At 39.5% G+C, this 72,089-nt stretch overlaps 1 protein-coding gene across 1 annotated transcript; it reads right to left on the minus strand.

The window, feature by feature from the left end:
- Positions 1 to 25,698: 25,698 nt before the first annotated feature.
- RPUSD2 (RNA pseudouridine synthase domain containing 2) lies at positions 25,699 to 51,415 on the minus strand. The gene is made up of 3 exons (XM_053689767.1): positions 50,978 to 51,415; positions 36,851 to 37,147; positions 25,699 to 26,594 (listed from the first exon to the last, which is right to left on the minus strand). The coding sequence occupies exons 1-3, from the start codon at positions 51,404 to 51,406 to the stop codon at positions 25,848 to 25,850; spliced, it is 1,473 nt and encodes a 490-aa protein (XP_053545742.1). The 5' UTR covers positions 51,407 to 51,415; the 3' UTR covers positions 25,699 to 25,847.
- Between the last annotated feature and the right edge of the window lie 20,674 nt (positions 51,416 to 72,089).

Raw genomic sequence — 72,089 nt, forward strand, 5'->3', positions numbered from 1 at the left:
TAGAGAGCCACAAGGTTGATCCGGCAGTGCAGATGGGGAGCCTTAACATGCGGACGCCTGTATAATCCACCGACCATAGAGATACACGGTCCTACAAGCTAGTGAGTACCTCAAGGGGCACTAAGGGACAGAGGGGTAAAAGATATGACCCCTGCAAACACCCGGACAGTCTGAAATCTCTGTACAGGCCTCCCTGATACCGCACAATGCCTCTGGTACATATGAGAGACGGCACAAAGCTTAGCTATATGTTATAAAGCCGAGTTAAGGCTATATGAAATCCTGGCAACTCCTATGTACATGTAAGGAACCTTGATGTCTCCTGGGCTCAATTATGACCACAGAAAGGGGTATAAATAATATAGATGTCTAATATTTCAGCCACACTCTAAGAGGCCTTTCTACTGAGGAAGCAAGGGTTATTACTGGAACCTTAGGCCCTGACATACGTGGGGGGGAGAAAAAGCCTTTTTCCTAACTTCTCAAATACTGTAATAACACCAATTGCGGTGGCCCCTTACAAGTAACTGAGAGACACCCTCATTCTAATCAGTGTTGCACCACTACACCCCCCCCCCACAATAGCTAATAGAAGACTGCCTAAATCTACCCTAGGGAGCAAAGCAGCCGCTGTAAACCTCTTTTTTAAGCCTGGGAAAGGGAATAAAAACACAGAAACCCAGATAAGAGAGCAAGAGGAGGATGCTGACTCAGATTCCAACACTACCCCCACAACAGAGGACCTAACACCTTTAACTAAGGCAGACATCAGGCAACTTGTCTCTAAGCAAGACATCACAGCTAGCTTTGAAAAACTCTGGGAGAAGATGAACGCTATGCAGCAAACGGTTACAAGCAGCCTTGCAGATGTCAAGCAGGATATTCAAGATCTGGGCAACCGGGTTTCTACCTTGGAGGATAGTGAAAACACAGCTCTGGAAGAGGTTTCTTTATTATCTCAACAGGTATCCTCTCACCAACTAGAATTAGAATCAATCCAAGAAAGAATGGAGGATCTGGAAAATCCCAGACGCAGATGCAACATCAGATTGAAAGGAATCCCTGAGTCCATATCTTCTGGTGAGTTGGAGAGATATCTGACCCTACTCTTCCAAGCTATAACAGGACAAGCAGATGATGATATCTTTCAGATGGAAAGAGCCCATAGGGCCCTGAGAACAAAACCTAAGGAAGATGCCCCACCAAGGGACGTGATAGTTCGAATGTTTCGCGTTCGAGAAAAGGAAGCCATCCTTGCTGCTTCCAGAAAGAACCCGACCTTTAAATTTCAGGGCTCTGTGGTCCAGTTCTTCCAGGACCTCTGTGTGAGAACTTTACAAAGGAGAGGAGCCCTGAGACCACTCACGCGCCTGCTGAGGGAAAAATCAGATTAACTATCGTTGGGGGTTCCCCTTTGCTCTCCACATCATCCGGAATGGGGTAACATTCACTATCAAAGAGGCATGCGACATCCCCGACATCTGCAAGCATCTGGGCCTGGAGCCTCCACCACTCCCCCCTAGTGGCCCGGGTGGAGGGGGTGAGTCAACTACTTCATGCGTCCTCTCAAGATGACGAAACTGGACATAGGTTGCTAGAAAGAAGCAAAAGACCTGAGCCTCTCCTAGGTCACCTACGATGTCAGGAAACCCGGCCCTGATGTACCTCCTGGGATAGAAAGCTTAAGATGAGTATATAACTAACCTTTCTTTTTGTTGGCAGAACTATTGCAGGGACCTGGACATTCTGCAAGACCCCCCTTCTCTCACCCTTTGTTTGGGGGAGACCTGGATGGGCCCTGGTAGGGGTGGGGGGATTATAATTTGACTCCGTGGCCCCATGGAAGTTTACATTACAATGGCCAGAGGATGAGGACATGTGACAATGGGATTTCAGGGGGGACCCTTAATTCACAATGCTGGGGGGAAATGGAGTTACAGGGTATATGTACGAAATGTTTATAGGAAGACAGGTGGATGTAATTCACAAACTCTTTGAGACTCCTTTACACACACAGTTAAAATTGTATGTTTACAAAGTCTTATTGCACACCTGTTTTACTTGTTTGGTTAACTACCTTTGAAATATGCTCACATTGGGTACATGGGCATTAGGCTCATGCACTCTATTTTTTTGCATTTTTAAATTTAAATTGTTTTTTTATGTGTTCATTCAGGTTTTGTTACTGTGGTACTAAAAGCTACTTAGGGGAAGTAGGTGAGTCCACTCCAAACAGATCAATAGGGAAGATATGATCAATGGTCCAAAACAGGCTCCTCTCACATAACGTAAGAGGCCTTAATACAGTTGTTAAGCATAAAACTGCCCTCACCCAATATTCTAGAGCAAAAGCTGACCTTATAATGCTGCAAGAAACACATTTCACTAAAACAGTAATCCCTAGATATTGGTCAAAACAGTTTCCAATGCACTACCACTCGACTACAGATACAAAAATAGGGGGGCCTCCATTCTTATTCAGCTAATCGCTTCAGTTTAGCACGTTTAATTATCTCATTGTTAGGGGATGTATACAAAATGTACTGGTAACTATCTGTTATGTGTACGTCCCCAATGAGAAGCAAGACTTGTTCTTTAGGCAGATCTCACAGCTCCTGCCGCAGGGTTCCCAGTCCCGTATAATATTAGCTGGAGATTTTAACATCTCTTTATCTCCCTACAAAAACACAACAGCAGCTAAACTGACCAACAAGCAGCATAGACATAATATTGCGAAAGCTATTAGGGATTCTCTGGCTATGCATAACATTTTGGACACCTGGGAGGCTAAATATGGACCGACACTAGACTATACATACTACTCATATGCTCACAGATCCTATTCTAGACTGGATTATATATTTGTCAGTCAGACTTTGTTGCCGAGTGCGCTCTCATCGTCTATTCAAACGTGTGTGGTCTGACCACTCCCTTATACTAATTGAGATGACAGGTATTATAAATATACACAGACAACAGTCATGGACCTTCGACCCAGCAACAGTTAAACCCCAAACTACGTACGAGAGTATTTCCAGGGCACTAGACGAATACTGGTCACTGAATGAGGGGACACCCAGTAACTCTACTCACACATGGGCAGCACATAAACCGCACATCAGGGGTTTGTTGATAATAGCAAAATCAATAGCCACTAAAAAGGCCCATGAGGTCAGAAACAAACTGCAATTGGAGATTGAGGTATTAGAGAAACAACATCAACAGTCATTATCTACTTCCACCTTTGAAACACTCCAAACGAAAAGAAAGATCTTGGCTAAACTCCTTGATTCTAATTCGATTAGGGCTCTGCAGAAGTTAAAGGCCCACTACTATCTATACTCCAATAAGCCAGACAGATATTTGGCCCATAAACTGCGAGAAAGGGTTAGGAACTTTTCCATTCCACTGTTGCAGAAAGCGGACGAAGAGCGCACATCCCCAACCACAAGCGATAGCTGACACATTTGCAGAATACTACACCACTCTATATGACGGTAAAAAAGTGGAACACACTCTACACACACAGGAGCTTCTCCAACAATTACTAGATAAGGCTAAACTTAATAAACTAACCAAACAAGACAGTGAGGACTTGAATGCTGACATTACGACTGGGGAAATTCTTCTTACGATTAAGGACTTGAAAATAGGGAAGGTACCGGGTCCGGATGGCTTCCCAGGGGAGTACTATAAAATATTCAAATCCGATCTGGTCCTTCTTCTGCAGAAATTTTGCGATGATGTCATGCGAGGCAAGGAAATACCAGCAGATATTTTAATGGCTAAGATAGTGGTGATTCCCAAGCCAGGCAAGAACCCCGAGAAGTGCCAGAGTTATTGCCCAATCTCCCTGATAAATCAGGATGTTAAAATCCTCACCAAAAATTTGGCCAAATATAGGCTCAAGAAGATAGCCCCACTTTTGGTCCATCCAGACCAGATGGGCTTCATATTAGATAGGGAGGCTCCTGACAACGTGAGGAGGACTATTACCCTTGTGGACTATCTAAAGGGTACTGGAACGCCTTCACTCCACTACTCTCGTTGGATGCGGAGAAGGCGTTTGACCAAATAGACTGGATTTATATGAAGTCTATCCTGACGGAGATGGTATTTGGAGGGTTATTTATGAAGGCGATAGAGGTGATATACTCTACCCCGACGGCAGTCATCAGGGCGGCGGGCTTCCAATCCAAAACTATAAAGATTCTCAATGACACGAGACAGGGTTGCCCTCTGTTGCCAATACTTTTCGCCCTATGCATGGAACCGCTTGCGGCATGCATAAGGCACCACCCTGACATTTCGGGCGTGAAGGTCTTAGAGTATAAACTATCGCTTTTCGCGGACGATGTCCTAGTGATCTTAACCAGGCCCTTAGTCTCTTTACCCAACCTATATCAGGCTCTACATGACTTCTCACTAGTGTCAGGATATAAAATCAATCTAGAGAAATGTGAGGCTCTATCTCTACCAACACATACAAAAAAGCTGATTGAGGCTAACTTTGAATTTCCATGGGCTAAGACGTTGATTACCTATCTAGGCATCAAAATCTCAGACACATACCACAATTTACATGACCTGAATTACGTCCCACTTTATAAGGCTATTGACAGAGATCTTAAAAAATGGAGAGTCTACAACTTTTCCTGGTATGGTAGGCTCTCAGCGATTAAAATGAATATACTACCCAGGATCTCTTTAGGACACTCCCATCACTGGTTCCTAAGCCAGAACTGCTCAAATTACAATCCTCCATCAATAGCTTTTTAAGAGGAGACAGAAAAGCGAGAATAGCCTCACACACACACACTATCTCGGCACAGACGACTAGGAGGGGTAGGCCTAACGAATCTAACAGACTATTCAGCTCAAGCCACTTTGCCGAGTATGAATGATCAAAATATCCTATGGACCAGACTAGAGACAGACCTAGGGGGTTTTGACTCCTCAGCGGGCATACTGTGGGGCATGGGAGCCTACCATACCAGGAAAAGTTGTAGACATGATCGTCGCAACTTTAGATCTTTGGCCACGGTGGACACTATTAAGGTGTGGAAGTTTCTCACGGGACCCTTGAAACTCCTTCCTGCAAACTTTTTTTTTTTTTAAATACTTTATTTTCATATGGAACAGAGGAACAAAAATAAATCACAAGATCTGGCTACATTCAAATAAATGCATTAATAAAACATCACAGTATTCTTATTGTACTTCTCAAAAAGAAAATAACTATATAGTAGACAAACAGATCAGCAATAACAGTGGATAAATTGAAATGCAACTATTCATGTGGCCGTACAATGTTCAATCCTTAACAATTGGAACTTCCCTTGTTACCTCTTTCAACAATTGGCCTAAGATAATTAAAAAAAAAACAAAAAAACAAGGACAACAAAAATAAAACAGGGCAAAAAAAAAAGGGGAAAAGAGGCAAAAAGCTCCAGAGCCTCTCCTCCTCCCTAATCTAACCTTAGCTCAAGCTATCATCTCGCACAAATATACCAGACTCTTAATACCATTCAATTGGGAACATATTTTGAAGAATTAATTATTCAAAAGTTTCTGTCTTGTGATATTGAGACGTTAGCAAGAATTGTATCGAGAATTGGAAGGGACAAGATAATACCTTACCACTTTACAAAAAAGTCTTTGACCTTTTTATTTTGTGTAGGTATGATATTAAATTGCTCAAAAATTATTTGATGGTGCATAGAGTGTGAAAAACTTGCAATTGAAGGTACGGCCTGATTTTTCCAGTGCTTTAATATCAAGCTGCGACCTACTAGGATTGCAGCGTTTACTGTGTTGATATTTCCTTCGGTGGCATTTTTTGTTAAGAGAAAGAAAATAATCGCTAGCTTTAAAATTTAAGCTCATCTCTAATTTTTTATTCAACCAATATTCTACTTTTTTCCAAAACTGTCGAATTTTTGTACAGGACCAGAAACAGTGTATTAAATCGGCAGCCTAACTGTTACATTTAGTACATTTATGTTTTGATATGTTTAATTTTTATTTCATCATTTTTATAGGTGTCAAGTAGACTTTATTAAGTAACTTTAAATTACTCTCTCTCCAGGCTGTCAGAATAGGGGGCCCATGAGTCAATTTAATGCTTTAACGATATCTGTGGAAATGTCACTAAAGGACTTTCTTCATATTCCAACTATTCTATCTAAGGTTAATTGGCCCTGTTTGGCCAACATGATTTTGTATAATAAAGCTATATTATGATTCCCTGCCCTATATATGGTCATATATATCCTAACTTTTTCCCAGGCCTTTGTCTCTACCCTAGGGATCTTAAACCCTTGTAGATAATGTCTAATCTGTAGATAGGCAAAAAAAATCTTTGTTTGATAAGTTAAATTCTCGTGATATGCTTTCGAAGGAACTTAGGTAGTTTGCTGCATCATATAGCTGAGATATCCTTGATAAACCTTTCTGAGCCCAAGATTTAAAAACTTCAGACGAGTAGCCAGGTACAAATTAAGGGTTACCTATGATAGGGAGAAATAGAGATAGATCAAAATACATGCTTAATGTTAGATTGAATTTTTGCCAAGCCTCCACGACATAGCAAATTGTACGAATACGTTTTATATTTTTAGGAAGTTGTGAGGCTGGACAATGTAATATTGCTTTCAGCAAAAAGGGAGAGATGGCACCCTCCTCTAGTGCTAGAGAAGTAAGATAATTAGATTCAGTTATCCAATCAACCGCAAAGCGCGCCAGAATTGCTAAATTATATTTTTTAATGTCTGGTAAGGCCATAACCCTATCCTCCAAATTAAGTGATAACTTTGCTAATGATATATGTCTTGATTTACCCCATAAGAATACAGCACAGCTTTTATTAAATTGTTTAATATCTTTATTATGTATTATACAAGGGATGGTTTGCATTATATAAATTAGTTGGGGAAGTAGAATGGTTTTAATAATCATTATTTTGGCTGATAGAGAAATAGGAAGAACTTTCCATTGATCTAGTTTCATATTTGCTTTTTCAAAAAAACATAATTTATGTAAGAACTTACCTGATAAATTAATTTCTTTCATATTAGCAAGAGTCCATGAGCTAGTGAAGTATGGGATATACATTCCTACCAGGAGGGGCAAAGTTTCCCAAACCTCAAAATGCCTACAAATACACCCCTCACCACACCCACAAATCAGTTTAACAAATAGCCAAGAAGTGGGGTGATAAGAAAAAAGTGCGAAGCATAAATATAAGGAATTGGAATAATTGTGCTTTATACAAAAAAATCATAACCACCACAAAAAAGGGTGGGCCTCATGGACTCTTGCTAATATGAAAGAAATGAATTTATCAGGTAAGTTCTTACATAAATTATGTTTTCTTTCATGTAATTAGCAAGAGTCCATGAGCTAGTGACGTATGGGATAATGACTACCCATGATGTGGATCTTCCATGCAAGAGTCACTAGAGAGGGAGGGATAAAATAAAGACAGCCAATTCCGCTGAAAAAAATCCACACCCAAAAATAAAGTTTAAATCTTATAAAGAAAAAAACTGAAAATATAAGCAGAAGATTCACACTGAAACAGCTGCCTGAAGTACTTTTCTACCAAAAACAGCTTCAGAAGAAGAAAACACATCAAAATGGTAGAATTTATTAAAAGTATGCAAAGAAGACCAAGTTGCTGCTTTGCAAATCTGATCAACCGAAGCTTCATTCCTAAACGCCCAGGAAGTAGAAACTGACCTAGTAGAATGAGCTGTAATCCTTTGAGGCGGAGTTTTACCCGACTCGACATAAGCATGATGAATTAAAGATTTCAACCAAGATGCCAAAGAAATGGCAGAGGCCTTCTGACCTTTCCTAGAACTGGAAAAGATAACAAATAGACTAGAAGTCTTTCTGAAATTCTTAGTAGCTTCAACATAATATTTCAAAGCTCTAACTACATCCAAAGAATGCAATGATTTCTCCTTAGAATTCTTAGGATTAGGACATAATGAAGGAACCACAGTTTCTCTACTAATGTTGTTAGAATTCACAACCTTAGGTAAAAATTTAAAAGAAGTTCGCAACACCGCCTTATCCTGGTGAAAAATCAGAAAAGGAGACTCACAAGAAAGAGCAGATAATTCAGAAACTCTTCTGGCAGAAGAGATGGCCAAAAGGAACAAAACTTTCCAAGAAAGTAATTTAATGTCCAATGAATGCATAGGTTCAAACGGAGGAGCTTGAAGAGCCCCCAGAACCAAATTCAAACTCCAAGGAGGAGAAATTGACTTAATGACAGGTTTTATATGAATCAAAGCTTGTACAAAACAATGAATATCAGGAAGATTAGCAATCTTTCTGTGAAAAAGAACAGAAAGAGCAGAGATTTGTCCTTTCAAGGAACTTGCAGACAAACCTTTATCCAAACCATCCTGAAGAAACTGTAAAATTCTCGGAATTCTAAAAGAATGCCAGGAAAAATGATGAGAAAGACACCAAGAAATATAAGTCTTCCAGACTCTATAATATATCTCCCTAGATATGGATTTACGAGCCTGTAACATAGTATTAATCACAGAGTCAGAGAAACCTCTTTGACTAAGAATCAAGCGTTCAATCTCCACACCTTTAAATTTAAGGATTTGAGATCCTGATGGAAAAAAGGACCTTGCGACAGAAGGTCTGGTCTTAACGGAAGAGTCCACGGTTGGCAAGAGGCCATCCGGACAAGATCCGCATACCAAAACCTGTGAGGCCATGCTGGAGCTACCAGCAGAACAAACGAGCATTCCTTCAGAATCTTGGAGATTACTCTTGGAAGAAGAACTAGAGGCGGAAAGATATAGGCAGGATGATACTTCCAAGGAAGTGACAATGCATCCACTGCTTCCGCTTGAAGATCCCTGGATCTGGACTGATACCTGGGAAGTTTTTTGTTTAGATGAGAGGCCATCAGATCTATTTCTGGAAGTCCCCACATTTGAACAATCTGAAGAAATACCTCTGGGTGAAGAGACCATTCGCCCGGATGTAACGTTTGGCGACTGAGATAATCCGCTTCCCAATTGTCTATACCTGGGATATGAACCGCAGAAACTAGACAGGAGCTGGATTCCGCCCATACCAGAATTCGAGATACTTCTTTCATAGCCAGAGGACTGTGAGTCCCTCCTTGATGATTGATGTATGCCACAGTTGTGACATTGTCTGTCTGAAAACAAATGAACGATTCTCTCTTTAGAAGAGGCCATGACTGAAGAGCTCTGAAAATTGCACGGAGTTCCAAAATATTGATCGGTAATCTCACCTCCTGAGATTCCCAAACCCCTTGTGCTGTTAGAGACCCCGACACAGCTCCCCAACCTGTAAGACTTGCATCTGTTGAAATTACAGTCCAGGTCGAAAGAACAAAAGAAGCCCCCTGAACTAAACGATGGTGATCTGTCCACCACGTCAGAGAGTGTCGTACAATTGGTTTTAAAGATATTAATTGAGATATCTTTGTGTAATCCCTGCACCACTGGTTCAGCATACAGAGCTGAAGAGGTCGCATGTGAAAACGAGCAAAGGGGATCGCGTCCGATGCAGCAGTCATAAGACCTAGAATTTCCATGCATAAGGCTACCGAAGGGAATGATTGTGACTGAAGGTTTCGACAAGCTGATATCAATTTTAGACGTCTCTTGTCTGTCAAAGACAGAGTCATGGACACTGAATCTATCTGGAAACCTAAAAAGGTTACCCTTGTCTGAGGAATCAATGAACTTTTTGGTAAATTGATCCTCCAACCATGATCTTGAAGAAACAACACAAGTCGATTCGTATGAGATTCTGTCATGATTTTTCCGTTCATCGCCGTGTCACCGCGGCTCCCGGATCTTCTCAGTGTGAATGACGTCACGTTGCTTAGCAACATGACGCATCCTCTGACACACCCCTCTGATTACGTCGCCGCTCCTGCCTTTAAACCCCGGCGGGAGATCTTACTCGGGGCCCGTTTGTTTGATCCCCCTGGCGTTTGTGAGTACTTTACCAGTATCTGTTTCTATACTTGTGTACCGACTACTGCCTGCCTGACCTAGCTTTTGCCTTAACCCTGCTACTGATGTTTGGATACCGACTACTGCCTGCCTGACCTAGCTTTTGCCTTAACCCTGCTACTGATGTTTGGATACCGACTACTGCCTGCCTGACCTAGCTTTTGCCTTAACCCTGCTACTGATGTTTGGATACCGACTTCTGCCTGCCTGACCTTGCTTATGCCTTATCCCTCAAATCTACTCTTGGATATATTTTCCTATTTTCTACCTGCTTAAAGGGACATTTACTTTTACAAGCTGCAAAAGAGAACTTTGTCTTTTTGTTTGTTACAAGCCTGCTTAAAGGGACATTTACTTTTACAAGCTGCAAAAGAGAACTTTGTCTTTTTGTTTGTTACAAGCCTGCTTAAAGGGACATTTACTTTTACAAGCTGCAAAAGAGAACTTTGTCTTTTTGTTTGTTACAAGCCTGCTTAAAGGGACATTTACTTTTACAAGCTGCAAATAAGAGCATTATCTTTATATATTATTAACCTGCTTAAAGGGACGTTTTCACTTTTGTGGCTTTCCAGCGTACTGGAACAATTATTATTTTTTGTAACCAATCTTGTCTGTTTCCTGAGTGGGTCACGTCCTGGTTATTTCTCAGTGTGCTAGCGTGTGTTTTACTATTCACGCTAGCAATTGGGTTGCACCCCGGACTGATTCCTAAACGGCTGACATTACAAACGGGCCATAAATGGACCCCACTGAATTATCCATGGCCGTGGCTCACCAGGGACAGTTACTGGGATCTCATGCCACCCACTTGCAATCCCTGGACACTAAACTTGATCAAATAACTGCTTTATTACAAAATTTGGTTGCTACTACACCTCCCAATCCCAATCCCAATCCTAATGAGGCATTACCTCCTTCGATTCCTAACAACCAGTCTCAGGTACAACTGAGTCCCAGGATACCTCTTCCGGATAAATATGATGGGAATCCTGAAGAATGTAGGGGCTTTCTGAATCAGTGCCGTCTCCATTTCCGAAATAGCCCTACTCTTTTTGCTACTCCCTCTTCTAGAATCACATTTCTTATTTCCTTAATGAAAGGAAAAGCTTTGGCTTGGGTATCACCTTTGCTAGAAAAGAATGACCCTATACTTTTGGATGTTGATACATTTCTCTCTGTGTTTTCAAATGTATTTGATAAACCTGGAAGGTCATCCGCTGCTGAAGCTACTCTCTTGGATTTACGACAAGGTAGTCAACCAGTTTCTCAATACGCTATTGAGTTCCGCACCCTTGCCTCTGAAACTACTTGGAATCAGGGAGCACTTAGAGCCGCTTTTCGTAAAGGACTTTCTGAGCGTCTCAAGGATGAATTGGTGTATCGGGAGCTTCCAGAATCCTTGGAAGCCTTAATAAATCTTTGTATCAGTCTCGACGCCAGATTTCGTGAACGCCAATAAGAAAAGGATAGAACACAGAGGTCATCAACTCGAACTCCTTTTCGTTTGGCTCCTCGTTTTTCTAATCCAGTCACTCCTGCCTCTCCTACTCCTGATCAGGCTAAACCCATGGAAGTGGGAAGTATAAAATTAACAGAGACTGAACGCTTGAGAAGACGTTCTCTTGGCTTGTGTTTGTACTGTGGCCTTAAAGGGCATTTATTAAGGGATTGTCCTACCAGGCCAGTAAAAGCCAGGGCTTAACTCTAGTCCAGGGAACTGAGTTAAGCCAAAAAAGTAGTAATTCCCTATACAAGAAACTCTTTGTTCCAGTAACCCTTCAAATTGGACATAGTAAGATTCATACCCAAGCTCTTATCGACTCTGGTGCTGGAGGAGTGTTCATTGACTCCACATTCGTCTCTACTCACTCTATACCCTTACTAAAGAAAGAGTATTCAATTTCAGTCTCTACGGTCAGTGGAGATCCTTTGGGTTCCGGATGCATTCAGTTTGCTACTCAACCTTTACTTCTCACTGTAGGAATACTTCATTCCGAGACAATTTGTTTTGATGTCATTCCCACTCCTCAATTTCCCATTATCTTGGGACTACCCTGGCTCCAAGTACATAATCCTACTTTTTCTTGGACTTTTGGCGAACTCACCTCCTGGGGATCTACATGCCAGACTAAATGTCTTCAAAAGATCACCAAGTTACCACTCACTATTGCTCTCACAATCGAAACTCCGGACTCTCTACCTATGCCTTATCATGACTTTGTGGATGTTTTCACCGCCCTTTCGATTGCCCCATTGATCTCCTTCCTGGGGCTACCTATCCTCGAGGCAAGACATATCCACTTTCTAAACCTGAAAACGTGGCTTTGGAAGAATATATTAAAGACAATCTGGCTAGAGGATTTATCCGACCCTCCTCTTCCCCTGTAGGGGCTGGTTTCTTTTTTGTAGGAAAGAAGGATGGCGGATTACGACCCTGTATTGATTACAGAGGACTAAATCAGATTACCATCAAGAACAGTTATCCTCTACCCCTTATTCCTGAACTTTTTACTTATCTTCAGGGAGCCACCATATTTACTAAACTTGATCTACGTGGTGCATACAATCTTATCCGTATACGCAAAGGAGATGAATGGAAGACTGCTTTTAACACTCGATTTGGGCATTACGAATATCTGGTCATGCCTTTTGGGCTATGCAATGCTCCGGCGGTTTTTCAACATTTTGTAAACGAGATCTTTCGTGATTTTTTGAATATCTTTGTCATCATATACCTTGACGATATCTTGATTTTTCTCAAAACCACCAAGATCATGTGCACCACGTCAGGAAAGTACTTCAACGTTTAAGAGATTACCATCTGTTTGCTAAACTGGAGAAATGTTCTTTCCATCAAAAATCCATACCCTTTCTGGGTTATGTAATATCGGCATCTGGATTTGAAATGGATCCTACTAAACTTTCTGCCATCTTGGATTGGCCTAGACCTGATTCTCTGAAGGCTTTGCAACGTTTTCTGGGCTTCGCCAACTATTACAGGAAGTTCATCAAGGATTTTGCTACTATTACTTCTCCCCTTACTTCTCTCACTAGAAAGGGGCAAAATTGTAAAAAAATGGCCTCCTGAGGCTATAGAGGCTTTTGAGTCTCTCAATGAAGCTTTTTCTTCTGCACCTATTCTCCGTCACCCAAATCCAGATTTTCAGTTTATCCTGGAAGTTGATGCTTCCTCTGTTGCTGCTGGAGCTGTTCTTTCTCAACGAATACCGGAGACTGGAAAGATTCATCCTGTTGGATTTTTCTCTAAAAAAATTCACTCCTCCTGAATTTAACTATGACGTAGGCAATAAAGAGTTGCTTGCCATTAAAATGGCCTTGGACGAATGGAGGCATTGGCTGGAGGGTACTTCTTTGCCGTTTACCATACTCACTGATCATAAAAACCTTCTTTATCTCCAAACGGCCAAACGATTGAATTCCAGGCAAGCACGGTTTCACTATAATTTGTCTTACATACCTGGTTCAAAAAATATTAAAGCAGACGCCCTTTCCAGACAATTTCAAGATACCCCAATTCCTGAGTCTGGTACCATTCTCCAACCTCATGAAGTCATAGCCCAGCTAACAACTTCTTGGTTACAAGATTTACAGTCTGCTCAAAGGAATCTTCGTTTGTCCTGTAAACCTCCTGATGGTTTACTCTTTGTTCCTGAACGCCTTCGTTCCAAGATTCTATTTTGGGCTCATGATAGTCCCCTTTCTGGACATCCTGGCATCAGTATCACCACTCGAAATCTCAAACAGCATGTCTGGTGGCCTACTCTCTGTTAAAGATTACGTCTCAGTATGCACACAATGTGCCATAAACAAGACTCCTCGCCAACTTCCTTCAGGGTTGCTCCAACCGTTGCCCATACCTCATCAGCCTTGGACGCATGTATCCATGGACTTTATTACCGACCTTCCTTTGTCAGCTGGAAACAACACTATTTGGGTGGTGGTCGACAGGTTCACTAAGACTGCTCATTTTGTTCCCTTACCAGGATTACCGTCTGCCAAAAGACTTTCTGAACTTTTTATTTTGCATATTGTAAGAATCCATGGATTTCCTCTGGATATTGTTTCAGATAGAGGGGTACAGTTTGTTTCCCGATTTTGGAGATCACTTTGTAAACACTTTGGAACTACAATATCCCTGTCTACTTCTCATCATCCACAATCTAACGGCCAGACTGAAAGGGTAAACCAGTGTCTTGAAACATATCTTAGACATTATGTGGATCATTTTCACTCTAACTGGACTTCTTACCTTCCTTTAGCTGAATTGGCTCATAACGCCCGGTATAATTCCTCCCTTCAGACCTCTCCTTTTCATGCGGCTTACGGATATCAGCCCAGAACATTTCCTTTGCATACTTCTTCCACAGTGAATCCTGCTTCTGATCTTTCTGCCCGAAGATTAACTCGACATTGGCGGAGAATACATCGTATCCTTTCTGTAGCTTCTAAACGTTACAAGTTCTTTTCAGATCTTCGACGGAAGAAGGCTCCCAAGTATTGTCCTGGTGATAAAGTTTGGATTTCCTCTCGTTTTCTTCGCCTGAAACAACCTTCTACCAAACTGGGACCACAATACGTGGGTCCTTTCCGAATAATGGGTCAAGTGTGTTCCACTGCTTACCGGGTGGCTTTACCCAAGACTCTCAAAGTCCATCCGGTATTCCACGTTTCTCTTCTAAAACCTATGATGTCTAACAGGTATTCTAAACCTCTTTCTAAACCTCCACCTCTTTTTGTCCATGGACACCCTGAGTTTGAGATCAGCCATATTCTGGATTCCAAGCTCCGTGGCAAGAAATTGTATTATCTCATTCATTGGAAAGGTTATCCAGTCACGGAACGATCCTGGGAGCCGGCTCATCAAGTAAATGCTCCTACTTTAATAAAGGCCTTCCACAAGTCTCATCCTGCTAGGCCTGGTCCTGTCCCCAGGAGGGGTCCTTGAGGAGGGGGGTGCAGTCATGATTTTTCCGTTCATCGCCGTGTCACCGCGGCTCCCGGATCTTCTCAGTGTGAATGACGTCACGTTGCTTAGCAACGTGACGCATCCTCTGACACACCCCTCGCCGCTCCTGCCTTTAAACCCCGGCGGGAGATCTTACTCGGGGCCCGTTTGTTTGATCCCCCTGGCGTTTGTGAGTACTTTACCAGTATCTGTTTCTATACTTGTGTACCGACTACTGCCTGCCTGACCTAGCTTTTGCCTTAACCCTGCTACTGATGTTTGGATACCGACTACTGCCTGCCTGACCTAGCTTTTGCCTTAACCCTGCTACTGATGTTTGGATACCGACTTCTGCCTGCCTGACCTTGCTTATGCCTTATCCCTCAAATCTACTCTTGGATATATTTTCCCATTTTCTACCTGCTTAAAGGGACATTTACTTTTACAAGCTGCAAAAGAGAACTTTGTCTTTTTGTTTGTTACAAGCCTGCTTAAAGGGACATTTGCTTTTACAAGCTGCAAAAGAGAACTTTGTCTTTTTGTTTGTTACAAGCCTGCTTAAAGGGACATTTACTTTTACAAGCTGTAAAAGAGAACTTTGTCTTTTTGTTTTTTACAAGCCTGCTTAAAGGGACATTTACTTTTACAAGCTGCAAATAAGAGCATTATCTTTATATATTATTAACCTGCTTAAAGGGACGTTTTCACTTTTGTGGCTTTCCAGCGTACTGGAACAATTATTATTTTTTGTAACCAATATTGTCTGTTTCCTGAGTGGGTCACGTCCTGGTTATTTCTCAGTGTGCTAGCGTGTGTTTTACTATTCACACTAGCAATTGGGTTGCACCCCGGACTGATTCCTAAACGGCTGACAGATTCTGCTAAATGTGAAGACTGAGCAAGTACCAAGATATCGTCCAAATAAGGAAATACCACAATACCCTGTTCTCTGATTACAGACAGAAGGGCACCGAGAACCTTTGTAAAAATTCTTGGAGCTGTTGCTAGGCCAAACGGTAGAGCCACAAACTGGTAATGCTTGTCTAGGAAAGAGAATCTCAGAAACTGATAGTGATCTGGATGAATCGGAATATGCAGATATGCATCCTGTAAATCTATTGTAGACATATAATGCCCTTGCTGAACAAAAGGCAGGATAGTCCTTACAGTTACCATTTTGAATGTTGGTATCCTTACATAACGATTCAATATTTTTAGATCCAGAACTGGTCTGAAGGAATTCTCCTTCTTTGGTACAATGAAGAGATTTGAATAAAACCCCAGCCCCTGTTCCAGAACTGGAACTGGCATAATTACTCCAGCCAACTCTAGATCTGAAACACAATTCAGAAATGCTTGAGCCTTCGCTGGGTTTACTGGGACAAGGGAAAGAAAAAATCTCTTTGCAGGAGGCCTTATCTTGAAGCCAATTCTGTACCCTTCTGAAACAATGTTCTGAATCCAAAGATTGTGAACGGAATTGATCCAAATTTCTTTGAAAAAACGTAATCTGCCCCCTACCAGCTGAGCTGGAATGAGGGCCGCACCTTCATGTGGACTTAGGAGCTGGCTTTGGTTTTCTAAAAGGCTTGGATTTATTCCAGACTGGAGATGGTTTCCAAACTGATACTGCTCCTGAGGATGAAGGATCAGGCTTTTGTTCCTTGTTGTGACGAAAGGAACGAAAACGATTATTAGACCTAAATTTACCTTTAGATTTTTTATCCGGTGGTAAAAAAGTTCCTTTCCCTCCAGTAACAGTTGAGATAATAGAATCCAACTGAGAACCAAATAATTTATTACCCTGGAAAGAAAGGGAAAGCAGAGTAGACTTAGAAGACATATCAGCATTCCAAGTTTTAAGCCATAAAGCTCTTCTAGCTAAAATAGCTAGAGACATATACCTGACATCAACTCTAATTATATCAAAGATGGCATCACAAATAAAATTATTAGCATGTTGAAGAAGAAGAATAATGCTATGAGAATTATGATCTGTTACTTGTTGCGCTAAAGCTTCTAACCAAAAAGTTGAAGCTGCAGCAACATCCGCTAAAGATATAGCAGGTCTAAGAAGATTACCTGAACATAAGTAAGCTTTTCTTAGAAAGGATTCAATTTTCCTATCTAAAGGATCCTTAAAGGAAGTACCATCTGCCGTAGGAATAGTAGTACGCTTAGCAAGAGTAGAGACAGCCCCATCAACCTTAGGGATTTTGTCCCAAAACTCTAATCTGTCAGATGGCACAGGATATAATTGCTTAAAACGTTTAGAAGGAGTAAATGAATTACCCAAATTATTCCATTCCCTGGAAATTACTTCAGAAATAGCATCAGGGACAGGAAAAACTTCTGGAATAACTACAGGAGATTTAAAAACCTTATCTAAACGTTTAGATTTAGTATCAAGAGGACCAGAATCCTCTATTTCTAATGCAATTAGGACTTCTTTAAGTAAAGAACGAATAAATTCCATTTTAAATAAATATGAAGATTTATCAGCATCAACCTCTGAGACAGAATCCTCTGAACCAGAAGAACCATTATCAGAATCAGAATGATGATGTTCATTTAAAAATTCATCTGAAAAATGAGAAGTTTTAAAAGACTTTTTACGTTTACTAGAAGGAGGAATAACAGACATAGCCTTCTTAATGGATTTAGAAACAAAATCTCTTATGTTATCAGGAACACTCTGAGCATTAGATGTTGACGGAACAGCAACAGGTAATGTAACAGTACTAAAGGAAATATTATCTGCATTAACAAGTTTGTCATGACAATCAGTACAAACAACAGCTGGAGGAACAGATACCATAAGTTTACAGCAGATACACTTAGCTTTGGTAGATCCAGCACCAGGCAGCGATTTTCCAGAAGTATCTTCTGACTCAGTGTTAACGTGGGACATCTTGGAATATGTAATAGAAAAAACAACATATAAAGCAAAATTGATCAAATTCCTTAAATGACAGTTTCAGGAATGGGAAAAAATGCCAGTGAACAAGCTTCTAGCAACCAGAAGCAATAAATAATGAGACTTAAATAATGTGGAGACAATAGTGACGCCCATATTTTTTAAAAAAAAATAACGCCACATCCGGAACGCCAACACTTTTGGCGCAAAAAAACGTCAAAAATGACGCAACTTCCGGTGACACGTATGACGCCGGAAACAGAAATTTTTTTTGCGCCAAAAAAGTCAGCGCCAAGAATGACGCAATAAAATGAAGCATTTTCAGCCCCGCGAGCCTAACAGCCCACAGGGAAAAAAGTCAAATTTTAAGGTAAGAAATAAATTGATTTATTCATATGCATTATCCCAAATATGAAACTGACTGTCTGAAATAAGGAACGTTGAACATCCTGAGTCAAGGCAAATAAATGTTTGAATACATATATTTAGAACTTTATAAAAAAAGTGCCCAACCATAGCTTAGAGTGTCACAGAAAATAAGACTTACTTACCCCAGGACACTCATCTACAAGTTGTAGAAAGCCAAACCAGTACTCAAACAAAAATCAGTAGAGGTAATGGTATATATAAGAGTATATCGTCGATCTGAAAAGGGAGGTAAGAGATGAATCTCTACGACCGATAACAGAGAACCTATGAAATAGACCCCGTAGAAGGAGATCATTGAATTCAAATAGGCAATACTCTCCTCACATCCCTCTGACATTCACTGCACGCTGAGAGGAAAACCGGGCTCCAACCTGCTGCGGAGCGCATATCAACGTAGAATCTAGCACAAACTTACTTCACCACCTCCATAGGAGGCAAAGTTTGTAAAACTGATTTGTGGGTGTGGTGAGGGGTGTATTTGTAGGCATTTTGAGGTTTGGGAAACTTTGCCCCTCCTGTTAGGAATGTATATCCCATACGTCACTAGCTCATGGACTCTTGCTAATTACATGAAAGAAAAGACATAGTTCAACCTATACCATTGTTTTGGGTCTGCGTGCAGATATATTCCCAAATACTTAAAACTGAATGTCTCTTTAAATATGTTTTTTACTACTAGTTGAGTTTTTGAGAATCCATAATATTTCTGATTTACTAGTATTGATTTTAAAGCCTGAGAAAGAGCTAAATGTATTAATAATATCCACAGTCTTAGGTATATTCTTATTAGTATGTGTAACAAACAATAGAAGATCATCTGCATATAATGATAGAGCAATTTTTTGCTGGCCTATATTAATACCTTGCAATTCTTCTCGCAACAAAATAGCTAGGGGTTCTATCGCTATATTAAATAGTAGTGGGGAAAGAGGACAGCCTTGCCTAGTTCCTCTATTAAGCGCAAAACTTTTAGTCTGGCTACCATTTATCAATATAGTGTAGATTGGGTGATCGTAAAGGGTCCTAATAAATTGTAAAAAATTACCAGAAAATCCGAACTTTTCCAGAGATGTATGCAAATGATCCCATATTATTGAATCAAATGCTTTTTCAGCATCGACCGTGATTAGGGCAGCATGGTGTTGAGTCTGGGCGTTGTTGTATAATTTGTTCCAATAGTAATCAAGCACTAGAGTAACTTTTCGCATATTTTTGATGGAAGTTCTTCCTGTCATGAAACCAGCTTGATCTGCATGAATAATCTGCTCAAGACATGGATTCAATCTATTGGCAATGAGTTAGTAATTTATAATCTGAATTGAGCAAGGAAATGGGTCTGTAGGACCCAGGATCTAGATAATCTTTATCCTTTTTCAAGATCAATGCTATAATAGATGCTGGAAAATACTTAGACATTTTATGTGCCTTTATGTAATATTCATTAAATAGTTTAACTAAGGTGTCTACTATTTCCATTTTCAATATTTTGTATATTTCATTGGGTAACTGATCCGGGCCAGGGGTCTTATTACATTTAGCTTCTACAATTTCCTCTCTAGTAATGGGGTTATTTAACAGTTTTAACTGCTCCTGTGAGACATTTAACGGTGTAACTTTATACCAAAAGTCATTTTTATTCTTGACATCAATTTCTCTAACTGAATATATTTCCTGATAGTATTCTAAAAATATATCTTTAATTTTAGAGAGCTCTGTAAATCTGACTTCTTTGCTTACAATGGCTTCTATTGTATTGTTTTTTTTTCTGGCTTTATCCAGCCTAGATAAAAAATTTGGCTGATTTTCCGAACTGGCCTTTATAGATTGCATTAATTTTTAGTTCTTCCCATGATGCTTTTTGTTTTATAAAAAGATCTCTCTCTGTCTTTGCTAATTTATATTTATCCCAGAACAATTTGGTGGGATCATACATACTTCTGGATACTTGATTGGACAACTGAATCTCTTGCCTTTGTTTTTTTCTTTTTAATTATGATGTATGCCTTAATCTCCCCCCTAAACCACGCTTTTGCCATCTCCGAGAAACTCTCAATTTTTTCTATATATGTTCTATTGAATGAGTCAAATTCTCTGCATTTTTGTGTTAGCCAGTTACAAAACTCCTCATTATTTGCTAAGAATTTAGGGATAAAAAAGTTAACCCTCCCATCGGTTGGATTTTAGCCATATATCTATAGCAATGATTGCGTGGTCAGAAATACTTATGTCAAGTATTACAGATTTGATTTCAAAATTGATAAGTGTACTTGATAATAGAAAAAAATCTATCCTGGAGAGGGATCCATAAGATTTAGAGTCACACGTAAACATTTTGGAATCTGGATGATGAAAACGCCATATATCATGTAAATTGAGACGGTTGCACATTCGTGTAAAGATCTTAGCCTTTTGTTTTGAAAGAGAAGCATTATTGGGGCTAAATGTATCTAGAGAGGTGGGTATTAGATTCAAATCACCGGCTAAGATGAGATTTTGGCCAATATATTCAGACAAACGATAAACAAGATTATTCCAAAAACTCACCTCTATTTTATTGGGGCCATATACATTACATATAATTAGCTTCACTCCCTTAACCAGTATTTTCAATAATAGCCATCTCTCATCTGGGTCAAGGTCTGTTTTGATAATATTATGTCATGTTTTTGTTAATTAAAATTGCAACCCCCTTCTTCCTACGTGAACAGAGTAGCCAATACCTACCGGATCCATTTACTTTTTAGTTTAACAACCTCTTCCCATTTTAAGTGTGTCTCTTGGATAAGAGCTATATCTGGCTTCAATTTACCTAATTGTCTTACTATTAGTTTCCTTTTACTCGGGGAAGTAACACCACCCACGTTCCACGAAAGGCATCTTATCTGTTCCCTCATCATTGTTTAACTATTGGCTATATTAAATAAACAATTAACAGGGAGAGAACGGAGCAAGCGGAGGAGGGGGAGAAGAAAAAAAAAGGGGGAGGAAAGAAAACAAACACAATAAAAACCACATCAACAGAGATTTGAAAGCCATTATCATACATACTTCCTATTTCTTACATATCACTTTACAGTAGTGCAGCTTAGAACTCTCGGCAGCCTACTGGATTCCTTCTTTTTTTTAAAAATTCCTTACCTTCCTCAGAATTACTTAGACGGATTGTACCATCTATCCCTTCAATTAGGATCATTGTCGGGTATAATAATTTTGCTTTATATCCTATCTGAATTTAGTGCAATACGGCGCCATTTCTTTTCTCCTGGCCGCAGTGTCACTTGAATAATCTTGAAAGAGCAAGATTCTATTTTGCCTGATCAACAATTCCTCTTTTTTCCTATAAAAACCATAGGATATTGATTTTGTCTTGGAAATTTAAAAATCTAACCATACTAGGTCTATTTATGTTTTTTCCAGACACACTGCTCCTAGGAGAACCCATCCTGTGCGCTCTCTCAATATTTATAAGAAAATTCTGTTGTTCAATACCTAATAATTGGGGGAGTGTAACTGCCGCAAAATGAAGTAAATTGCTAAATTCCTCTGTTTCTGGGAGGCCTATAATTTTTAAATTGTTTCGCCTGGAGCGATCCTCCAGATCGTCTATTCTAGCATTTAAGAGTATAGTTTTTTTTGTCTTGCGCTAGTACCAATTGAGATTGGGTATTCAGTGTGTCTTCTACTACAGAAATTCTATCCTCAACCTCTGTTAATCTATTGGCGAATTGCCTAACTTCCGTGGACAAAGAAGACATTTGGGATTTCAAAGATTCAAACTGGGGTAAAAACATATCAGATATTTGGTTCACCAATAATTGCATATCTGATTTCATAATTAGCCCATCATTAGAAGTCTCGCTAACAACGTCAGACAATCGGTGCTTCCTATCCTTTAATTTAAAAGATGTCAAGGTTATATATGCACTTAAGAGAAATTGTACCTTCTTGAATTGTTTGTGAATTTTTTTATTTTATTTTTTTCCTGATGTGCTGTCTCCTGATTTTATTGCCTTAAATAAAGAAATATTTCAACTAAAATTGCACTGGGTATTAAGGAATACCCTCCCTTAACATGTTTCGCCAATTAAGTCTCGGCTTTTGCAAAAAGGAAGGAGAATACTATTCTAAAAAATGGTGCAATTCAAAGACTTTGAATTGCACCATTGTTTAGAATAGTATTCTCCTCTGGTTACATCTTCTTAAAATATTAAATAAATACCTTTCATTTAACATCAACCCTATTAGCCTAGAGGGTTAATGCTGCATCAATAATAATAAAAGTCCCCAGTTTGATTCCTGGCAGATGTCTTTTTGGAATTTATTGCATAATTTGGAATCAATGAATGTTAACATTGGGAAAATGCCAGATATTTTAAACTCTCCAGTTATTGCAGGATGCTAAGGCACGTATTTAGCATTTTGTTGATACTTTAGGACACAGATTAGTTTCCCATATAGACCTATGGAAATTATCGTTTTATTTTAAAAATATTTTTAATATATTGATAATTATGTGCATTTTTTTGTGTGTATTATATATTGTTATATAGCAAAGTATGTTCAATTTTTCTTAATGAAACCCTTAAGACATAAGGACTCTAACACCTGTGCAAGAATCCAGGACCCAATCAGAAGTGGAGTTACAACTATAAAAGGATACTAGAATCAACTTTAAGTCATCCTCAAAAAAGCCAAGCTGTGATTGGCGAAACGTACGTTGGAGCGGAGCCTTGTTCCTTACCAGACCTTAACAGCATTCACCAGACATTGTGATACACACAGTCTTTTGCTTGCAGTGGTCTATGATTGGGATAGTCTCATATGTGTGACTTGTTTTTAATAAAATTTTAGTACTTTTTTTACCACTTCTGATTCATTCCTTGTGAAGCTGGGATATCGTTCTTTGCCTCGTCGTATTAGGAGTTTCCTTTGCACTTATATCTAGAGCTTGATTTTGAAGAAGTTCTAGACAATGTGAGTACCGTTTCTGGCTCTTCTAAATATTTAAAAGCACAGAACTTCATTATATGTGTTTCTTTTTTCCCTGAGGTTCGCCTGCTCTGAAATCACATTGTGATTACCTTACCTGGGACATTTATCCTTTTTTGTGCACCATCACATTTGTTTTATGCTGTTTGATTCTTTCCTTTTTGTGATTTAAGGAAAAAAAAAAAAATATATATATATATATATATTTTTTTTTTTTTTTTTTTTCTTCAAGGATTGATACAGCGCCTATATATCCATTAAACTGTTGGGGTATGTAAGGAATATAAAATTAAATACAATAAATGAAAGTCCAGCTAAAAATTACATATAAAATATATGAACTATGAAACAATGTTCATATGAGTCCTAAGAATGTATATAGTCCGTAATGAATCTCCAGATATAGTTGATATGCAGTTATAGATGGTATATAATACCCTTACCAGATATTACCTCAATCGAACGAGGTAAGTATGCCGCACTGGGGGTATATATAGATGATTGGATTTCCTCCTTGTATCAAGCTGAGATGCCTCTTTTAGTATTCGTTAGCCTCCTGGAGTATGCAGGGATGTGTTTCTGATGGTGAATAAATCCCTTACACTTCCTATGGGTTGGTGGTTGGCCTCTTGGAGTGCTTTTTCTGTCTTGGTATACATTTTTCTTGTAGTGAGATATGGGGGTTGTGTTGGGTACAGTGTTATCAAAATATGGCAAGAGTCTGTAAAACGGTCAGACAGTTGTAAAACAACTGTCTGACCGTTTTACAGACTCTTACCATATTTGTTTAAAGGGGCGCGGCTGACTGTGCCAGATACTTGATCTCTGTAAAAATGCAAGATTTCCTCACCTCTACAAATTTTCATATTTGAAATCACTGTACCCAACACAACCCCCATATCTCACTACAAGAAAAGTTTATACCAAGACAGAAAAAGCACTCCAAGAGGCCAACCACCAACCCATAGGAAGTGTAAGGGATCTATTCACCATCAGAAACACATCCCTGCATACTCCAGGAGGCTAACGAATACTAAAAGAGGCATCTCAGCTGGATACAAGGAGGAAATCCAATCATCTATATATACCCCCAGTGCGGCATACTTACCTCATTCGATTGAGGTAATATCTGGTAAGGGTATTATATACCATCTATAACTGCATATCAACTATATCTGGAGATTCATTACGGACTATATACATTCTTAGGACTCATATGAACATTGTTTCATAGTTCATATATTTTATATGTAATTTTTAGCTGGACTTTTATTTATTTAATTTAATTTTATATTCCTTACATACCCCAACAGTTTAATGGATATATAGGCGCTGTATCAATCCTTGAATACACATTTACTCTTACTGTCTAGGGCTTCACATCCCTCCCAGTACTTGTCCTATATAGCTGCCACTATATCCTACTCATTTTTGACTAGCGCCTACTACAGAGTATCAACTCAGTTCACTGAGGGGACACATTATATATATATATATATATATATATATATATATATATATATATATATATATATATATATATATATATATATATATATATATATATATATATATATATATATATATATATACATATATATATACATATATATACCGATTCAGAGATAGGGCATGTCATTTTAAACAACTTTCCAATTTACTTTTATCATCAAAGTTGATTTGTTCTCTTGGTATTCTTAGTAGAAAACTAAACCTAGGTAGGTTCATATGCTAATTTCTAAGCCCTTGAATGCCTCTTATCTGAATCCATTTGACAGTTTTTCAAAGCTAGAGGGCGTTAGTTCACATGTGCCATATGGATAACATTGTGCTCACGCACATGGAGTTATTTAAGAGTAAACACTAATTGCCTGAAATGCAAGTCTGTCAAAAGAACCGAGATAAGGGGGCAGTCTGCAGAGGCTTAGATACAAGGTAATCACAGAGGTAAAAAATGTATAATATAAAACAGTGTTGGTTATGCAAAACTGGGGAATGGCAAATAAAAGGAATTATCTATCTTTTTAAACAATAACATTTTTGGTGTTTACGGACCCTTTAACATTGTATTAGTTATTTACTACCCTCAGAGTAACTGGAGTGAATTTTGGGACTTCAGAAGCCTGACCCTCCTACAATGTGCAGTGTGATTGCTTCATCAGAACAGGCGCTTATTATATCTGTCCCTAATTGGCCACAGCAATGGAGATACTCAAGAGGCGTTTCAACGGCAATGTCTCTGGACTGTTAAACAATGTAAACTTTGCTACCAAAATAATAGTTTTAAAGGTTTTTTTTACAATGCATCGATTACATTTCTAATGCATATATAAAATGTTAATTTAATATAAAAGGCTACATAAAGCATACAATACCAGTACAACTCTTACATTTTAATTATACTGTTTTTTTCCCCCAGTTTAACCATAAAACCCAAAACACATGACGGGACACTAACAAGTCCTACTTCAAGTAAAATAATTTAATTAACAGAATACATATACTCAGGCTGAAAGGATCTTTAATCTTCTGCCCAGTCTTTTTTTGCCCAGACTGGCATTGCAGCAGAAAATTCAAATTCAGTTCCTTTGTATCGTAGGGCATGAAGGTACATAATCAGATCTTTAGGAGAGGGGTCTGGTCTTACAATCCTACATTCACCACACAAAATATCCTTTGATCCTTGGATGCTTTCCTCCTGATTACTGCATTTAACTTCTGTTTCTTGACTTACAAGTGGGACAGCCAAACTCCGTGATGAACCTAAAGTCTCTGTTCCTACCAGAGGTTGGCTTTCAGTACAGTCTGTGACTGTTGGTTGTATTATGGATTGTTGGCCTTCATTGTTTTTACTTTCTATGTTCAGTCCAAGATCTTCCGGAATATCCAAAATATCAAAGTGATGCTTAGATTTATGTTCTTCCATCAATGATTTTAGTAGCTCATCATTGGTCTTGCCAATGTGACCACCTTTACCTTTATTGGGGCCCCAGGCCTCTGTGTTGTAGATAGGGTCATTGACAATTGGATGCCCAAGATACTGCAAGTGGACCCTGATCTGGTGAGTGCGGCCAGTGTAAGGAAAGCACTTGACCACACTGGATTTTCCATTGTAACTGAGCCTCTGGAATACAGTCTTGCAGGTTTTACCTTTGGGATCGACACAGCAAACACCAATCTTATAAGAGACCACAAGAATAGGTTCCTCACAGGTCACCTCTTCTTCAGGAAACTCTCCGCACACCCTACACACATACTCTTTCTCCAACTGTATAGATAGAAATGAGAGAAGATATTATTTGAAAGCAGATCCAAGATAAGAAGAAAAAAAAAATAAGTTAAAGCAGAAATTTGAATAAGACGTATTATTGTGGCATAAAAGTTTAACTAGTACCTATTGTAATGAGTTTAGCGAGCCAATTTGTAAGCATGTTCTGCACTGTAATCTATCATTCTTAAAGTGAAGGTAAACTTTGATGAATAAAAGCCCGTTTTTAAAAGTGCTATTAAAAACAGGGGCACTTTCATTCATCAAAGTTTACAAAGCAGCCGTTTTGTTTATAAACTTATCTTTCTTCTCTTCACAGCCGGAGCAGCTTCCCCCGCCCGGAGATCCTCTCTTAACATGTCAGCAATGACTAATTCGGCTTCCTCCAATTAGGCAATGATTACCCTGGGGGGAAAGTCGTGATTGGAGGAAGCCGGATTAGTCATTGCTGACATGTTAAGAGAGGATCTCCGGGCGGGAGAAGCTGCTCCGGCTGTGAAGAGTAAGAGAGGTAAGTTTATAAACAAAACAGCTGCTTTGTAAACTTTGATGAATGAAAGTACCCCCGTTTTTAATAGTAATTTTTTAAAAACCGGGCTTTCATTCATCAAAGTTTGATCCACGGTTACAAAAATTTAAGGGACATTAAATAGAAAACAAATGCAGGATATGTATTCAAAGCATAGGTTAACCTGAGAATAAATATGTAGATATATTTCAATTTCAAATTACTAATATAGAAAAATACAACTAAAGTTATAGGCCCCAAGGCAGAACATACTGTGATCTGAGATGTCATAGCAGAAAATGCAGCATGGCTGCAGAAAGAATAGGACACATACTGTTGGCACTTTTGCTTTGCAGAGTTGCTCCACGTCAGGCTGTTCTCATCAAACAGGACTTTGCTCTGGCTGCACTGTGTGCTTCCATTAACATAGAGCAGCCAGAGCAGAGTGTTTGAAGAAAGCAGCGCCGCAAAGTAGCAATGTTCTGATTGATGATTGGCATTCAGGGATTTTTTTTCAACCCGTCCCGTAGCCTTTCCCAGTCTGCATAGCTGTGACTCCTGAATGTAAGACATCACCATCACGGAAAATCAAAAACCTGAAATCTCATATTTAAAGTCTTGTATAAGATGACACTTCTTCCATCCATGCCCCATTTTTTTTTTTTTTTAATCATGCAGTTATTGAAAAAGGGAGAAAGGTGCAGTGAGTGCTAAATAGGGGCACAAACCATAATATGGAAATGTTGGTAAATTATTTCCGGTGAACTCAGCTATATACTCACCACTAACTTAAAGGGGCAGTGCACGGTAATTGTTTCGTTTCTTTAATGTGTTCTCAGTAATCTATTTTACTTGCTGTAGTGTATTCAATTGTTTACAAACCATAACTTTACCTTTCTTTTGTCATTTGAAATATCTTCTTTTACCTGTTGAAATTGCCACCTTTACTGAAAATTCAAATAGTGCAATAATGGCTATAGAAATGCCATGCAAAGAAGAGATAGAAGGAGAAATACACTCCCCATGGGTTGTGGGAGAGTGATAGGTACTAAAATGCAATTATTTTAAACTCAAAAAGGGACATTACACACAACATTTTTCTTTTGTGATTCAGACAGAATGCAATTTAAAAACGAAATTTATGCTTACCTGAATTTATTTATTTATTGACACGGTGAGTCCACGGATTATCTCTACTATTGAGAATATCACTCCTGGCCAGCAGGAGGCGGCAAAGAGCACCACAGCAAAGCTATTAGGTATCACCTCCCTTCCCTCAAACCCCAGTCATTCGACCTAAGGAAAATAAGAGAAAGGAAGTAGAAGAGGTGCCTGAGGTTTACAAAACAAAAAGAATGTCTGAATAATTTATCAGCTAAGAATAAATTTTGTTTTCTTTCTAATGACACTAAGTCCACGGATCATCTCTAATTACTATTGGGAAACAATACCCAAGCTAGAGGATACAGATAAGGGAGGGACAAGACAGGTAACCGAAACGGAAGGCACCACTGCTTGAAGAACCTTTCTCCCAAAAGAAGCCTCAGCCGAGGCAAAAGTATCAAACTTTTGGAATTTTGAAAAAGTGTGTAGAGAGAAGTGAGGACCAAGTTGCAGCCTTGCACATCAGTTCCATAGAAGCTTCATTTTTGAATGCCCAGGAAGAGAAAACAGCCCTCTTTGAATGAGCCGTGATTCTCTCAATGGGTTGCTGTCCAGCAGTTTCATAGGCCAAACGGATTATACTTCTCAGCCACAGAGAAAGGGACATACCAGTAGCCTTCTGACCCTTGCGTTTCCCAGAGAAAACGACAAACAAGTAAGAGGACTAGTACTTCAATGCACGTTCCACATCTAGGTTGTGCAGTAAACGCTCTTTATGAGAAGAAGGGTTAGGACACAAAGAAGGAACGATTTCCTTGTTAATATTCCTATCCGAAACCACTTTTGGAAGGAAACCTAACTTAGCATGCAGAACTACCTTATCGGAATGAAAAACAAGGTAAGGAGATTCCCAATGTAACGCAGAGAGTTCAGAAACTCTTTGAGCAGAAGAAATAGCAACAAGAAAAAAAAAAAACTTTCAAAGATAACATCTTAATATCTAAAGAATGCATAGGCTCAAATGGAGCCTGCTGAAGAACTTTAAGAACAAGGTTAAGACTCCAGGGAGTAGTAACAGATTTGAACACAGGCCTGATTCTGACCAAGGCCTGACAGAAGGATTGTACATCTGGCACGTCCACCAGACGCTTATGCAACAATATAGATTATCAGAAATCTGACCCTTCAAGGTACTAGCAGATAATCCCTTCTCCAGACCCTCCTGGAGAAAAGACAAAATCCTAGGATTCTGAACTCTTCTCCAAGAGTAGCATCTGGATTCACACCAATACAGATAATTACACCATATCTTATAGTAAATCTTTCTGGTAATAGGCTTACAAGCATGAATCATGATCTCAATGACCGACTCAGAAAAACCACGCTTAGATAAAATTAAGCGTTCAATCTCCAAGCAGTCCGCTTCAGAAAAACAAGATTTGGGTGAAGGAAGGGCCCTTGAAGTAGAAGGTCCTTCCTCAGTGGAAGTCTCCAAGAGGGGGGGGCAATGCCGGTGCAATGAGGATCACTGACCCCCTCTCCTGTTTGATTCAAACAATGACCCAAGGAAGGAGAGCGAATGGAGGAAACTGGTATGCTAGACTGAAATTCCAAGGAACCGCCAGAGCATCTATCAGTACAGCCTGAGGATCCCTTGACCTCGACCCGTACCTTGGGAGCTTGGCATTCTGTCGAGATGCAATGAGATCCAGTTCCGGCTGTCCCCAATTGAGAATCAAGTTGGAAAACACCTCCGGATGGAGTTCCAACTCCCCCGGGTGAAAGGTCTGTCTGCTCAGAAAATCCACTTCCCAATTGTCCACTCCTGGAATGTGGATCTCAGACAGACAGCAGTTGTGGGTCTCCGACCACTGAATAATTTTGGCTACCTCTGTCATGGCCAAGGAACTCTGAGTTCCTCCCTGATGGTTGATGTAAGCCACTGAAGTTATGTTGTCCGACTGGAACCTGATAAACCGGGCTGAAGCTAACTGAGGCCAGGCAAGCAATGAAGATTGCCCTCAGCTCTAGGATGTTTATGGGGAGACCTGACTCCTCCCGAGTCCATAGAACCTGAGCCTTTAACGAGCCCCAGACTGCTCCCCATCCCAGCAGGCTGGCATCCGTGGTCACAATCACCCAGGTATGTCTGCGGAAGCAGGTTCCCTGGGAGAGATGCTCCTGAGACAGCCACCATGGAAGAGAATCTCTTGTCACCTGATCCAGCTCTAATCTTGGAGACAGATTCGCATATTCCCAGTTGACTGAGCATGCATAACTGCCGAGATCTGAGATGGAACCGAGCAAACGGTATGATGTCCATGGCAGACACCATCATACCAATTACCTCCATACAGTGGGTCACCGACGGCCGAAGAGAGGACTGAAGGGCAAGACAAGAGTTGAAGATCTTTGTTTTTCTGACCTCTGTCAGAAAACTTTTCATTCATAGAAAATCTATTATGGTTCCCAAGAACACTACCCTTTAAGGAACTCTTTCCCAAATTCACCTTCCATCCGTGAGAGCGCAGAAAAGGTAACATCTCCGTGTGGGAGCTTGTCTGTTGAAAGGATGGCGCCTGAATGAGAATGTCGTTCAGATAAGGCGCCAATACAATGCCCTGCAACCGAAGCACCACCAACAGCGCTTCAAGAACCTTTGAGAAAATTCTGGGAGATGTGGCAAGGCCGAATGGAAGAGACACAAATTGAAAGTGTTTGTCTAGAAACGCGAACCTCAGAAACTTGTGATAGTTCCTGTGTATGGGAATATGCGCAGGTACGCATCCTTTAAATCTGTTGTCATGAATTGACCCTCTTGCACCAAGGTAAGAATGGAACAAGTCGTTTCCATCTTGAAGGACGGTACTCTGAGGAACTTGTTTAGACTCTTGAGGTCTAAAATTAGTCTGAAAGTTCCCTCTTTTCTGGGAACCACGAACAGATTGGAGTAGAATCCCAGACCCAGTTACTGCATTGGAACCGGAACTATCACTCCCAGGTCGGAAAGATTCAGGACACAATGTAAGAACGCCTCTCTTTTTATCTGTTCTACAGATAATCTTGAGAGAAGGAACCTGCCACTGGGAGGAAAAGTCTTGAACTCTAGTTTGTATCCCTGGGACACGATGTCCACTGTCCAGGGATCCGGAACATCCCGAACCCAGGCTTGAGCGAAGAAAGAAAGTCTGCCCCCAACAAGATCCGCTACCGGATCAGGGGCAAACCCTTCATGCTGACTTTGAGTCATTAACGTGCATCTTAGATTGCTTCCCCTTGTTCCAAGACTGATTGGACTTCCAGGAAGACTTGGACTGTTCCTGTTTGGAAGAGGGAGAGGAAGGCTTACCCTTAAAGTTTCGAAAGCAACAAAAATTACTCTGACGTCCTGTTTATTCCTCTTATCCTGAGGAATATCTGAAATGATTTCAGCCAAGCCTGGCCCAAACAAGGACTTACAATTGTAGGGAATCGCCAAAAGTTTAGACTTAGATGACACATATGCAGACCAGGATTTCAACCATAAGGCTCTACGAGCCAAAACAGCAAATCTTTGCTCCCAATTTTAATGACTTGTAAGGAAGCATCAGTGATAAAGGAATTGCCCAACTTAAGAGCCTTGATCCTGTCCTGGATCTCTTCAAGAGGAGTATCTGTCTGAATATATTCAGATAATGCATCAAACCAGTAAGCTGCTGCGTTGGTGACAGTAGCAATACACACCACAGGTTGTCATTGTAAAACCTGGTGTACATGCATCTTATTAAGTAACCCTTCCAACTTCTTATCCATAGGATCCATAAAAGAACAGCTATCCTCTATGGGAATAGTAGTTCTCTTAGCCAAGGTGGAAATTGCCCCTTCTACCTTGGGGACTGTTTGCCAAGACTCCTTTTTAGAGTCAGCTATGTGAAACATCTTCTTAAAAATTGGAGATGGAGAAGAAGAAAAAAAAAAAAAAAAAAGAAAAAAAGAAAAAGAAAAAAAAAAGTGATACCTGGTCTCTCTCATTCCTATGCAATAATTTCTGTAGCCCGGTCTGGTACCGGAAAAACCTCCACTGCGGAAGGAACGTCAAAGTATTTGTTTAACTTACTTGACTTCTTAGGATTGACTACAACAGTCATGTCGGAGTCGTCCAGGGTGGCCAAAACCACTTTAAGTAACAACCGGAGGTGTTCTAGCTTAAAAGGGACACTGACCCCAAATTTTTTATTTTGATTCAGATAGAGAATGAAATTTTAAGTAACTTTCTAATTTACTCCAATTATCAAATTTTCTTCATTCTCTTGGTATCTTTATTTGAAATGCAAGAATGTAAGTTTAGATGCCGGCCCATTTGTGGTTAACAACCTTGGTTGTTCCTGCTGATTGGTGGATAAATTCATCCACCAATAAAAAAGTGCTATCCAGAGTTCTGAACCAAAAAAAAAAAGCTTAGATGCATTCTTTTTCCAATAAAGATATCAAAAGAACGAAGAAAAATAGATAATAGGAGTAAATTAGAAAGTTGCTTAAAATGGCATGCTCTATCTGAATCACGAAAAAAAAAAAGGGTTCAGTGTCCCTTTAAACCTGAAGGATACAACTTCAGCATCAGAAGAAGGAATTACACTGTCTGAGACTTCACCCTCAGATTCTATCGAAGTATCCTCCTCCTCAGACTTCTGAGAGGGAACATTCGGAATAGCCATGACTGTATCAGAAACCTTAAGAGCAAGGTTTGTGGGAGGATGTTGATTATCTATAAATAAAGCTATATGGCGGCATATATTGTGGATATAAAATCTAATATTAGATAGGTGATAAGTGCTGTGTAGGTACCAGTACTCGAAATTATATATATATATATATATATATATATATATATATATATATATATATATATATATATATATATATATATATATATATATATATATATATATATATATATATATATATATATATATATATATCTCAGTATAGTGAATAAAAGATGAAGGAAGCGAAGAAAGTACAAATATAGATACAATTTATTAAAATAAAGGTTTAAAACAATATATCAAGTATTATACAATTAAAACATAAGTATCTAAAAGTGCAGGGACGCCTCCCTTATTCGTTACTGTTTAGTAACAGTTGATAAAAAAATCAAATGGTAGTGTAAAGTACTTGCGGATTAATTTGCTGTTAGCAACTGTAGGGTAAAAATGTAACTCCTGAGGTGTTCAGTAAAGATGCGAAGTAACTGTCGGGTAGAGACCGCATTGTGTGCGGCTTGGCGTTACCAGATGGTGTTGATTGCGCCTTTTACGTGACCGGTGTGACGTCACTGAAGCCGGTTGCGTACGGCGTTTCTATGGTAGCCCCTATTCCGCAAGGATTGTGGAAGTCTTGTGGGAATAACTGTTGAACTTGTATACATTCTGGCAGCAATTCAGATAGTAAGGGAACACCAGAGAAAGGAACATCAGAGTCGTTACTAACGACCGCAAAGATCTCCTAGTCGCTACAAAGTGACCGCCAAGCTCTTCTAATCAAAGACTCTCTAGTCGTTTAGATAACGACCGCAAAGATACATCTGCCTTAATAGTCGTTTAACGACCGCCAAGTTTTAACATTAAAAAGGACCCACTAGTTGCTACTAGCAACCAAAGGGAACAAACCGCACTTTTAGTCGCTGCATCGCGACCGCACAGCCTGCACAATTTGAGGATCATTTATCCCTATATTGCTTTAAACAACCATCAAGTCATTTATTTTGACCGCCAAGTTCAACAGTTATTCCCCCAAGACTTCCACAATCCTTGCGGAATAGGGGCTACCATAGAAACGCTGTACGGAACCGGCTTCAGTGACGTCACACCGGTCACGTAAAAGGCGCAATCAACACCATCTGGTAACGCCAAGCTGCACACAACGCGGTCTCTACCCGACAGTTACTTCGCATCTTTACTGAACACCTCAGGAGTTACATTTTTAACCTACAGTTGCTAACAGCAAATTAAAACGCAAGTAATTTACACTACCATTTGATTTTTTTATCAACTGTTACTAAACAGTAACGAATAAGGGAGACGTCCCTGCACTTTTAGATACTTATGTTTTAATTGTCTAATACTTGATATATTGTTTTAAACCTTTATTTTAATAAATTGTATCTATATTTGTACTTTCTTCGCTTCCTTCATCTTTTATTCACTATACTGAGAGATATATATAGATATATAGATATATATATATTTCGAGTACTGGTACCTACACAGCACTTATCACCTATCTAATATTAGATTTTATATCCACAATATATGCCGCCATATAGCTTTATTTATAGATAATCAACATCCTCCCACAAACCTTGCTCTTAGCGCTTAACTACCATCTGACCTTTTTGCTCTCAATTTCTTGCTTTCCTGGAGGGGAATTCAATAGTTAAGCTGGTTTTTTCACCTCTAGCGCTTATAATTTAATTGTTAACTGTATCAGAAACCTTACTCACTGATTCTTTACATTTCCTCTTGCACTTTCCCTGCAGCATGGGAAAGGCAGACAGCGCATCAGTTACCGCAGAGGATGTGTGGGTAGCAATGTCTTGCAAGGTAACCCTAACTGGAGTGTGAGAGGAAATGCAGGGCACTGCATGTGTAGACAATGTTTGGGACGCTTGAGTAGAAAGCTGCGGCATATCTTGAACAGGAGACCCCTGAACAGCATCCGCCTTAGCTAATGATGGCTCAGATTCAAAAAGTCTATCCCTGTAATGTAATGTCCTTTCAATACATGAGGAACAAAAAGGGATTGGAGGTTCCACATTAGAATCAAAACACAAGCTACATGTAACATTTTGCAGGGCCTCTTGATCCATCTTTACCCAATATTCAAACAAAATAAACCCAACTGCTCTTATTTAGGTTTGAAAAATAATAACAAAAAAACGTTACGGTCACAAAAAAAATTTCCTTTAATCTTTAAACTACCGCCAAGCAGCAGTTCACTATAAACCTTGACAGCCTCCTCACCTCAGCACTCCTTGCTGAGAAGCCTACCTATCCTCCTGGAAACCGGATTAAGCTTTGAATACGATCCAGACTCAATATATAGCTGTTCAAAATGGCTACAAACTAAACGCTCTTCCTTTAAGCAGAGACGCAGCAAAACTACCACTCCGGACCGGAACAGGAAGTTCTCCGGAAAGGCGCGCAACACTAAATTGGTGCCTCAGAAAAATGCCCTTCCTATTCGTGGGCGTTCCTAACTAGAAAAGTGACCGGCCGCCATTACTATCAATGCCGAAGCATATTTCACATAGTAAAACACACTGCTGCCCCACAAAGTCCGGAATAAAACCGGAACAAATTAAACAAATCTGAGCCTCTCCAAAAGATTTCACATCTCTAGTGTCTGCATACACTGCCTACTTAATCCTATTAACCCCAAATAGGATTACTAGTGCTCAATGTCCCAAAAAAACCAGACTTAACTGATAAAGTGCCATATTCTCCATTCCAAGAAAATAAAACTAGGCACTTACCTGAAGATCAATCTGCACTGCAGCAGGGCAGCTCACTTGGTGAGAGAGGGCATCCCCTCACATGGACCCGTAGAAAAATTAGGAAAGAGAGAATAATCCTAATCAGGCTTTCAGGACAGGGCAGCAACAACTATTTGGAAGGCGCAGTGAGGATTATACCTCACAAGTTCCCAATTGCTTAAAAGCCACCACTGTTCTACTGAAGAGACTGACATGGGCTACAGCTAAACCCCAGGAAAGATCAGAACAAACCTGCTCTGCTTTAAAATAATAAAATCTTGATTGAAGAATCTTCTTTCAGACACCTAAACTTTACAACCTCCTTGCTTTTAACATAGGCAAAGAGAATGACTGGGGTTTGAGGGAAGGGAGGTGATACTTAACTGCGGTGCTCTTTGCCTCCTCCTGCTGGCCAGGAGTGATATTCCCAATAGTTATTAGAGATGATCCATGAGCTCACTGTGTCATTAGAAAGAAAGGTTCCAATTTACTTCTATTATCAAATTTACTTTGTTCTCATGGTATTCTTTGTTTAAGAGATACCTAGGTATATATCATGCACATGTGTGAAGCATTACATGGCAGGAAAGTACTTTTGCAACTGAATAACATTCTTGCAAAACTGCTAACATATAGTACTGCAGTTTATCCACCAATCAGCAAACACTACCCAGGTGCTGAACCAAAATGGTCCGGTTCTTAAACTTACATTCCTGCTTTTTCAAATAAAGATAGCAAGAGAACAAAGAAAAATTGATAAGAGTAAATTAGAAGGTTGCTTAAAATTGCATGCTCTGTCCGAATCATGAAAGAAAAAAATGTGGGTTTAGTATCCCTTTAAAGCATTACAAGTTGAGACATTTATGTAGGTCTTATTAGACGCCTTGGAATTTAGTAACATAGAAGAAATAAGACTCTTTCTTTCTGTATGATGTGATCTTTAAGCATACAAGACAAACTAAAGACATTAAGCATTCACTAAAAGAAAGGTGGAGAGGTATTTTACTCCTGCAGAATGTAGATTCTATATGACACTGTACCATGGAACACAAGAGAGGTTTCCTTTCCATGTATAGTCTCCAAAACTACATTATTTTTAAGTTCTACTTCATAATATATCCTCAAACTCACCTGCCGCTCCCGAACTTGTTCATCAATCTTTTTGGAAACCTCTAGGGTCTTGGCAAACATGAGCACACCGGATGTCATGCGGTCCAGGCGATGAATTGTGTGAAGCTCTTTTAAATTGTGCTCTTTGCCTAGGATAAAGATGACCGTGTTGTGTCGGAAACGACCACAGGGGTGCACAGGCAAAGATGACGGCTTGTCTACCACCACCATTTCGTCATTCTCTACTAGGATGTGCAGAGGCTGTGCAGTAACAGGTGGCTCGTGACGATGCACTGTGTTTCTGAGGAAGTCATTGTTCTGTAACATACAAAAGATCAAAGCAAAATCCATTTAGTTTATTGTTACAGCTACATGGCTACTACCACCACTTCCGTTTTCTAATGCAGACTGTCTGCACTGAGTGCATAATATTAATGTATCACTTCAATTTGTTTTTATTAAAAAAAAGTGCACATTAAAAAAAATTAGATAACTCTACCAAGTGTTCACAATTAAATCCCGGAAAGTTGTATGTATCAAAAAGTTTCTTAAAGGAACAGTAAAGTTAAAATTAAAAGGGATATGAAACCCAAAATGTTTATCTTATGATTTAGAGTACAATTTTAAACAACTTTCCAATTTTCTTCTATTATCAAATTTGCTTTGTTCTCTTAGTATCCTTTGTTAAATAAGCAGCAATGCACTACTGTAAGCTAGCTGTGCACATCAGGTGAGCCAATAAGAGGCATGTGCAGACACAAATCAGCAGCTAGCTCCCAGTAATGCATTGTTGCTCCAGGGCCTACCTAGGTATTTTTTCAATAAAGGATACCAAGAAAATAAAGCAAATTAGATAATATAATTAAATTGTTAAGTTGTTTAAAATGGCATGCTCTGTCAATCATGAAAGAAATTTGTTTGCGTTTCATGTCCCTTTAAAGTGATGGTAAATCCTTGCATTTGTGAAACGCTAGGATTTACCAGTAAAACAAATAAAGGCGACTTTCAGTCATACACAATACTTCAGGCTGAAAGGTCCTTTATTTGTATGAAGTGTTCACTGCGCTCAACGTCTTAGGCAGCCCACGACAGAACGCTATTTTGCTGTGAGGTGACATTTCCACCTCTTAGCCAATAGCCGTGCAGGCCATCTGGTTACTGGCTAAGAGGTGGAAACGTCACCTCACAGCAAAATAGCGTTCTGCTGTGGGCTGCCTGAGGAGCTCAGTGCAGCGAACGCTTCAGACAATTAATGGAACTTTTAGCATGAAGTATTTTATACTTCCTGACTGAAAGTCCCCTTTATTTGTTCCAATGTTAAAACCTAGAGTTTCACAAACGCTAGGATTTACCATCACTTTAAGGCAGCTTTTACAATTCAGATAAAGCATGCAATAAAAAACCCACTTATTTTATTAAATTGTGCAATTCCTTTTATGTTCACATTTTCTGATGCACCAGCTCCTACTAAGCACATGCAAGCAAAGTATAAATGTATACAAGTTTGTGATTGGCTGGTGGCTCTCACATGATACAGGGGTCAGTGAAAAAACTGAAATCTTTCAGAAAAATAAAAAAATAAAAATGTACTGCTTGAGTGAAATTGATGGTGCTAACACTATCTTTTTATTAAACGTGTTCATTGCTATTTTCAAATGTGCATCGTTGTCTTGGTATCCCTTGTTGAAAAAAAACACAACACGCACACACACAATAATTTATGCAAAAAAAACTTACCTGATATATTAATTTCTTTCATGGTGCCGAGAGTCCACGAGCTGTTGTGTATGGGTTATACATTCCTGCCAGGAGGCGGCAAAGTTTCCCAAAGCCTATACATATCCCTCCCACCTCACACATACCTCAGTTTTACAAATAGCCAAGTAGGGGGGTGTTTAGGGAGTTAAAGCCAATAATGATGATTAGGAAAAAAAAAAGATGTGCTTTAAACAAAAAACAATAACACCAAATGGGTGGGGCCTCGTGGACTCTCGTCATCATGAAAGAAATTAATTTATGTAAAAACTTACCTGATAAATTATGTTTTCCCTATTAATGTTGTGAGAGTTAACAACCTTAAAAGGGACATGAAACCCAAGTTTTTTTCTTTCATGATTTAGAAAGAGCATAGAATTATAAACAACTTTCTAATTTACTTCTATTATCTATTTTGCTTCATTCTCTTGATATTCTTTGCTGAAAAGCATATCTAGATATGCTTAGTAGCTGCTGATTGGTAGCTGCACATAGATGCCTCCTGTGATTGGTTCACCGTGGTCATTGCTATTTCTTCATTAAAGTATATCTAAAGAATGAAGCAAATTAGGTAATAGAAGTAAATTGGAATGTTGTTTAAAATTGTATTCTCTACCTTAATCATGAAAGAAAATGTTTGGGTATAGCGTCCCTTTAAGTAAGGTTAAGTCTGCAAAACAGCTTAATCCTTATGGAAAATCAGAAAAGGAGAATCACAAGAGAGCAGCCAATTCAAAATCTATTCTAGCAGAAGAGATAGCCAAAAGAAAACACTTTCCAAGAAAGTAGTTTAATTTCCAATGTAAAGATAGGTTCAAAAGGAGGAGCCTGTAACACTTTTACTACTAAGTTAAGACACCAAGTTGGAGAAGTAGGCTTAATAACAGGTTTAATTCAGGTTAAACCATGAACAAAATATTGAATATCTGGAAGATTAGCAATTTTCCTGTGAAACATTACAGAAAGGACAGAGATTTGTCCTTTAAAAGTACTGGCATATAAACCTTTATCTAAACCATCCTGAAGCAACCTAGGAATTCTAAAAGAATGCCATGAGTAGAACATCATGAAACAGAAGTTTTCCAAACTTTGTGATAGATTTTTCTTGAAAAAGGCTTGTGGGCCTGAATTATAGTATTAAATCGCAGAGTCAGAGAATCCTCTATGACTGAGAGCTAAGCATTCAATTTCCATGCCATCAAGTTTAGAGACTATAGATCTGTATGGAAGAAGGGACCTTGAGACATGTCTGACCTTAGAGGAAGAGGCCATTTTGGGCAACTGGATATTCGGACCAGTTCTGCATACTGTGCAAATCCTGTGAGGCCACACTGGAGCTATCAGGATTACAAATGACGGTTCCATTTTGATTTTCAAAATCACTCTGGGAAGTAGCAGGCTGGTAAGACCAGAGCACTGCTAGAGTATCCAACATCTCTGCCTGAGGATCCCTGGAACTTGCAAGGTACCAGGGAAGTCTCTTGTTCAAACGAGAGGCCATCAGATCTATTTCTACTTCTGGTAGGCCCCATAGTTGTACAATAAGATAGAACACATCTTGATGGAGAGACAACTCTCCTGGATGTAGGGACTAACAACTGAGCTAATCTGCCTCCCAGTTGTCTACACCTGGGATGTGAATCGCAATAATGAGGCAGGAATACGTTTCTGCCCAAGAAAGGATCCGAGGTACCTCTATTATGGCTAGGGAACTTCAAGTTCCCCCTTGATGATTTGACACAGGCCACTGTCCTAATATTGTCTGTCTGAAAACAAAAATAAGGCCCTTTCTTCAATACAGGCCACAGAGTTTAATACAGAGCTCAGAGTTCCAAGATATTGATTTGTAACCTCACCTCTCAAGGATTCCAAACTCCTTGTGCTTTCAGAGACCCCCAGACGGCTCCCCAACCTGTAAGACTTGCATCTGTGGAGATCACAGACCAGGTAGGATGAGCAAAGGAAGACCCCTGAAGAATAGAGGGGCAATTTAACCACCAAGTCTGAGAAAAAATGCATAATGGGATCTAAGAATATTGGTTGTGATATTTGAGTATTATCCTTGCACCACTGGCGTAGCATACAAAATTGGAGAGGTCTCATATGAAAACGAGCAAAGGGGATCACGTCCAATGCTGCAATAATGAAACCTAGTACTTCCATACACATAGCCACTGAAGGCCCAGAGACAGAACTTTTTCTCACTTTCTGCTATGAGATTATTTTAGTGAAAATTTTTCTGCAGGTCATTTTTAAATAAAATAGTAAATTTGTCAGTTACACTAAATCACCAGATCAATTGCAATGTGTTGGTTAACTGGAGAATAAAGCAATATTTAAAGTTGTCTAATCTAGTGCAGTAGTTGAAAATTGCATTGCAAATTAGCTGCAGACAAAAAAAAGTAATTGCAAAATGTCTCTTGAATTAATTTGTTTTCTTTTCTCTTAGTCTAACATAGAAATGTAGTAATAAAAAAGGTGCATTGCTCATATAAACATCTTACATTAAGAGAAAAACAGCTTTGCAGACTGTGAAAAGCTAGGGAACAAGCTTGCAAAAATCTCAGAGCCAGACACCAATCAATGTCCTGTTGCTTTGTAGCACTGCTGCATATTTGACTGTTGTCTTCAAACAGCACTTTGCTCTGGATGCACTGTGTTAAGGAAAACTTATACAATGCAGCCGGGGAACAGCTCTGTTTATAGATAACAGCTTAATGTGGAGCAGCATTGAAAAGTTAAAGTGCTAACAGTTCCTGTTCTTTCTGCAGACATGCTGCATTTTCTGCGATGACATCTCAGATCACTCTATGTTCTGCCTTGGGGACTGAAGGTAATGAGAAAAGAGCCAGACACTGAAACTATCTTGAAAACTAAAAAGGTGACTTTCGTCTGAGGGATCAAGGAACTCTTTGGTAAAATTGATCCCTTAACCATGTTTTTGAGGAAACAACAACAGTTGATTTGTGTGAGAGTCTGCTAAATGAAAAAAATTAAGCTAGGACCAACATATCATCCAAATAATGAAACATTGCAATACCCTGCAGTCCGATTACAGATAAAAGGGCACAACTTTTTCCTTTTTTGGCACAATGATTTTAACAAAATCCCATCCCTTGTTCCTGTAAAAGGTACTGGGACAATTACTCCCATATTTTACAGATATGAGAAATGCTAGGGCTTTCATAGGCTGCTTTGGAATATGGGTGAGAAAAAAATCTCGCCATAGGAGGTCGAGTTTAGAATCTGATTCAATATTTCTGGGAAATGTTTTTACTGAATCCAGGGATTTTGGACAGATTCTAACCTACATTTTTGAAAAAGGTTTCATCTGCCCATTACAAGAAGTACAGGGTTGGGGGCCATACCTTCATGAGGTCTTAGGCGCTGGATAAAAGTATTTTCATATAAATCCCTTTCTTTGCTGTTCGAGCATTCAGCCCTTAAGAAGCAGTTTACGTTTTAGGAGACTAAATAAAAAATACTCCCTTAACATTTATAGCATAGGTTACAATATGAAAAAATACTTCCTTTAATAATAGGCTGTTTTATAAATTATTCTCAGAGGGCAATAGTGCCTGTCTGTGGGGCTCTATAAAAACATATACATAGGAGAAAAACACACTTTTTAAATTTCTTTTTATTGAGAGACAATAAATAATTGCAGTTTACAATTAATATTCCCACAATGGACTATGATATAGAGATGTGATTTGCAGATTACAAAAAACAAAATAAATGCAATATGAAATAAGGATCTATAATTTACATTTGTGAGAACATACAAATATAAGACATCTTCCGTATAATTCTTTTTGTTAATAAGCTTGTTCCCATACAGAGTAATTCTGTCTATGTATATAACAATAGGCTTAAGTTTATTAATTGGTTTCTAAGACAGGGGAATAGAATAATTGTGTCTCAATTTTATAACATCAAACATAAAACATAGTAAAACAAAACAGAACAAAAACTAGCTTAGAGTGTGAATTTTGTATATTTAGTTAAGATTTTTGTAGAAATGTGGCTGAATTAGATTGTGCTCCAATCCAAGGATCAAGACGAAGTCAGGTTATTATGGTCATAATCCTAAATTGCCAGAGTATAGGGTATTGAGAATTAAGTGCAAGATTTGCTACTGCTTCATAAGATTGTAAATGATGTAATGAGAAATCTACTATGTTAGTTATAATCCAGGGACATAAAGTATCAGAAATAAAGTTCACTTTAAATTACTCATAGTACCTCACAGAATGTTAAACAACTGTAGATTATCATAAAGTGTGTCAAAAGACAGTACTAAAAAAACATTGAGGTGAGGAAGCTGGTGTTGAGAACTAGGTAACCATATAGATGCTTTTCTAGGTGAACTGTTGTCCCATATTTGAGGTATATATAACGAAGAGCAGCGGCAATACTGAGCATGGGCAGAGTACATATGTAAAAAGAACTTGGTTGGGGTATCAGCAGAGTAAGGGGACTTAAAAAAACAAAAACCTTGTTTCTATTGAATAAGTAGCAGGATTATAACAGTAGAGTGCTAAAAATACACACACATTTCTTCCTTATAGCGATCGTGAGCTGGGTAATTCAAGCCAATAGTATATATAAAAAAACAAAAAAAAAACAAACACAACAACAACCTTACTTTTAGGTGTTCCTACCAAACATATCTAAATTCAGGCAATCTGACATGGTAAACTCATATTTAGAGTCCACTGAGTATGCAGATTTAAATATAGAAGTAAACATCGTTAGGGTTTTATAGCAATATTCTTAAACTTTTTGCAAGACGATATAAAGCAATTAGCTCCCTATGATGTAGGTAAAAAGAATACATGTCAGCCAACACCCGTAGCTAAGCAGGTCCTACATTGGTTCCACCAATCATCAGACATGCCCCTACTGCATCTTGAATTAGCTTGGATTAGACCAGATTTGTTCCATCTTTGAGGCTCTTCAGTATACCGTTTCACGATAAGTTGGCTCTGTGAAGGTTCAAGCATGTTGTTAATTAGCCTGATATCCATCCACTGATTTAGATTCTGCAGCTTGTTCCCTGTATTTCCACTTGAGCAGTCTCCCAGAAAGGTTTCCTCCAAGCTAAGCTGTGTGCTTCTCTTATAGCTGGTACACCATAACTGCGATAGGCAGCCACCCTCCATGTCTCCCGATGCCCTCTTGGAATACTCCAGCCTAAGTGGCCTCCATATATTATCCCCTACATTGGGGGAGACTGGGTAAAGTAAGGGAGGCCGGCTGCTCCAGTAGGTAATCATGGTTTGAAGTATGTGGTGCAGTAGCGGCTGGTGGAGACCTTATTTCTTCCAGATCTTTTATGTCCTGCCGAGTAGCCGCCATTTATATCTCCATACTTAGCAATGCACATCTCTGAGCAATATTATCCAGTGCCGGGATCAGCATCTCCGATATTCTTTTGATTTTGTAAGTCACACTACTGTTAGTCATGCTGCACATATGATAGAAAGAAGAAGATTTCTGGGTTGTAAGAAGGTTCACTGGGACAACGTCCACTTTTATAGGTTAACTTGGCTTCCGAGGATGGCTTTCCTTCTATCCGCAGAAAGTTGCCGGACACTTTACTTGTCAAGGGAAACGCAGATGGTTTCAGAGCTAGCTACAGTTCAGTAGATAGGAATGCTTTTCCTCTGAGCTGTAACAACTTGCTGCCATCTTAGAGAGCCGCCCACCAGAAGTCGATTGGAAAAAAACACTTAAAATTAAAAAAACAAACATTTCATAGCTCTGAATGTCCATACAAAACATGATTTAAATGATATACTTACCTTTAGACACTCGTCCACTGATAGCAGACAGCCAAACCAGTACTGAAACATATCAGCAGAGGTAATGGAGTATAACGTCGATCTGTAAAGGGAGGCAGAAGATGACCGAATTAAAGAAAGCCCATGAAAAGATTTCCCGTGAGACGAAAACATGGTGTCATGAGGCAGTACTCCCTTCACATACCTCTGACAAGCATTGTATTCTGAGGGGAACCGGGCTTCAATATGCTCTGAAGCGCCTTTCACTGAAGAATTTAAGCACAACCTGCTTCACTCACCTCCTAAGGAGGCAAAGTTTTAAAACTGAGGTATGTGGGAGGGTTATTTATAGGCTCCTCCTGGTAGAGATGTATATGCCATACGTAACAGCTTTTTGGACTCTCGCCACCTATATGAAAGAAACACACACATATCCTAGACTAGTGGGAGCTAGCTGCTGAGTGGAGTGTTCATCTAGCTGCCAGTGGTGCAATGTAGTTCTCCTTCAGCAAAGTATAACAAGTGAATAAAGCAAATTTGATCATATAAGTAAATTGGAAAGTTGTTTATAATTCTATTGAAATCATGAAACTTGAAAAGTTTGGGATTTCCTGTCCCTTAAAGTCTGATCAAGCAGGATCTTACACAAACACCAGTGAAAAATAGCAAGCGTTACAAGGTCTCTATATTCATTACAGAAATGCAATCAATTTCATTCACTCTTATTTTTCCTCTATGTATCTCTTCAGTCAGTGTAAAAAAAATAAATTAAAACCTTATGTTTAGCATGTAATAGAAACATAGCTAATGACACCATTACCATCCCAAATGAGCATTAATAAAAAGACCAAATTAAACTTTCATGCATCAGATAGGCCATGTCATTTTAAACAACTTTCTAATGGACTTTTATCATCAAATTTGATTTGTTCTCTTGGTATTCTTTGTTGAAAGCTAAACCATGGTAGGCTTATATGCTAATTTCTTACTAGCATCAGCCTATACATCACAGTTCATGTGTTTCATATAGATAACACTGTGCTCATGCATGTGAAGTTATTTAAGGAGTTAGCACTAATTGCCTGAAATGCAAGTCTGTCAAAAGATCTGAGATAAGGAGGCAGTCAGCAGAAGCTTAGATACAAGGTAATTACAGAGGTAAAAAGTATATTTCTAGAACAGTGTTGGTTATGCAAAACTGGGGAATGGTAAATAAAGGGATAATCTATCTTTTTAAAACAATAACATTTTTGGTCTTTACTATCCCTTTAATAAGGAAAATCCTGCATAAACTTTTGATCAAGGGCATTGTCGGCACACGTATTGTATGGGTGTCAGTTTTAAGCCTAATGTATCTGCTGATGTGCACATGATCCTATAAAGTCTTAAGAGAATTAATGGTACAAATTATTGTCCAACATGCTGCAATATTTAATGATAGAAAGGTCAAAAATGAAGGGTGCATTGCAGTTTGAAATAGAAACATTTTTGCAATATAATTCCAATAGCAAAATTGCTTTTAGTAAACGGTACCGTACTATTTTTCTGCAGCATACGCACACATCCTGCGAGGTCTCGTACACCAGTATTCAAACACCACACCTTCTCGGTGAGTCAGCAGCGGCTTGTGTGACACAAATCACATCTTCAGAAGCAAGAGACATCACTGACAGCTCTCTGAACAGGCAAAGTATTTGCATACTGCAGCATAGGCCCTCACAGGATGTGCGTGTATACCACAGAAAAATAAGATTACCTTTTTATAGGTAAATCAGGGAAGTGGTGGTTCTGACCACGCCCATTTGGGAGGGGTTCTACACTAGTAAGTATTACCAGGGAAGGCCAAGATATCGTAACTTCTGATAGAAGCATTTTTGCTAATGAAAATATATTGCCAAAACTATTTTATTTAGCATTGAAATGCACATTTCAATGTTGATCTTTCTATCGTTTAACCCTTTAATGACCAGCGCCATACTCTGTATGATGCTGCTATCCTGGGCCTCTCTGCGCTGCGATCTCGCTAAAAGTAGCATGATCGAGCAGTGCAGAAAGAGTTGCAGAGAGGGCCAGTCTGTGGCCCTCTCTGCATCGGGCAGCGGTGGTGCCGATCGTTGGTGGCGTGGGAGGGTAAGCAGGGGAGGTGGGTGGGCGGTCTATCGCTGGAGGGAACGCTACAGAAAGAAAAAACTGAGCAGCAGGTAAGTGGGCAGCTACACTATATATATATATATATATAAAAGTGTTTTTTTGTTTGTTTTTTTATTAGATAAAATTGACAAATTTTGGAAAACTGGATACTGGCAGACTGTCTGCCAGTACTTAAGATGGGGGTGACCATTGGGGGGTGGGAAGAGAGATGTTTGAGAGGGATAAGGGGTGTGAAGTGTCAGGTGGGAGGCTGATCTCTACACTAAAGCTAAAAATAACCTTACAAGCCAAATTAACCCCTTCACTGCTGGGAATAATAAGTGTGGTGCGCAGCTGCAATTAGCGGCCTTCTAATTACCAAAAAGCAATGGCACAAGCTGTTTCAGTGAGAAACCTAAAAGTTTGTGAAAAAATTGCTTTTTTGCATCGCATTTGGAGGTGAAATGGTGGCAAGAAATATACCAAAATGGGCTCAGATCAATACTTTGTGTTGTCTACTAAAAAAAAATCTATACAGTTTTGACAGGTAAATAAAAAAAAAAAACAAGGCTCTATTTCTGTTTAAATCGAGTGAAGGCAAAAAAATGCTCTGGTCTTTTGGGGAAGTTTTAGTATGAAATGCCCAATCCTTAAGGGGTTAAAGAAAGTTTGTGAAAGCTGTGAAAGATTATTAACAAAAATACATTTTTAAAATCATACGATACCAGTGAGAACCTCACTGCAAAACAATCCTATTATTATATCCAAATTGACAGATTCTGGGAATAAAATTATGGGTAAAAATTTTCATCAATACAGAAATTATTTTTAACAGATAACTGATTATTTTAACAAGTTAGTTACCATTGATCCACCTTATCGTGGTAAACTAAGATTCCAATGTAAATATACACAGGCTAAAATGTCACAGAAATTAGTGAGAACCTTATATTACACCCAGATAACTTATATAAACCCAGATAAACTTCAATCTGTAAATATTTCATCAGTGTTATTGGTAAATTATGGTCTGTTTAGAAGCATGGCACATGGTCAGAATATACTTAAAGTGAATGTAAATTTTCACGAATGAAAGCCCTGTTTTTAAAAATACTATTAAAAACAGGGGCACTTGCATTCATGAAAGTTTACAATGCGGCCGTTTTTTTAAAATACTTGCCATGTTATTCCTTTCAAGCTTGGAACACCGGAGCAGCGATTCCCCTGCCCCTGTCTCTTCTTTTGTCAGAAATGACGAATCCGGCTTCCTTCAATCACAGCGTGGCCTCCGGCAATGTTTGCTCTGGGGGGGAAGCCTCAGAGGCAGCTCTTGTATTAGGCAAATTAGGCGGTCGTCTAAGGCCTCCCTCTCAAACACTTTGTGTTTGATGTGACAGATGACCTTAAAGCTGCTGTGCGCTAGCAGTGTTAAGAGCCCTGTCACACTCCCCTCTCTGATTGGACGACTGTTTCCTCATCAGCTTCTCTGCCCACCAGCCAAGGAGGAGTGACGCTGCGCGTGTCACCCCTCCCATCCCCCGCACGAGGGCCTGAAGCTGAAGAAAGAGTTCACCGTCGGAAGGATGGGCGGTAAGTAAAAGTTTTGTTTTCTTTCTGAAGGCGGGGGTCATTTTATTCAGGGGAGCTGGGGTCATCATTTTATTGCAGGGGCATCATTTATGGCTGGGGGCATCATTTTATTGCAGGGGGCTGGGGGAATTATTTATTGCTGGGGGGCTAATTTATTACAGGGGGGTTGGGGACATTATTTCTTACAGGGGGACTGTGGGCATAAATTCTTACAATGGGTGTCGGGGGGCATAATTTATTGAAGAAGGCTGTGGGGGCATAATTTATTGAAAAGAGCTGTGGGTGCATCATAACAGGGGGCATAATGTATTACAGGGGACTGGGGGCTTTATTTATTGATGGGGGGCATAATATTTTGAAGGGGGTCTGGGGGGGCATAATGTATTATGCCTTTGCGGGAGGGGGGGCAAAATGTATTGTAAACAGATTGATTTATTTTTCTTTTAAACCTTTGTTGACAGATTTATTTCATATTTACACATGTGCAGCTGCACACATTTCATCTATACCCTATGTTTGTGTATAGATATTTGACTAAAGAATAATTGGTTATGAGATATACAATTCTAGAAACTGTGATTTCTAAGATCATAGGATTTAAGGCTTGTCATAATAAATGCAATTTATACAGTTTGCTTGCATTTTTTTCATTAATGGCGTCAGTAGGGCCTCATGTTTAAGTTTCGCCTAAAGCCTCGCAGAGTCACTGTCCGTTATTGGAGGAAGCCTCAATCATCATTTCTGACGTAAGATGAGAGGATCTGGGAGCGGGGGAAATCGATGCTCAGGTGTTCCAAGCTTGAAAGGAATAAAAAGGTAAGTATTAAAAAAACAAAAAAAAAAAACAACAACACACGGCTGCTATGTAAACTTTCATGAATTAAAGTGCCCCTGTTTTTAATAGTATTTTTAAAAACAGGGCTTTCAATCATGAAAATTTACATTCACTTTAAAATAGTTTTGTTCCTGATTATTTTTATAATTGCTTTTAATTTAAGTTACTGGCAGTAAGCTTAACATGGGGATGCGTTTTACTTACTGGCATGTCAGAGGTGGGTTGCCTGCAACTTCAAGGGACATAAAACTTCTAGAACAAAACTTGTTATTTAAACAAGCTCTAAAGCAATTTGATAAGGACACTGAACCCAAATTTTTTCTTTTGTGATTCAGATAAAGCATGAAATGTTTAGCAACTTTATAGTTTACTCCTATTATCAAATTTTCTTCATTCTCTTGGTATATTTATTTGAAATGCAAGAATGTAAGTTTAGATGCCGGCCCATTTTTGTTGAACAACCTTGGTTGTTCTTGCCGATTGGTGGATAAAGTCATCCACCAATACAAAAGTGCTGTCCAGAGTACTAAACCAAAAAAAGAAGCTTAGATGCCTTCTTTTTCAAATAAAGATAGCAAGTGAATGAAGAAAAATTGATAATAGGTGTAAATTAGAAAGTTGCTTAAAATTGCATGCTCTATCTGAATCATGAAGGAAATGTGGGTTTAGTGTCCCTTTAACTTTTGTAGGCTCTGAAAACCATCACAGACAATTGTGCCTTTGATGTTTTTAAACACTACATACAGCATGTTTTGACAGGAAAGCAATTTTACTATTAATTATTTAAACAATGTACTCAGGCAACAACAGATACATTTTTTTTTTTTTTTTTTTTTAAAGCTGGCGAGGAAACACCCTTTAAAAAGGGCTCTCCACAACTACGAGGTTGGTATCTTTGATGCCTTCTGTTTTGTAGCTTTTCTACAGCCATTACTATAGTATTTAACTGCTTAACGCCATTAAGATGTTCCATGCCGTCCTAAGCAATGGGCTTTAACGCCATAAGGACACATGGAACGTCCTACCTTGTTTTGGTTTCCTGCACCCTCCCTCCTTTTAATGGGAAATTGGTCAGTGGATGTTCTATCAGAATGTGTGTCCTAAACACATATTTATATAAAAATTTTATATGGAATCTGTATTGATATATTTTCTCAGTATATATTGTTACGGTGAATGATAAAAGCGTGATAGAGACAATATTACAAATTACATATAAAAATGTATAAATGTGTGTAGTACAGAGCATGTGCAGTCAGAGATAGCAGATTCTGACAAGGTAGCAAATTCTTGCAGCCCCCCCATGCTACGATCTGGCCTTGACACCAAGCGATCACATTGACGTCTTAACGATCACGTGAACTTCATTCTGATGTTAAACACTTGCCCTGGGCATGAATGGGGTTAATTTTATAGAGTAGGTAGACAAGTCAGTTATTCCAATGACAAAATTTTATATATATATATATATATATATATATATATATATATATATATATATATATATTAAAATCGCCATAGAACAGGCTAACAATGGTATTAAGCCAGTTGCTCGTTCCTGTGAGTGCACTTCTCTCTGTATGTGTGTGTGTGTATATATATATATATATATATATATATATATATATATATATATATATATATATAAAATAATAATAATAATAATAATAAATAAAGCAGTTATTTGTACAAAATTTTATATACTCAAGGAAGGTAAAATTGACAATTGGGAACATATAAGGGAAAATATTATACAGTACACTGACTATGTCAACAACAGCAACTGTCATGTTAAACAGCACATTTTGTTTTCTGGACTATACCACTTTAAAAAACATCACTGGATCAGCAATAACTTGGAGAAACATTTATGAAAACAAAACCATACTGTGAAAGGTCTTCTAAAGATATTTGAAATACACCTCTGGTACTTCAAACGCCAGCGTAGTGCGTACAAATGGGACATTTCAAATGAGGACGCACACACCAGACCACATACAAATTGATTCACTTGCAGGTAAGGGATTAGACAGCAATAATACCCTTCCTTACCTTAAGGACTATATCTAGATCCTTAACCGGCTCTTCGTTGAGCCTAAGGCGACCCAGCTCTGTTGCTCGTTCGTAATACTCGATGGGTTCTACACGGAACTCAGAGCTGAACACCTGCCTCAGAGTCTTACCGACCCACCGGCCCTTGCAGTAAGTTTCAAAATCAAAGTAATAAGGACGGACTTTGCGCAGCCCGTGCTCCAGGTAGGACTCAGTCTCTTGGAAATGCTGATCCCCAAAACTTATTCCAGGCCGCCGCTTTACCGGGGGCGGTACGAACCTATCCTTTTCTCTACGCGGCCTCTTTTTCTTCTTGTTTTCCGACTCCTCTCCAGGTGGCTCCTTTCTCTTTAATGACACTTCTGACATTACTACTACCTGCCGACACCTCAAACCTAATGCTCGCTGCCAGATCACACAGGCCAGCATAACCACATGGGGGAGCAGGAGACGCAGTTTGATGACGTCACACGTTAATGAGATTTTTTTTATTTTAATATACAATCACTACTAGTTTGAAAACTATTGTGGCATATTAGTTGAAGATTTGTTTGATGTTTTAAAAGCTTATTAATTATTCACCTACAGTTAAGGATTATAGAATGCAGAAGGAAACTGGTCTAAAGTGATAATTTAACCGGTGTAGGAATTCAATTATTATACATGTTTATTATTTTTAGACTGTGTTAATAATTTTATTTTGACACATTTCGACTTAGTTATATTATAGGACAACACTGGGAATGTCTTGTTTTTATATGTAAATGGAAATGCTAGTTCAATGGTCATTACAGAGGAAACAAAATAGCTGCTCTGATTTGTTAAATAATGTTATTTTATAACTATTGGCTCTGTATGTGTTTAACCCCAACAAATATGTTAAACACATAGTTAAAGCAGCACTCTGGAGCATACAATAATAAGCTAAAATCTCATCACCCGCGCATGTCCTGGCCGCAGCAAAATCTGACAGAACAATTTCCTTGTCAGAATTTGCTAACTCCTTTGTGCACATGCTGTTGATTACATCATTGCATTCCACACATTCCTTTTTAACATATGTGGAGTGTGATTACGTAATACTGAGCATGCCCACTGAGAGGTAGCAAATTCTGACAAAGGAGCAAAATCTGACAGAACACCAGTGTTCTGTGGGATTCTTGGACCCGTCAGAATGTGCGACTAGACGATCTGTGGTCTTGTCAACGGATTTTGCAACCACAAAGTGCGCATGTGACAGTTGGGTCGCAGAATTCGACAGAACACTACCTCAGTGTCCACTTTGTCTGAGCAGGCAGGCAGCAGTGAGTGTTAAAAATGAAAGGCTACATATAAGGTGCCTTGTACTACTTAATGTGTATATTATACAAGTAGCACGTTGCCCTGTGCTTATACAGAGAGAACATATTTGTGGGTAAACGGAGTACCCTGCCTGTTGTTTTATAGAGATACCATGCTACTTTGTAAACACTGGGCATTGTGCCCCGCACATCTATGGAGATTACATACTAATTCAAGGATATACAGTGTGTTTTGTTTAATGCACATAACCTCACAATGGACTGGACTAGTTATATTTGAGAGAACATGTTGCTTATGGTATGTACAGAAAGCATTCAGTTTGGAATTTTATAGAGATTAGACAGAGCATATTACTTACTATGGGGTATATCACAATCCCCTAGAAAACTGTATTAAAGAGACAGTATACACCAATTTGCATATATCTGCATGTAATAGATACTACTAAAAAGAAGAATATGCACAGATACTGATCTAAAAATCCAGTATAAAACCTTTTAAAAACTTACTTAGAATCTCCAAGTTTAGCACTGTTGATTAGGTTAGCAGGAACACCCAAGGAAAGTGGCTAAATTGCAGACACTCCCCTTCTACCCAATTCCCTGCATATGAAAAGACAGATTATACAAACAGAAGCCAGCAGTAGACTGGAAAAGCGCTTCTATTTCTGACACTGTGGGGCTTGGTTAAGAGTCTGAAAATCTGCACAATATTATAAAAAAAAAAAGCAAAACTAAAAATTGTTACAAAAAGACTCCAAGAGGGGCTATATAAATGGATCATCTACAAAACATTTATGCAAATAAACATTTGGTGTATAATGGCCCTTTAAGTGATCATCTACAAAAAGCATTGTAGATTTTAATAGTAAATTGTGTTAAAAAATCATTACATACATTTTTCATTTTAATATCGAGTTAAATCTTAGCTGGGTGGTCAGTAAAATCAGCGGATGGTGTGCCTATTAATTGGTCCAGGAAAGAACACTGATATACAGTATGTTATCCTAGCATTACCCAGGTAAAACGGACATCACTCAAGCGGCTATGGGTAAAACCCAGGTAAAATGGACATTACCCAAGTGGCTGTTGGTAAAGCCCGATGTATGATCATAAATCCCCTCAGATTGAATGCTCTTCATCGAGTCACTGCATCAAATATATATATATAATGCACTGTAATTCCCCCACTATCTAATTTGCCTCCGCCTGTAAGCATCCCTTGTAAACCTCAGTCCCCAAGGTTCACTTGGGGTAGAGGCCAAAGGATAGGCAGGGTGCCCCCCTTCAACCCCAGAGGCAGAGGCAAAGAAAATAGTGTAGATGGAGGAATTACAGTACATCAGGCTTTACCCACAGCCGCTTGGGTAATGTCCATTTTACCCGGGTAATCCTAGGATTATCCGGATATCTTACTTTACCCACAACATATATATATATATATATATATATATATATATACACAACAACTAGGAAACAACACTCAATGGACTTAGTTAATGCAAACAATGTTGTTTATTCAGTGACGTTTCAGGGAATGCTCCCCTTCATCAGACCAGAGATACAGTGTGTCTGCAGAACATTTAAACCCTTCAAAGACCTTCCCCCTTTGCAAAAATACGCCAAACCAGTTGTCAGGGCAACCAGCCCACAACAGCAGTTTTATCATATAACAGTGAAATGTTGCAAGCATCTATACAAAGTGATCAAACATTGATAAATAGTGTATCAACATATATTGTATATAAATATGACCCCTCCACAGGAGCAATAACCTTGGATGTATCAAATTGTCAGTATGCAGCTACATGTACCCAATAGCGACCTATACTCAAGTGTATTTAGAGGTACACGGGAAAGTACAGATTTCAAATAGATTCAATGTGATTAAGCAATATCAGATACCAAGCACATAAACATTTACTCATCCAAGGGTATTATATCAACGGTTTACCCAAGCAATAGACAGACAGGGTATGTTACAGCCAGTGTACATTTATCCGTGACAAACCAGACAATAAACAATAGGTTATGTGACAGCCCGTGTAGATTTATCCGTGACATACCTCATGTCGAACCAGGGGTCATGTGAGAGAACTCCCAGCTAGCAGAGCTGAACTAAGTAGCGTGTATAGCATAAACTAGAGGCAAGAGATGCAATTGGCTATTGGCGACCAGCCCCAATCAGAAACATGCCTTGCGTGTGCGCATGCGTATCACAATGTAGGAAACTGCAGCCCATAATCGGTCAGTTCCGATTGGTAGAGCCAGACCACCCTCCTTCTGTGTGGCTAATAAGGAAACACATGTGAAATCCCCATGTAACATACCACTATGTGTTCAAAAACTAACAGAATGGAACCCCATGTGTCAGGGGAAGAATATATATGTGTCAGAGACTGGTATGTCTCATCCTGCAGGGTAAAAACCATACTAAGAAGTGCGGACAAGACAGGCAGCTATATATGTGTAGATTGATAGCAATAAACTGGTTGTAGAGGCCAGTTATTCATAGGTCAAGTACAGGAGGAATACTCATGCTGTATGTAAGATGCACTCCTGCCATGACTAGTTAAGCAACGTATGTGTAGAAGTATAGCCAAAAAACACTAGGGAAGGTTAGTTAATCATGGACCTTGTGGTGGGGAAATACTCGTGTTCTATGCAAGAGGCAGGTATGCCTCATCATGTATGGCAGTAGCCTCACTAAGAAATACGGATAAGAAGGACAGCAACGTATGTAAAGAAACATCTCACTAGAGCAATAGATCGGTGGTACGGTCCGGTTACTCCTAGACCATGTAATAGAGAGATACTCTAAGAAAATGCTCGAGTTATAGGTACAAAGGACCGTCAGTGTCTAGCATAAAGTGCTACTACACAACCGGTGCATAGAAAAACATGAAAGGCGACATAAGCAAATAAGGATGTGTACAGAGTGTATATACATATTCACATACAGAGGTCAAGTACAATTGACACAAATACAACAGTGTAGGCCCATTGGCAACAGACTAATACCTTTAAAGAAAACAGTGCCAGTCTATGCCCATATTGAGGCCCCTGGGATGTATAGTGGCCAGTTTGTAAATCCATTTGGCCTCCTCCTGTAGTAATAGTTTGTCCCTATCAACTCCTCTCAATAAGGGAGAGACGTGGTCTATAAGTGTGAATCTGAGGTCAGTCACAGTATGACCATTCTCCATAAAATGTCTAGCGACGGGTTGGTCGCTCTTGCCCTTGTCGATGGCCGTAAGTATGGCTCATCTATGAATAGCCATCCATTTTTTAATGTCATCAGAAGTTTTTCCAATATAGAAAAGGCCACAAGTGCAGTTCAACATGTAAATACATACTTAGATGTACACGTAAGACAGTGTTTCATTTGGAATCTTTCATTTGTGTGTGGATGTCTAAAATGGCTACCCTGGAGCATGGCATGGCAAGTTATACAACTGGGGCATTTGAAATAGCCCTTTTTACTGATAGTGTTCATTACCTTGTTGTAGCTGCGGACATGATCGGTTCTCATAAGAATATTCCTTAAGTTCCTTCCTCGCTTGTAGCCAATCCTTGGGGGCCCGTAATCATTGTAGGGTAGAGCTCCATCAGTATTAACTATATCCCACTTCTCCTTTAGGGTAGTACCGAGGGTTCTCGTGCTGGGAGTGTAAGTGATGATGAAATTGATTCGCTTCAAAGACATTGGGCTAATGACCCTGTTGTTGTTCAGTGATTGCCTTGCTTCCTTTATTAAATATCTGCTATATCCTCTGTTAATGAACCTGGTTTCCATCTCATCCAGTTGGTGCTTGCACCGTTCATCAGAGGTGTTGTTCCGCACCACTCGCAGCATCTGAGCCTTTAGGATGGCCCTAATCAGGGATTTGGAGTGGCAGCTGGAGGCATGAAGCAGTGAGTTGAGGTCTGTTTCTTTCTTATACAAAGTTGTGCCCAGACATGTGTCATTCTTAAATATCCTGAGATCCAGGAATTAGACCTCTTGATAGCTCGAGACCACCTTTAGCTTGACATGTCCGCCAATGTCATTGAGTACGTTAATCCATTCATGTAGTGATTCCTTGGTACCACGCCACATGATGTCAGCTGGGCGTATAACAATGGAGGTATCTTCTGTCAGGGATCGTATGGCCGCCCAATCAGTGGAGGTCATATTGTTTTTGTAACTGGGAGTGATATCATCACCAACTCTTTGTTGTATAATCCTTGTATACGTGCGAATGCTGGGATTCGTTGTGGGTGGATCGAATGTGCTTGGCTTCTTGAAGGTATGCTTAGATTCTTCGAGTGTCTTCCCTTGGAAGAAATCGCCAAGTTTCAATTGCCTCTGGAATCTCATAGTGTCAATATAGGTCTTGAACTTGTTACAAGTAGTGGTGGGGACGAAAGATAATCCTTTATTCAAAACCCTTCGCTCATGTTCATTCAGGATGTGCTTACTAAGATTCACTATCTCATCCTCCTCCGCCTTGGTTGGAATGAGGGTTTTCTTCCATACACACACCCCCCCTCCGGGTATGCGGTCTTCGCCTCTCCCTCTTGACCGTGTAGTAATCCCTAAAAAAGGCTGAGCTGTGGTGGTGGTCTCATGCTCTTGTCTAAGGTTCTCTGTTCCCTCTGTGTCAGATCCAGAGCTTGTATCAACAGTATTGAGTTGGTGGTGAGTGTAAGCACGTTGTCGCTGCTGTCGTCTCGGTTGGTAGTATGCCCTCTCCTCAGGCCCATGGGTCCATCTGTACAGTTTTTTCTCCTTATAATCATCAGTCACATATCCAAGGTTCTTGTTTTTAAAGGCAACCAGGGCATTGTTGTATTCCCTTAGTTGTGTACTGATTTTCTCTGTCCAAATGTCAGTTTTGGATTTCTGTAGTAAGCTCCTTACCTTTTTGATCACCAGTAAAATAAGGTCAAGCGAGCATTTATTGAGTACCGCACACCAGCGTTTATAAAACTCAGGATTAGACCTGCCAATGGTGGGCACATTGTTGATACAAAATCATCTGGGGATCAGCTTCTTTCTGTGAGAAGTAGATGCCCTGTAGCTTCAGGTCCACCTCTCTCTTTTTCAATTTCAGAATTTGGTGAAAAACAGTCAATGCACTTTCAGCTGTGGATTATCCAGTATTACAGTATCAAAGAGGATGCGTGTGGCATCATTCTCACTGAGGGACAGTGTTTCTGCCCCTTCAATGTCTGCTGGAATAGTAGCTGTTGCTTGTGTCATCAAATTGTGTTCCATGTTGCCTGCGGAGTGAAGTGTAGCACCAGGCACCGTGGTGGATGTACAAAGTCAAAACAAATGACCGGATAGACGACAGGGTGATGGGTCCAATGTAGCAAACAATGGTGGGTGCATCCAGGGGTAGAATATAACAAGCGAGTAAGGAGCACTCTCACAAACTTTAAATGCCAAGGTGCTGAATGTGGATTAGTTACAGCAAGCAGGAAACAGCACTCACTGGACTTAGTTAATGCAAACAATGTTGTTTATTCAGTTACGTTTCGGGGAATGCTCCCCTTCATCAGACCAGAGATACAATGTGTATACAGAACATTTAAACCCTTCAAAGACCCTCCCCCGTGCAAAAAAAAACGCCAACCCAGTTGCCAGGGTAACCAGCCCACAACAGCAGTTTTATAATATAACGGGGAAATGTTTCAAGCATATATACAAAGTGATCAAACAGTGATAAATAGTGTATCAACATATATCGTATATAAATATGACCCCTCCGCAGGAGCAATAACTTTGGATGTATCAAATTGTCAGTATGCAGCTACATGTACCCAATAGCGACCTATACTCAAGTGTATTTAGAGGTACACGGGAAAGTACCGATATCAAATAGATTCAATGTGATTAAGCAAAATCAGATACCAAACACATAAAACATTTACTCATCAAGTGTATTATATCAACGGATTACCCAGGCAATAGACAGTCAGGGTATGTTAAAGCCAGTGTACATTTATCCGTGACAAACCAGACAATAAACAATAGGTTATGTGACAGCCCGTGTAGAATTATCTGTGACATACCTCATGCCGAACCAGGAGTCATGTAAGAGAACTCCCAGCTAGCAGCGCTGAACTAAGTTGCATGTATAGCATAAACTAGAGGCAAGAGATGCAATTGGCATGCGTATCAAAATGTAGGAAACTGCAGCACATAATCGGTCTGTTACGATTGGTAGAGCCAGACCAGCCTCCATCTGTGAGGCTAATAAGGGAACAAATGTGAAATCCCCATGTAACATAGCACTATGTGTTCAAAAACTAACAGAATGGAACCTAATAAGGCTAATAACGAAACAAATGTGAAATCCCCATCTAACATAAAACTATGGCCTAGATTTGGAGTTCGGCGGTAGCCGTCAAAACCAGCGTTAGAGGCTCCTAACGCTGGTTTTGGCCGCCCGCTGGTATTTGGAGTCAGTGATTAAAGGGTCTAACGCTCACTTTTCAGCCGCGACTTTTCCATACCGCAGATCCCCCTACGCCATTTGCGTAGCCTATCTTTTCAATGGGATCTTTCTAACGCTGGTATTTAGAGTCGTTTCTGAAGTGAGCGTTAGAGCTCTAACGACAAGATTCCAGCCGCCTGAAAATAGCAGGAGTTAAGAGCTTTCTGGCTAACGCCGGTTTATAAAGCTCTTAACTACTGTACCCTAAAGTACACTAACACCCATAAACTACCTATGTACCCCTAAACCGAGGCCCCCCCACATCGCCGACACTCGATTAAAATTTTTAACCCCTAATCTGCCGACCGCCACCTACGTTATATTTATGTACCCCTAATCTGCTGCCCCTAACCCCGCCGACCCCTGTATTATATTTATTAACCCCTAACCTGCCCCCCACAACATCGCCGCCAGCTACTTAAAATAATTAACCCCTAATCTTCCGACCGCAAAGCGCCGCCACCTACATTATCCCTATGTACCCCTAATCTGCTACCCCTAACACCGCCGACCCCTATATTATATTTATTAACCCCTAATCTGCCCCCCACAACGTCGCCGACACCTGCCTACACTTATTAACCCCTAATCTGCCGAGCGGACCTGAGCGCTACTATAATAAAGTTATTAACCCCTAACCCGCCTCACTAACCCTATCATAAATAGTATTAACCCCTAATCTGCCCTCCCTAACATCGCCGACACCTACCTTCAATTATTAACCCCTAATCTTCCGATCGGAGCTCACCGCTATTCTAATAAATGGATTAACCCCTAAAGCTAAGTCTAACCCTAACACTAACACCCCCCTAAGTTAAATATAATTTACATCTAACGAAATAAATTAACTCTTATTAAATAAATGATTCCTATTTAAAGCTAAATACTTACCTGTAAAATAAATCCTAATATAGCTACAATATAAATTATAATTATATTATAGCTATTTTAGGATTAATATTTATTTTACAGGCAACTTTGTAATTATTTTAACCAGGTACAATAGCTATTAAATAGTTAAGAACTATTTAATAGTTACCTAGTTAAAATAATAACAAATTTACCTGTAAAATAAATCCTAACCTAAGATATAATTAAACCTAACACTACCCTATCAATAAAATAATTAAATAAACTACCTACAATTACCTACAATTAACCTAACACTACACTATCAATAAATTAATTAAACACAATTCCTACAAATAAATACAATTACATAAACTAGCTAAAGTACAAAAAATAAAAAAGAACTAAGTTACAGAAAATAAAAAAATATTTACAAACATAAGAAAAATATTACAACAATTTTAAACTAATTACACCTACTCTAAGCCCCCTAATAAAATAACAAAGCCCCCCAAAATAAAAAATTCCCTACCCTATTCTAAATTTAAAAAGTTACAAGCTCTTTTACCTTACCAGCCCTGAACAGGGCCCTTTGCGGGGCATGCCCCAAGAAGTTCAGCTCTTTTGCCTGTAAAAAAAAACATACAATACCCCCCCCCAACATTACAACCCACCACCCACATACCCCTAATCTAACCCAAACCCCCCTTAAATAAACCTAACACTAATCCCCTGAAGATCTTCCTACCTTGTCTTCACCATCCAGGTATCACCGATCCGTCCTGGCTCCAAGATCTTCATCCAACCCAAGCGGGGGTTGGCGATCCATAATCCGGTGCTGAAGAGGTCCAGAAGAGGCTCCAAAGTCTTCCTCCTATCCGGCAAGAAGAGGACATCCGGACCGGCAAACATCTTCTCCAAGCGGCATCTTCGATCTTCTTCCATCCGGAGCGAAGTGGCAGGATCCTGAAGACCTCCAGCGCGGAACATCCATCCGGACCGACGACTGAACGACGAATGACTGTTCCTTTAAGGGACGTCATCCAAGATGGCGTCCCTCGAATTCCGATTGGCTGATAGGATTCTATCAGCCAATCGGAATTAAGGTAGGAATTTTCTGATTGGCTGATGGAATCAGCCAATCAGAATCTAGTTCAATCCGATTGGCCGATCCAATCAGCCAATCAGATTGAGCTCGCATTCTATTGGCTGATCGGAACAGCCAATAGAATGCGAGCTCAATCTGATTGGCTGATTGGATCGGCCAATCGGATTGAACTTGATTCTGATTGGCTGATTCCATCAGCCAATCAGAAAATTCCTACCTTAATTCCGATTGGCTGATAGAATCCTATCAGCCAATCGGAATTCGAGGGACGCCATCTTGGATGACGTCCCTTAAAGGAACAGTCATTCGTCGTTCAGTCGTCGGTCCGGATGGATGTTCCGCGCTGGAGGTCTTCAGGATCCTGCCACTTCGCTCCGGATGGAAGAAGATCGAAGATGCCGCTTGGAGAAGATGTTTGCCGGTCCGGATGTCCTCTTCTTGCCGGATAGGAGGAAGACTTTGGAGCCTCTTCTGGACCTCTTCAGCACCGGATTATGGATCGCCAACCCCCGCTTGGGTTGGATGAAGATCTTGGAGCCAGGACGGATCGGTGATACCTGGATGGTGAAGACAAGGTAGGAAGATCTTCAGGGGATTAGTGTTAGGTTTATTTAAGGGGGGTTTGGGTTAGATTAGGGGTATGTGGGTGGTGGGTTGTAATGTTGGGGGGGGGGTATTGTATGTTTTTTTTTACAGGCAAAAGAGCTGAACTTCTTGGGGCATGCCCCGCAAAGGGCCCTGTTCAGGGCTGGTAAGGTAAAAGAGCTTGTAACTTTTTTAATTTAGAATAGGGTAGGGAATTTTTTATTTTGGGGGGCTTTGTTATTTTATTAGGGGGCTTAGAGTAGGTGTAATTAGTTTAAAATTGTTGTAATATTTTTCTTATGTTTGTAAATATTTTTTTATTTTCTGTAACTTAGTTCTTTTTTATTTTTTGTACTTTAGCTAGTTTATTTAATTGTATTTATTTGTAGGAATTGTGTTTAATTAATTTATTGATAGTGTAGTGTTAGGTTAATTGTAGGTAATTGTAGGTAGTTTATTTAATTATTTTATTGATAGGGTAGTGTTAGGTTTAATTATATCTTAGGTTAGGATTTATTTTACAGGTAAATTTGTTATTATTTTAACTAGGTAACTAATAAATAGTTCTTAACTATTTAATAGCTATTGTACCTGGTTAAAATAATTACAAAGTTGCCTGTAAAATAAATATTAATCCTAAAATAGCTATAATATAATTATAATTTATATTGTAGCTATATTAGGGTTTATTTTACAGGTAAGTATTTAGCTTTAAATAGGAATCATTTATTTAATAAGAGTTAATTTATTTCGTTAGATAAAAATTATATTTAACTTATGGGGGTGTTAGTGTTAGGGTTAGACTTAGCTTTAGGGGTTAATCCATTTATTAGAATAGCGGTGAGCTCCGATCGGAAGATTAGGGGTTAATAATTGAAGGTAGGTGTCGGCGATGTTAGGGAGGGCAGATTAGGGGTTAATACTATTTATGATAAGGTTAGTGAGGCGGATTAGGGGTTAATAACTTTATTATAGTAGCGCTCAGGTCCACTCGGCAGATTAGGAGTTAATAAGTGTAGGCAGGTGTCGGCGACGTTGAGGGGGGCAGATTAGGGGTTAATAAATATAATATAGGGGTCGGCGATGTTAGGGCAGCAGATTAGGGGTACATAGGGATAACGTAGGTTGCGGCGGTTTACGGAGCGGCAGATTAGGGGTTAAAAAAAATATGCAGGGGTCAGCGATAGCGGGGGCGGCAGATTAGGGGTTAATAAGTGTAAGGTTAGGGGTGTTTAGACTCGGGGTACATGTTAGGGTGTTAGGTGCAGACGTAGGAAGTGTTTCCCCATAGGAAACAATGGGGCTGCGTTAGGAGCTGAACGCTGCTTTTTTGCAGGTGTTAGGTTTTTTTTCAGCTCAAACAGCCCCATTGTTTCCTATGGGAGAATCGTGCACGAGCACGTTTTTGAGGCCGGCCGCGTCCGTAAGCAACTCTGGTATCGAGAGTTGCATTTGCGGTAAAAATGCTCTACGCTCCTTTTTTGGAGCCTAACGCAGCATTTGATTAAACTCTCGATACCAGAGTTAAATTTATGGTGCGGCCAGAAAAAAGCCCGCGGAGCGTTAACAGCCCTTTTACCGCCGAACTCCAAATCTAGGCCTATGTGTTCAAAAACTAACAGAATATGTTCTGTATACACACTGTATCTCTGATCTGATGAAGGGGAGCATTCCCCGAAACGTCACTGAATAAATAACATTGTTTGCATTAACTAAGTCCAGTAAGTTTGCTGTATCTAATCCACATTCAGCACCCTGGCATTTAAAGACTGTTTGTGAGAGTGCTCCTTACTCGCTTGTTATATATATATAGACTCAGGAGATTCTTACTGTGAGGAAACCACAGACCAAAAGTGACCAAAGCTTAAACTTGACTAATTTCACCCCAGGATCTAACCTGGTGGCTTCTACCCTTAAAGTGATGGTAAACTCTCCCCTTTTTAAAATCAGATCTGGAATGTAAGCGCTATTTTAGATGGAGTTTAATTAATTAGCTGTAATGAAGATGCAGTATAACATGCTTTTTAATATAGATATGAAATTCAAATACTGCATGCTCCTCCGCCCACTTCAAAAGTAAAATTTACTGTGAGCTAACAGATTGAATTGTTGTCCAATCAGCGCTCTCCCCATATGGCACTTTTGTTGTAGCTAGAGCATTGATTGGAGAGTAATTCAATCATTTAGCTGACAGGAAAATTGACTTTTGAAGTGGGTGGTGTAACGTGACGTATTTGAATTTCATATCTATATTAATAACTAAGTTATAGTGCATCTTCATTACACATGATGAATAAAACCCCATCTAAAATACAGCTTACATTCCAGATCTGATTTTAAAAAGGGGAGAGTTTACCATCACTTTAAGAATAACTGGACTGGATAAAAGGTCTAAGAACCTTCGTGACTTACTCGTATTGAATGACCATATCCACTGCTATGAGAAAAAGATCTGACTGCCTAAAGGGAAACAGGGGTGCTACCGTTGTGGGAACTGCGTCACATGCAACATCATGGTAACTGGTAGGAGTTTCCACCACCCATTCCCTATATTACATTGGCAAAACAGTCACCACATTCAGGGAGTGATTGGCAAATCATAAATCGGCCATTCGACAAGCTCTGGATAAGTTTCATCACTAAGGACCTTACTTATTGATCATGTCCCTCGTTTGAGACGCAAATGGATTTTTAACCTGGACACTGTCACACCAAAAGGTCTCAACACAATGATTGATTTTGGTTGCTGTTGTAAATAATGAAAGGACTACAGGTTACTCCTCTACTCATCACACATATCATCTTTCCATTTATTCCCAGAATTTGAAAGAAAAATAACCTGTTGTGTTATATTGTTTATATGGTCTACATTTGACAAATATATAGGGATACAGTCTTTTAGTTCAGCTTTGATACTTCTCAGTATAGATTGCTCTGTATTAGACTGTCAGCGGTGTAATATATATGTAATAACATAACACCGTCATATAGGTTGCGCCTTGTAAGATTGACTCGCTCTATTTGTATATATTTAATTTGTTTATGCACTTTAAACATCACTATTGTTCTGTTTCCCTGCCCTGTGATCTGACATGCCAGTTGTTTATATACGGCATCACAGAGTTTATACTGTTGCCATGACTTCCTCCAGCTGCCTTTGTTTACCCTGGCGACTTGCGATGACGTCATCAATATGCGCTCCAGCAACTTGGCCATGTCAGCATTTCATTTGTGTACTCAGTATCACAGATGTGGCTGGATAATGTTTAGGTAATCACATTTAAGGGTATATAAGAGGGGGTTTGCAGTGGTATCACTTATGTCTGTTACGGCCTCCATTTGAGAAAGGTTCCTGTTCAAACTGAAATGTTATGGGTTAAGGCCCTGTTTATGTGTTGCTTGAAGCTGATAAAGGCTTTTTTTTCATTGAGATCCTGTGTTGCCTGCTTTATTGGTATGCCTGTTATACTTTAGCCAGGTGTGGGTCTACTATCGCTGTGAGCATTCATTCTACTAGCAGTGCACCAGGCGGCTGCCACGGATGGTGAGTGCCACTTCCACACTACTATATATATTCCCTGCTTGAAATGCTGATATTTTACAAAACTGCTGGAAAATTTTAAGATGGGTCAAACACATGAGGTTTCAGTTTGAAGAAATTTAGAGCCAGATAAAATGCATAGGAACAAGCCTGAATTTTTTTTGCACTTTATATATATATATATATATATATATATATATATAAACTTTTAAAGGTGCACCAGAATTTACTGTAATTTATAATCCAGTACATACTGCCTATATAAGATCTTATAGATAAGAATTAGCCTAATAATGGTTCAAAGCATACTATCAACTGTAAATAGTTTATGAGCTACATGGATGCTATGAGAGAGGAAGAGAAGAGAGGCGCCCAAACCATAAAGCAGTATCGTGATGTAAAAATAGGATCCCCTCACTGCCAGATAACCCTGCTGATCCAGATACTCACAAGACTGGCGGCACGGATGACGTGCCTCAAAACACAGGTCGGGACTATTGTGAGTCGCCCGACTGACACACCTCCGTGAACGTACGTCACTCTCTATCCACCAATCGGTAAGCACCTCTGTTGGCCTTGTGTGTCTCCAAACAAACCCGAACACTGTCACAGAAGATGTCAGGTATACCGCTTCGGGCACAGGCAGAAGGTCTCGGCTTACAAAAGGGGGATAGTAAGTGATAATAAAAACAACAGGATCGGACAGGTATATTAAAATACCTCTGTATTTATTTGGTAAGAATACAACAGCAACGCGTTTCCTGGCTAGATATGCCGCTTCATCAGGCTGTGTTATAATGAGCCCTTGCTGGCAATAAATACCTAACGAACACCTGTTAGGGGGCGTGCCCAACAAGTGATACCTGTCTTCCTGTTCTAAAATTAACCAATTCATAACATATTCATTATTGGGAATACCTTCCAAAGGGATCTAGATATTAATAAATGGTGGCTGACAGTGGTCTATTACTTGATATAGCTATATAACATTACCTGCTGGAACATTGGGACTACAAGAGATGGAATTATTGTAGCACTGAAACCTAGGAGAAGAGATGGAATTGTTGTAACACTAAAACCTGGGAGAAGAGACTCACTGGATCACACACCTTCCTCAAAATGCTGCCAGATCCCTTTGGAAGGTATTCCCAATAATTCCTTATAAGTGGAAGTGTTGCATTACGAGTTGCTAATGATGTGTTATTTTAAGGATAAATAGAACAGTCAATTCATAAGGTCATTAATTTATATTTCCTCCTATATAAATAGAACAGTCAATTCATAAGGTTAATATTTCGATTTCCTCCCACATTATAGGGCCCCTGAATTTTTTCTTGCATACAATTGGTATGTATTTGCTCAAATTAATGCTGGTATATCAGCAGGTTCATATTATTAATGAGGTACACTCCCAAAAGGGAAGGTATATTATATTCATCTTTTTTTTTTTAATGTTATATGTATATGTTATGTAATCTAATAGCCACTGGATGTTAGATTCTGTTTTATATATTGATGTTATAATGATTATGTATCAACTGTAGTATATTGTTTTAATGATTTTTTATCAATTGTAGTATGTTTTTATTTGGCCAATTTTGGTGATGAATTGGTTAATTTTAGAACAGGAAGACAGGTATCACTTGTTGGGCACGCCCCCTAACAGGTGTTCGTTAGGTATTTATTGCCAGCAAGGGCTCATTATAACACAGCCTGATGAAGCGGCATATCTAGCCGGGAAACGCGTTGCTGTTGTATTCTTACCAAATAAATACAGACGTATTTTAATATACCTGTCCGATCCTGTTGTTTTTATTATCACTTACTATCCCCCTTTTGTAAGCCGAGACCTGCTGCCTGTGCCCGAAGCGGTATACCTGACATCTTCTGTGACAGTGTTCGGGTTTGTTTGGAGACACACGAGGCCAACAGAGGTGCTTACCGATTGGTGGACAGAGAGTGACGTACGTTCACGGAGGTGTGTCAGTCGGGCGACTCACAATAGTCCCGACCTGTGTTTTGAGGCACGTCATCCGTGCCGCCAGTCTTGTGAGTATCTGGATCAGCGGGGTTATCTGGCAGTGAGGGGATCCTATTTTTACATCACGATACTGTTTTATGGTTTGGGCGCCTCTCTTCTCTTCCTCTCTCACAGCTCCGGATTCCATCGGGACCGAACATTGGGAGTGCAGCCATCGCTTATGAGATTATATACATTCACCATTTGTCATCACCTGCGCACCCTCTGAGGATTTTTTTTTTCCTCCATCTACAATGGATGCTATGTTTCAGTTCCAAAAGAAGATTAAATCAAATTCTGAATTAAGACTACTAGGGGTTCTAGTATTCAATTTATGTATCCAAAATATTTCTTTTTTGACCAGTACTCTATCTAGATCTCCACCTCTCCTATTAGATTTATCCTGGTCAATTATAGTCCAAATCAAATAATTAGCTTTTTTTGTCATGCACCATAGTGAAATGTTGGATAAGTGGCATTGTCAGGGAGCCTAATTTTCTGTTTCATAAATGTTCTTGTATACTTATCCTTCGTTTGAGGTGAGGCCCACCTACTTTATCTGACACTCCGTGCATGACAAGAGGTAAATAGCATAAGTAGATCTACAGTTTGCACAAAAGTTGACATTAAAACTTTCCCCTGTGTGGTAGCTTTAAAAAACTTCCTCTTGTTTGATATATGCATACAAAGAGAGAAGCGCTCTACCAGGAACGAACAACAGCTCAGTAGCTTGTTCTATGGCGAGTTACCACCTAGTAGCAGCCTCTTTTAGCCCAGTTCTGCTTTTCACAAAGGAAAACTTTCCTGAAGCATATCAGTCTGAGCCTGCCAAGTAAGGTCAGTCCAGCCCCAAAATACCAGGCAATTCTCCTTTGAACAAGGAACATGGGAACCCCAGACGATCGTTTCGGCCTCCTATGGGCATCGTCAGTGAGGTGCAGCTATATTCCTCTAAGCTTGACTGGTCAAGGAGTCCACGTCTGGTCTCCCCTATAACCCTTGATATACTTGCATGCTTTGCAGTTTCTGTTGCTGCATCTATAAACTCCCTTACACTGTAACCAAGAGCTAGTGGGTTTTGTGCTACTGGGTAATTGTGTAGGTGAAAGTATATTCCCTTATGTCCATGCTTTTCTATAGAAATACCTGCATCCCTTTTCTAGTATTTTGTATAATATATCATCTGCCGTTAGGCAAGACAAATGTCTTCTCACTATACTACAGATATTCTGGCATTGGTCACTGTATTCAGTGACGTCAGAGGCTGGTGAGGCAGTGGCTTGGATACGCCTTCATTCTTTAGATATCCTTTGTTGAAGAAATAGCAATGCACATGGGTGAGCCAATCACATGAGGTATCTATGTGCAGCCACCAATCAGCAGCTACTGAGCATATTTAGATATGATTTTCAACAAAGGATATCAAAAGAATGAAGACAATTAGATATTAGATGTAAATTGGAAAGTTATTTAAATTGCATGTTCTTTCTAAATCATGAAAGAAAACATATGGGTTTCATGTCCCTTTAAATGGTGTCTTGGAAAACTGGTCAACTTAGTAAACATCTGATTTTATTCTAAAGGATTGTAACAGAAACACTTGCCAGATAACAAAATGCTTGCTCTGATTATGAGATCTAGAAATCCATGCCCATTAAAATATGTTTAAAACATACTTTTTACTTTAATGCTGCAAATTATGCTTATAGATTCTTTCATAATTCAGTAAATATAAAAATGTCTTGATCCAGTGGCGGCTGGTGAAATTTAAAGATGGTGGGGCGCTTGACCCCACCCCTTTAAATAAAGCCACACCATCAGATGGCACTACCAATTCATTAATTAAATAAATAAAAGGTAGACAGAAACACGTACACAGAGGGTTAGAGAGAAAGAGAGAGAGAAAGAGAGAGAGACACACACATGCAGAGGGTTACAGAGAGAGAAAGAGAGAGAGAGAGAGAGAAAGAGAGACATACAGAGGGTTAGAGAGAGAGAAACAAAGAGAGAGAGAGAGAGAGACACACACAGAGGGTTAGAGAGAGAGAAAGAGAGAGAGAGACACACACACAGAGGGTTAGAGAGAGAGAGAAAAAGAGAGAGAGACACACACAGAGGGTTAGAGAGAGAGAGAAAGAGAGAGAGAGACACACAGAGGGTTAGAGAGAGAGAGAAAGAGAGAGAGAGACACACACAGAGGGTTAGAGAGAGAGAGATAGAGAGAGACACACAATCACACACAGAGGGTTAGAGAAAGAGAGAGAGACACAATCAAACACAGAGGGTTAGAGAGGCACATAAGGGATGAGAGAGTCAGAGGGGGAGGAAGAGAGACAGAGAGACCATGGGGAGAACAACACATAAGGAGAGAGATGGATAGATAGATAGAGAGAGAGAGAGACACACACACACACAAGGGGGGAGGGAGAGAGACCACTGCATTTTTAAGTAATAAAACAGCAGAGCTACAGAGAGTTCAGAAAGTGAAGTCAAGCTGTTAAGTTAGTGGGTGTAAAGGTTGAGGAAACAAAATACAAAAATGACCCTGCTGTAAAAGAGTAAAAAAACACTAAACCACATTCATTAAATTATAATTTTCACTAACAGAATCCCTTTCAGTGAAATCTAAGGTTGTAGAACTTACTTCAAAGATGTGTCTTAAACACTGCTTATTGACTGAATCTCTTCCTGCTCTGCCTCTGTCTGTATTAAGGAAGTGACAGCGGCACATTCCACTGCACTTAGAGGGGAAGTACAGAACTCTCTTTTTCACTTTAGCAAAAGCTGGCAGCTTCACAGCACAGCAACAAAATAAATTAAAGTAGTTTTTTTCCGTTTTTGTTTTGTTTTATATGATTAAACATCCAGCCCCAACCCTAAGTTCCACTTACTAATGCCTCTCGCTGGATTGGTTCAGCCCAAATAGGACTGCCTCAAATAAAGCACTTATGGGCCATGCAATGATCTTAACCACTGTCATCCAGTAGATGGCGCAGCATGTTGTGTAATGGTGGGCAGACCTGCTTGTGCCTCTCCATTGCACAACATGTATCTGTGAAGAAAAAAAATGCTGGGGGGAAAAATTGCAATTTTTTTATTTTATTTTTTTAAAGCCCATAAAAATATATATATTTTTGCCCATATGAGAGGTGAAGCACTGCCTCACCTGCCTCTAGTGACTGCACATCACTGCTGTATTGTGTTATGAAGTTCACTCCCTTCCAAACATCTTCCTCCCTAGTTTTGTGTTTAATAGGATCACTCCTGCCTAGGCTATCTACCAATGTCTTTGTATCCCTTGTTAACGTTTTGGGGTAACCTCTTTCCCTGAGGCATTTGGAAGGATCCATGGCCTGTTCTTGATATGTCCCCTCATGTGAGTGGTTCCATTTAGTTCTTATAAACTGGCCCTTGGTTACTGCTTTAAAAACACTACCCAGTGTTGCCTGTAATGGGCTTACAGAAAAGTTCTACTTGAACTAATCCCTCCAATGTACCTCTCAGTGTAATGTCAAGGTATTTAATCAAATGTCCACCAAATTCCTAAGTAAACTCAAGACCCAATGTGTTGTTGTTCAAACTATTAAAAAATGAGCTTGCCTTCGATTCATCACCCACCCAGACCAGCGAGAGGTCATCTATGTACCTTCTGAAATAACTAATCAATCAACAAACTCAATATGTAAACTCAATATGTAAGTCCAAGACTGCACAGGAATACAGATAGATTGCATTCCTTTAGAAAAATGTATGTAATGATTTTTTAACACTTATGCTTTCTGTACATAACATAAGCAGCATGTTCTCTCAAATATAACTCCAGTCAATTGTGAGGTTATGTGCATTAATCAAAACGCCCTGAATTAGTATGTAATCTCCATAGATGCACGGGGCAGAATGCCCAGTATATGTGAAGTAGCATGGTATCTCTATATAACAACAGAGTAGGTGCTTCATGTTCCCACAAATAAGTTCTCTCTGTATAAACACAAGGCAACGTGCTGCTTGTATAATATACACATTAAGTAGTACAAGGCACCTTATATGTAGCCCTTCATGTTTAACATGCACTGCTGCCCGCCTGCTCAGACAAAGTGGTGGACACCAATGTCTGGCCCATGTTTTCACCTCTACACGGGGCCCTTGCCAAGGATTCTGTTGGATTCTGCGACCTGTCTGTCGCATGCGCACTTGTGGCAAAATCCATTGACATCCATTTTACAACCGGTCATGTGTGCGCTCAGGAATGCAATGACTTAAAGGGACAGTCAAGTCCAAAAAATCTTTCATGATTTAAATAGGGCATGCAATTTTAAACATCTTCCCAATTTACTTTTATCACACATTTTGCTTTGTTCTCTTGGTATTCTTAGTTGAAAGCTAAACCTAGGAGGTTCATATGCTAATTTCTTAGACCTTGAAGACTGCCTCTAATCTGAATACATTTTGACCACTAGAGGGCATTAGTTCACATGTTTCATATAGATAACATTGAGCTCATGCACGTAAAGTGACCTAGGAGTGAGCACTGATTGGCTAAACTGCATGTCTGTCAAAAGAACCGAAATAAGGGGCAGTCAGCAGAGGCTTAGATACAAGATAATTACAGAGGTAAAACGTGTATTATTATAACTGTGTTGGATATGCAAAACTGGAGAATGGGTAATAAAGGGATTATCTTTCTTTTTAAACAACAAAAATTCTGGTGTTGTGCAGAGCGCCTGGTCGCAAATTCTGACCGAACACCGGATAAATTACCGGGTGCTTTAAAACTTCCTTTGACACATAAACGTTCAAAAATTTAACATGCTGGCTGCAGCCTTCACTGGATTTTTGAGAACATTCCATAGTTTTTAAGAATTGCATTTTACACATATTGACTCCGTTTCAAATAGTGGTGTTTTCAATAACTGACACTGACATTGAGTTTGTCTGTTTAGAGTGCACTGCCCCACTACCATATTTTGCTGAGCAAACAAGTAGGAAACCTGCTCATCTTAGTCTGTTTGTCTACACAGTCTCAGGTGTGCAGTTATCATTGCCTAATCAAGACCTTTTTACAGTTCCTACTGAAATACAACTCTCCTTCCCACACCCCAGAACAATGGCTACTCTGTGTGTGTCACCTCTGCATGTACTGTGCACTTTTTTGCTCCAAGCATTTCTGCCTGAAAGCATTTAGGTTCTGTTTTTTGCTCTCTCTTAAGGATGGGTTATTTGGGA

Source organism: Bombina bombina, chromosome 1, assembly GCF_027579735.1.
Source record: "Bombina bombina isolate aBomBom1 chromosome 1, aBomBom1.pri, whole genome shotgun sequence".
NCBI lineage: Eukaryota > Metazoa > Chordata > Amphibia > Anura > Bombinatoridae > Bombina > Bombina bombina.

Coding starts and splice junctions, on each gene's coding strand:
- RPUSD2 (XM_053689767.1), bottom strand. CDS start 51,406: ATGCTGGCCTGTGTGATCTGGCAGCGAGCATTAGGTTTGAGGTGTCGG. Junction 37,148..50,977: donor ATCTAGATATAGTCCTTAAG/GTAAGGAAGGGT, acceptor TGTATGTTACAG/AACAATGACTTCCTCAGAAA. Junction 26,595..36,850: donor AACAAGTTCGGGAGCGGCAG/GTGAGTTTGAGG, acceptor CTATCTATACAG/TTGGAGAAAGAGTATGTGTG.